Below are 72,089 nucleotides of genomic sequence, written 5' to 3'. Positions count from 1 at the left end.
AGGTCGGGGAGCCGCTCGGTGGAGACGGGGTGGAGGAGGATTCCAAGATGAAGATGGCGACGGGGCGGCAGGGCGGCTATGATTGGCCACTGCATGGCATGAGGCCACCGGGTTGGTTGATGCAGGAGTCCCGGTTAGAGCAGGGCGGTGAAGGCCAGCGTAAATCGACGGGCGGGCCGGCGCGCGAACGGCGGTGGTGAAGGGCCACCGCATGACGTGAAGCCGCCGGGTCAGGGTGACCGGCGGGCAGACGCACGGACGACGCACGAGGCTGCCGGGTCGGTGAAGAAGCCGGCCGATCACGCCGGGGTTGGAGTAGAGGCGAACAGGGTTGACGGCGGCGGTGGGCGACGAAAACCGATCAAGATTAGATCAGAAAACCAAAAAGAAAGCGAGGATCAAGATGACTGGCGGGAGAGAGAAAACCCCGAAGCAAGGGCTCGGGGAAAAGACTCTCTAGGGCAGCCGGCCAACACGGTCGGCGGACGAACCCTAGGTATGGGCGGCGCAGCCCCCGGCGGCGGTCATGGAGGCCGACCGCCCTAGGGGCAGCGCGCGGGTGCGAAAGCGGCGGCGGCTAGGGTTTAGAACCCGGAAACTGGTACCATGTTAAAAGGTAGAGAGAGATTTGATGGAATAGTTGTTGTATTGCTTGAGCCTCATGGACATATATATATATATAGGAGTACATGATCTACTTGGAGTACAAGGCAAGCCAGAATATTTCCTAGTCTAACCTATGTTTCCTAATACAATCACGTTACTCAACAATAAAGATGAGTAAGACTCAAAGCCCGACAACGGTAGAAAATAGAAAGAGAATGAAAGTCATTCCCTATGCCACAGTCATAGGTTCGATAAAGTATGTTGTGTTGTGTACCAGACCTATTGTGTACCTTGCCATGAGTTTTTGCAAGGGGCTACAATAGTGATCTAAGAGTAGATCACTGGACAGCGGTCAAAATTATCCTTAATGAGGACTAAGGAAATATTTCTCGATTATGGAGGTGATAAAAGAGCATGTCGTAAAGAGTTACGTCGATGCAAGCTTTTACACCAATCCAGATGACTCTAAGTCTCAATCTGGATACATATTGAAAGTGGCAGCAATTAGCTAGAGTAGCTCCTAGCAGAGCATTGTAGACATAGAATATTTGCAAAATACATATGGCTCTGAATGTGACAAACCCGTTGACTAAACTTCTCTCACGAGCAAAATATGATCACACCTTAGTACTCTTTGGGTGTTAATCACATAGAGATGTGAACTAGATTATTGACTCTAGTAAACCCTTTGGGTGTTGGTCACGTGACGATGTGAACTATGGGTGTTAATCACATACAGATGTGAATATTGGTGTTAAACCACATTATGTGAATTAGATTATTGACTCTAGTGCAAGTGTGAGACTGAAGGAAATATGCCCTAGAGGCAATAATAAAGTTATTATTTATTTCCTTAATTCATGATAAATGTTTATTATTCATGCTAGAATTGTATTAACCGGAAACTTAGTACATGTGTGAATACATAGACAAAACATATAGTCCCTAGTATGCCTCTACTTGACTACCTTGTTAATCAAAGATGGTTATGTTTCTTAATGGTTGTCATTTGATAAACGGGATCACATTATTAGGAGAATGATGTGATGGACATGACCCATCCGTTAGCTTAGCATCATGATCGTGTCAGTTTCATTGCTACTGCTTTCTTCATGACTTATACATGTTCCTTAGACTATGAGATTATGCAACTCCTGAATGCCGGAGGAACACTTTGTGTGCTACCAAATGTCACAATGTAAAAGGGTGATTATAAAGGTGCTCTACAGGTGTCTCCTAAGGTGTTTGTTGGGTGGGCATAGATCAAGATTAGGATTTGTCACTCTGTGTTTCAGAGAGGTATCTCTAGGCCCTCTCAGTAATGTTCATCACTATAAGCCTAGCAAGCAATGTGACTAGTGATTTAGTTGCGGGGCGAAGTATTACGGAACGAGTAAAGAGACTTGCCGGTAATGAGATTGAACTAGGTATGATGATACCGACGATCGAATCCTGGGCAAGTAACATACCGATGACAAAGGGAACAACGTATGCTGTTATGCGGTTTGACCGATAAAGATCTTCATAGAATATGTAGGAACCAATATGAGCATCCAGGTTCCGCTATTGGTTATTTACCAGAGACGTGTCTCGATCATGTCAACATAGTTCTCGAACCCATAGCGTCCGCACGCTTAATGTTCGATGACGATTGGTACTATTAGTTTATGTGATATGATGTACCGAAGATTGTTCGGAGTCCCGTATGTGATCACGGACATGACGAGGAGTCTCGAAATGGTCGAGACATAAAGATTGATATATTGGAAGGTTATATTCAGACACCGGAAAGGTTCCGGGGGTCACCAGATAAATACCGGAGTACCGGGGAGTTACCGGAACCCCCCGGGGGGGTCAATGGGCCTTCATGGGCCATAGTGAAAATAGAGGGCAGCAAGGGAGCTGTGGGGCGCGCCCCCCAGGCCCAAACCAAATTGGTTTAGGGCTTGGGGGAGCCCCCCTCTTTCCTTCTACCCTCCTCCTCTTTCCTTCCCCTCCTAGTTGGAATAGGAAAGGGGGAACCTACTCCTATTAGGAGTAGGATTCCCCCCTTGGGGTGCACCCTATGAGGCCGTCGGCCCCCTCCCCTTGCTCCTTTATATACGGGGGAGGGGGCACCCATAGGACACACAAGTTAACAATTGTTTTAGCCATGTGCGGTGCCCCCCTCCACAGTTACACCCCTCAGTCATATCGTCGTAGTGCGTAGGCGAAGCCCTGCGCCTGTAACTTCATCATCACCATCACCACGCTGTCGTGCTAACGAAACTCTCCTCGGCCTCAACTGGATCAAGATGTCATCGAGCTGAACGTGTGCTGAACGTGGAGGTGCCGTACGTTCGGTACTTGGATCGGTTGGATCGCGAAGAAGTTCGTCTACATCAGCCGTGTTATGGAAACGCTTCCGCTTTCGGTCTACGAGGGTACGGGGACACACTCTCCCCGCTCGTTGCTATGCATCACCTAGATAGCTCTTGCATGATCCTAGGATTCTTTTTTTGGAATTACTGTGTTCCCCAACAAGGCTATGCCCTAGAAGATGGACGACAAGCCTGCATCATCAACAACTCACCACCTCCGAAGAAAGAGACATAAATACATGGGTATGGGCACTCCCTTGGCAACTGCCAAGCTTGGGGGAGGTGCCACGGTATCGTATCACTATCACACCTCTATCTTTATCATTTTTCTTAGTTGATCCTTTTGGTTATATCTTGATCTAGTAGAATAAAGTTTTAGTATGATCTAGCCTTAAGGTTTGCTTTGATCTCTCTCTCTCTCTCTCTCTCTCTCTCTCTCTATATATATATATATATATATATATATATATGTGTGTGTAATCAAGTTCGTGAGTTATATATAATAAAGAGTAGTTTTGAGTGGAGGGCTTTGCTATCTTGCTATGTTCTTGAGGGAATTAAAGGAAGAATAAAAAGAAATAAAAAGATCATATGTTGATCTTATGGAGAGTAATGACTTCACATATAAAAAGAACGATGAATAAAAGTTATTGAGAGTTGACAAACATAGTTTTGTTCATTGCTACAATTAATTGGATCTAATGAAGAAAGAGAGGTTTTACATATAAATATACTATCTTGGACACCTTTTGTGATTGTGAGCACTCATTAAAATATGACATGTAAAAAGGTTGATGTTGGACAAGGAAGACAACATAATGGGTTATGTTTTCTTATATCCGAATATAAGTTATATTGTCGTGGATCTTCCAACATGTTGAGATTGCCTTTGCCTCTCATGCTAGCCAAATTCTTTGCACCAAGTAGAGATACTACTTGTGCTTCCAAACATCCCTAAACCCAGTTTTGCCATGAGAGTCCACCATACCTACCTATGGATTGAGTAAGATCCTTCAAGTAAGTTGTCATTGGTGCAAGCAATAAAAATTGCTCTCTAAATATGTATGATCTATTAGTGTGAAGAAAATAAGCTTTATATGAACTTGTGATATGGAAGAAATAAAAGCGATGGACTGCATAATAAAGGTCCTTATCACAAGCGACACTATAAAGTGACATTCTTTTGCATTAAGATTTTGTGCATCCAACCATAAAAGTGCATGACAACCTGTACTTCCCTCTACGAAGGGCTTATCTTTTACTCTTATCTTCTACCCTTATACCAGAGTCATGGTGATACTCACCTTTCCTTTTTACACTTTGTCCTTTGGCAAGCACAATGTGTTGGAAAGATCCGAACATATATATCCACTCGGATGTAGGTTTTCATAAAGTATTATTGTTGACATTACCCTTGAGGTAAAAGGTTGGGAGGAGAAACTATAAGCCCCTATCCTTCTCTGTGTCCGATTGAAACTTTGTACCCATAAGTATCACGTGAGTGTTAGCAATTGTGAAAGACTAAACGATAGTTGAGTGTGTGGACTTGCTGAAAAGCTCTTATATTGACTCTTTCCGATATTATGATAAATTGAAATTGCTTCAATGACCGAGATCATAGTTTGTTAGTTTTCAATGAAGTTTCTGATTCATACTTGACCTTGTGAATGAATTGTTACTTTAGCACAAGAAATCATATGACAATATATGTTGTTGTTCTAAAGATGATCATGATGCCCTCATGTCTATATTTTATTTTATCGACACCTCAATCTCTAAACATGTGGACATATTTTTCGATATCGGCTTCCGCTTGAGGACAAGCGAGGTCTAAGCTTGGGGGAGTTGATACGTCCATTTTGCATCATGCTTTTATATTGATATTTATTGCACTATGGGCTGTTATTACACATTATATCACAATACTTATGCCTTTTCTCTCTTATTTTATAAGGTTTACATAGAGAGGGAGAATGCCGCCAGCTGGAATTCTGGACTGGAAAAGGAGCAAATATTAGAGACCTATTCTGCACAAGTCCAAAAGTCCTGAAACTTCACGGACATTAGTTTTGGAATAAATAAAAAAATATTGGGCGAAGAAAGCACCAGAGGGGGGCCACCATCCAACCACAAGGGTGGAGGGCGCGCCCTACCCCCTGGGCGCGCCCCTGTCTTGTGGGCCCCCTAGCAGGCCCCCAATGCCCATCTTCTGCTATATGGTGTCTTTTGCCCTGAAAAAAATCAGAGAGAAGCTTTCAGGACGAAGCCCGCCGTCTCGAGGCGGAACCTGGGCAGGACCAATCTAGGGCTCCAGCGGAGCTGTTCTGGTGGGGAAACATCCCTCCGGGAGGGGGAAATCACCGCCATCGTCATCACCATCAATCCTCTCATCGATAGGGGGTCAATCTCCATCAACATCTTCACCAGCACCATCTACTCTGAAACCCTAGTTCATCTCTTGTATCCGATCTTTGTCTCAAAACCTCAGATTGGTACCTGTGGGTTGCTAGTAGTGTTGATTGATCCTTGTAGTTGATGCTAGTTGGTTTATTCGGTGGAAGATCATATGTTCAGATCCTTAATGATAATTAATACTCCTCTGATTATGAACATGAATATGCTTTGTGAGTAGTCACGTTTGTTCCTGAGGACATGGGAGAAGTCTTGTTATAAGTAATCATGTGAATTTGGTATTCGTTCGATATTTTGATGAGATGTATGTTGTCTCTCCTCTAGTGGTGTTATGTGAACGTTGACTACATGACACTTCACCATTGTTTGGGCCTAGGGGAAGGCATTGGGAAGTAATAAGTAGATGATGGGTTGCTAGAGTGACATAAGCTTAAACCCTAGTTTATGCGTTGCTTCGTAAGGGGCTGATTTGGATCCATATGTTTCAGGCTATGGTTAGGTTTACCTTAATTCTTCTTTCGTAGTTACAGATGCTTGCGAGAGGGGTTAATCATAAGTGGGAGGTTTGTCCAAGGAAGTACAGCACCCAAGCACTGGTCCACCCACATATCAAATTATCAAAGTAATGAACGTGAATCATACGAGCACGATGAAAACTAGCTTGACAGTAATTCCCATGTGTCCTCGGGGGCGCTTTGCTTTATATAAGAGTTCATCCAAGCTTGTCCTTCGCTAAAAAAGGATTGGGCCACCTTGCTGCACCTTAGTTACTTTTGTTACTTGTTACCCGTTATGAATTATCTTATCACAAAACTATCTGTTACTGATAATTTCAGTACTTGCAGAGAATACCTTGCTGAAAACCGCTTGTCATTTCCTTATGCTCCTCATTGGGTTCAACACTCTTACTTATCGAAAGGCCTATGATAGATCCCTATACTTGTGTCATCATATATGAAAGTGATAACTCAAGAGACTCTCTATATGAATAACATGGTACTACTCTGAAGCACAAGTGTGGTAAAAGGATAGTAGCATTGTCCCTTCTCTCTTTATCTCTCTTTTTTTTGTTTTTTTGGGCCCTCTCTTTTTTGGCCTCTTTTTTATTTTTATTTTTATTTTTTTCATCCGGAGTCTCATCCTGACTTGTGGGGGAATCATAGTCTCCATCATCCTTTCCTCACTGGGATAATGCTCTAATAATGATGATCATCACACTTTTATTTACTTACAACTCAATATTACAACTTGATATGTAGAATAAAGATATGACTCTATATGAATGCCTCCGGTGGTGTACCGAGATATGTAATGACTCAAGAGTGACATGTATAAAAATTATGAACGGTGGCTTTGCCACAAATACTATGTCAACTACATGATCATGCAAAGCAATATGACAATGATGAAGCGTGTCATAATAAACAGAACAGTGGAAGTTGCATGGCAATATATCTCAGAATGGCTATGGAAATGCCATAATAGGTAGGTATGGTGGCTGTTTTGAGGAAGGTATATGGTGGGTGTATGGTACCGGAGAAAGTTGTGCAGTACAAGAGAGGCTAGCAAAGGTGGAAGGGTGAGAGTGCGTATAATCCATGGACTCAACATTAGTCATAAAGAATTCACACACTTATTGCAAAAGTCAATTAGCTATCGAAACAAAGTACTACACGCATGGATTGGTAGGAAAAGACCAGCGCTCGTCCCCGACCGCCACTCATAAGGAAGATAATCAAAAAATAAATCATGCTCCGACTTCGTTACATAACGGTTCGCCATACGTGCATGCTACGAGAATCACAAACTTTAATACAAGTATTCTTACCAATCAACAATTACTCACTAGCATGACTCTAATATCACCATCTTTATATTGCAAAACTATTGCAAGGAATCAAACATATCATATTCAGTGACCTACAAGTTTTATGTAGGATTTTATGACTAACCATGTGAATGATCAATTCCTGATGACTCTCTAAATAGATATAAGTGAAGCATGAGAGTTTAATTATTTCTACAAAAGATATGGCCACGCTAACAAATATAAGTGATGCAAAAGAGCATTCTACAAATGGCGGTTTTCTATGTGTAGGGAAACAGGCAATCCAAACTTCAAATGATATAAGTGAAGCACATGAAGCGTTCTATAAAGCCATACTCAAAAGATATAAGTGAAGTGCATGAAGAATTCTATAAATAAACAAATGACTATCTCATACTAGCATGGTGCATAAAATAAAAAGGAAAAATAAACATAAAAGACGCTCCAAGATTTACGCATATCATGTGACGAATAAAAATATAGCTCCAAGTAAAATTATCGATGATCGTTAGAAGAAAGAGGGGATGCCTTCCGGGGCATCCCCAAGCTTAGTTTCTTGGGAGTCCTTGAATATTACATTGGTTACCTCGGGCATCCCCAAGCTTAGGCTCTTGCCACTCCTTATTCCTTCATCCATCATGATCTCAACCAAAACTTGAAAACTTCAATCACACAAAACTTAACAAAACCCTCGTGAGATCCGTTAGTATAATAAAACAAATCACCACTTTAAGTACTATTTCAAAACCATTCATATTTTGTTTTTGCATTGTAGCTACTGTATTATAACTTCTCTATGGCTCATATCACCGATAAAATCGATAGTTTCATCAAAACTAGCAAAACAATGCATCAAAAACAGAATTTGTCTTAAATAGGACAGTCTGTAGCAATCTGAACATCTACCATACTTCTGTAACTCCAAAAATTCTGAAAAATTAGAAAAAAAAATAAAAATTGTATAGAAGTACTGTGCAAAAAGTTTCAAAAGCGTTTGACTTTCCAGTAAAAAAATGTAAAATCATGCACTACACCCAGAGTTTCTGTTTTTGCACCGCACAAACCAAACAAGCAATCTAATCATCCTAAAGGCAAGTTTTGGCACATTATTTTTATAACACAAAGGATTTATACAAGGGGATAATTATTTTTGTTGAAAAGTTTCTGTTATTAAGATTCACAAAGTTTCCATGGGAATGAACAAAGTTCAAGGCATGCTCCCACTTTAACAATGCTCGTCTCTCTCACTTTAACTTTTCTTTTTGAAGAAGTTTTCAGTTCCCCTCTTTATTTTTTTGTTTTTAAACTTTATAAAAGCACTCAACAGAAATAGATGACTCTCTAAAACTTCCGGTTTGTCTCCCTGGCAGCGCTTTCTTTACAGCCATTAAGCTACGCATATAGTGCTCAAGTAATGGATCCACCCAGATCCCAAGGTATATCAAAGCCAATTTTAATTAACAATGATTTGTAATTTAGTAGTGAGCGCAAAGTAACATATATCATGTAATGACGAAGTATAACTCTCTTTCTATGCATCAGCATGTCATAAAAGAACAAATCATGCACATAAAGTAAAGGCCAATGCATAGTATAAATAGTTTGTTGCAATTTTATCGTATTGGAAACATACAGAGGCGGAGATGTAGTTCCTCTCTCATAATAATTGCAAGTAGGAGCAGCAAGCACATACATATTATGTTTATCAAAATCATCATGTGTAATAGTAGAACGCAACCCATCAATATAGTCCTTAATAAGCGCGAACTTTTCTGATATAGTGTAGTTGGGAGAATTCAAAAAGATAATAGGACTATCATGCGTGGGTGCAATAGCAACAATTTCATTCTTAACATAAGGAACTATAGCAAGTTCATCTCCATAAGCATAATTCATATTGGCATCATGGGCACAAGCATAGCAAGCATCAAGTTCATCAAAAAGGGATATTTCAAATGAATCAAAGGGATCATAGCAATTATCATAGCAATCATCCTTCGGTAAGCACGAAGGGAAATTAAACAATGTATGAGTTGAAGAGTTACTCTCATTAGAAGGTGGGAACAGGTGATCAATCCGCTCTTCCTCCTTTTTTCGCTCTCCTTGTCATCTTTTTCATCTAATGAGCTCACAGTTTCAACAATTTCTTCTTCCATAGGTTCCTGCAAAATATTAGTCTCTTGTTGGACAGCGGAGACTTTGTCAATAAATGCATCAATATCGGTATTATATTCATAATTCTCATAGAAATATTTAAGTATAGCAAAATTTTCAGGCCTATAAACATCATCATCAAAAGCTTCATACTTTTCAAACAAAGATTCAATTTCATAAGCACCCTTAAAAGCAACGAATTCTTCTATTCGTTCCACATCATAGTAATCATAAATACCAATAGCATAAGAAGACAAGGTTTGATTGTCATTAAATTTACATGAAAAGGGAAGGTGTGGAGCCTTCATCCTAGAGCAACAAGTATAATCATATCCCAAGCATAGTTCTCGAGCATACCAATGCAACATATGAATCTGATCCCATAATAGTTTCCCTTTTGTGTCAAGTGATAATCCCTAAAGTATTCACGTTGATCCAACGTGCATCCCATTATATAGTTGAATGGGGTTTTCTTAGGATTATCAAAGTAGTGCATAATACCTTTAACATAATGAGCATCGAGGGTTTTAGGAGGTTCCCCATCTCCATGAGTAGCAAGCACACCTAATTTTTTGGTATTTCTTGTTCCATATCCATAACTAAAGATAGAGAACAACTTAGAATAGCAAATAAAATCTACTAAGTGATAAAGCAAACAAGCACACACACGAGAATATTCACCCCATGCTATTGCTCTCCTGCAACGGCGCCAGAAAAAGGTCTTGATAACCCACAAGTATAGGGGATCAGTTGTAGCCTATTTAGATAAGTAAGAGTGTCAAACCCACCGAGGAGCTAAAGGTAGAACAAATATTCCCTCAAGTTCTACCGACCACCGATACAACTCTACGCATGCTTAACGTTCGCTTTACCTGGAACAAGTATGAAACTAGAAGTACTTTGTAGGTGTTATAGGATAGGTTTGCAAGATAATAAACATCATGTAAATAAAAAGTAGGGGCTGTTTAGATAAAGAAATACCTAAATTAGTTTTAGTAGAGAGCTTTTTGTCACAAGAAAGTTATTTGTCCCTGTGCAATCGATAACTAGACCGGTAATCATTATTGCAATTTTATATGAGGGAGAGACATAAGCTAACATACTTTATCTTCTTGGATCATATGCACTTATGATTGGAACTCTAGCAAAAATCCGTATCTACTAAAGATCATTAAGGTAAAACCCAACCATAGCATTAAAGTATCAAGTCCTCTTTATTCCCATATGCAAACAACCTACTTACTCGGGTATGTGCTTCTGTCACTCACGCCACCCACCATAAGCAAATCATGAACATATTGCAAACCCTACAGCAGGGATCCCTCACGCATGCGTGACACGGAGAGCACCATAGGACAACACCAAAACTAAAACATGCAACTCAAACCAATCTGGATCATCAATCAACCCATAGGACAAAACGGATCTACTCAAACATCATAGGATAGCCATAGATCATTGGGAAATAATATATAGCATTGAGCACCATGTTTAAGTAGAGATTGCAGCTGGGAGAAGGGGTGTTACACCGCTGCAAAGGGGGAGAGAGTTAGTGATGACGGCGGTGAAGTTGTTGGTGTAGATCATCGTCCTGATGATGGCCCCGATGATGTTCCGGCGCCACCGGGAGAGAGGGGGAGAGAGCCCCCCTCCTTCTTCTTCTTCTTACTTGACCTTGCCCCTAGATGGGAGAAGGGTTTCCCCTCTAGTCCATGGCCTCCATGGCGGCGGAGGTGCGGGAGCCCCTCCGAGATTGGATCTCTCTCTCTCTCTGTTTCCTTCTGTTTCTGCGCTCCCATATTCTGGCCTTTCACCGTTTCTTAAATTCCGGGAGATCCGTAAGTTCGATTAGCCTGAAATTTAAACATGATTTTTATCCGAATATTAGATTTCTTGCGGCAAAAGAAGGGCACCAACCGCCTTACGGGGTGACCACAAAGGCCCAAGGCGTGCCCTACCCCCTGGGGTGCATCCCCTGCCTTGTCGCCGCCTCGGGCATCGTCTCAGGTTGATTCTTTTTCCCAAAAATCATATATATTCCAAAAAAATCTTCATAAGTTTTTATCGTGTTTGGACTCCTTTTGATATGGATTTTCTGCGAAACAAAAAACATGCAGTAAAGAGGAACTGACACTGGGCACTGGATCAATATGTTTGTCCCAAAAATAGTATAAAAAGTTGCCCAAAGTATGTAAAAGTTGTAGAATATTGGCATGGAACAATCAAAAATTATTAGATACGACGGAGACGTATCAATGCCTCTTCCTCTCGGTTTGGCCGCCGAGGTGGAGATACAATAGGGGCTAATGGCCGTGCCACCACCTGAGTTCCCCGCAGTGATTGGGATGTAGCTTATGCTCATGGAGATGGCGCTGTTGCAGGTGTTCATCGCTGGTATACAAGGGCTCGGGCCGAATGCTAGCTTCCCCTACCGAGGAGAGAAAGACAAATCCGCACAAAATCAAAATCTAAGTGCGCACATAGTCAAATAGTTTCTTGTCATTGTTATTGTATTATCCTAAATAAATAGTGTCAGGTCGAATGAAGACCCATCTACATGGGTTCTTGGTTATCATAGTATTTATCATATTGTTAATTAAAATGTTGTAAATGGGGCCCAAACCATTTTTTCTAAGCTGCAAGTCCACTCTCGACACACAACTGTGCCCAACTGCGTTTTGTCCTTGTTGGAAGTCCACACTCGACATGCAACTGCATGCCCATAGCGTGTGTTAAAACTAGTTTTGTAATTAGGGGAAATCTCCCCTTGCCCAACCGTCGTGCGGTTGTTCCCACAACGGATGCCTCCCTTTGATTCCCTGGAACCGACGCCCCCTAGCGATGGATCGTCGTGTCTCTTTGGGACGTATAAAAGGGGCCTATAACCATCGATCAAGACACTTGATCACTTTTGATTCGAACCACGTTATCAACCCGTAGGACTCTACCAGAGAGCAAAAGAACACGGAGAAGAGGAAGAGATTGAGAGTTTGAGACTTGACATTTTCTATGGGAACAATCCGATGGATGAGGAATTATGCCTTGTGGACAGTGGTACCACAAACTCCATATTGAGGGAGATGAAATATTTCCAAACTCTGAAAAAGATTAATGGAGATATTCTAACTGTCGCTGGACGCGATACAGTGATTGTTGGTACTGTACGTGCCATATTCACCCTCCCTAGTGGTACACAAGTGACGATTGAGGATGCTTTATTGCATCCTAACTCATCATGTACCCTGATTAGTTATCGAGATATCTATAAGAATGGTTTTCATATTGAAACCCATGAAGACAACAAAGAGGAGTATCTACTCTTTACTAAAGATGAAGGATATGACAAAAAGGTACATGAGAAATTTCCTTCTCTATCGTATGGTTGGTACTATACGTACATCAAACCCGTGGAACATGTTGCATACGAAGTAGTTTTTCAGAATGTTAACGCATTCCAAACCTGGCATGATATTCTAGGACATCCCGGAATCGGGATGATGAGAAAACTTACTAGCAATTCCATTGGTCATAATTTGCTTGAGTCAAAATTTCCTCAATCTTCAGATTTTGTGTGCACATCTTGTGCCACGGGAAAGCTAATTTTGAGGCCCTTGCACCTCAAAAAACAAGCTGAACCACTTCAGTTCCTTGAACGTATTCAAGGAGACATTTGTGATCCCATTCAGCTATTATCTGGACCTTTCAGGTTCATGGTTTTGATTGACGTATCTACATGATGGTCACATGTGTGCCTTCTGTCCACACGGAACCATGCATTTGCCAAGATAATGAGCCAAGTCACTAAGTTGCAAGCCCATTATCCTGAAAGTCAAATTAAATCAATTCGAATCGACAATGCTGCAGAATTCTCCTCATGTGCCTTCAATGATTATTGCATGGCTTTGGGGATTGAAGTTCAAGACTCTGTTCCATATGTCCATACACAAAATGGTTTGCCTGGAGCATTAATTAAGAGGATTAAACTCATTGCAAGACCTTTGTTGACGAATTGCAACTTGCCAACCTCTTGTTGGGGTCACGCTGTTTTACACACTGCTGACTTGATACAATTGAGGCCAACTGCATATCACAGTTCTTCCCCTCTGGAATTGGTACGTGAAAATCCTCCAAGAATTTCCCATCTAAGTAAGTTCGGATGTGTTGCATACATCCCGATCTCACCACCACAGCGGACATCTACGGACCCACACAAGAAGTTGGGGATCTATGTGGGGTACAAATCACTGTCGATTATTAAGTACCAGGAACACTGTTCACATCCCATCACGTTGATTGCATATTTAATGAGGAACATTTTCCGGCATTAGGGGGGATTTCAAGTACCAGAAAGAATGCCAAAATTTGATTGGAATGCTCATGCCATTTCATCCTGTCATCCACGTACCCAATAGACCAAACTTCAAGTTTGGAAGATCATTAATTTGCAACATCTTGCAAATAATCTGCCAGATTCATTTACTGATTTGAAAGGTGTTACAAAATCCTTAAATCCGACCAGCAACGCGCCAAAAAGAGTGGAGGTTGTCGTGGAATTGTCACGTCAGATGTCCTCGTGAAAGGACTTAGTTGTGGAGCCATCGCAACTAGGAAGCTTGAAGGGGTTAATCGGGAGAAGGGACATGAGAGGTTTTATACTAGTTCGGCCCCTTACGGTGAAGGTAAGGCCTACGTCTAGTTGGGTTGGTATTGATGTTTCGATGACCAGGGAGCGAGATACGCTATGCCCGGCTCTCGATGAGTTGTCTCTTGCCCTAAGCCGCCGGCAGGTCATCCCCTTATATACACGGGTTGACGCCCTGCGGCTTACAGAGTCCCGGCCGGCTTATAAACAATGTCCGGCTCGGCGACTAGTTAAGTCTACCTTATGATACAAGTCATATTATTGTGGCGGTTTACTACAACGGGCCTTAAGTCGCCTATGGGCTTTAAGCCCTCTATGAACCGCCATCTTCATGCTTTGGTCTTGGGCTTCTTTCTGGTGAGTCCTCTTTGCGTAACCCGGCCCCTCCTGGGCGGCTTACACAAATAGTTATATCCCCAACATTAGGCCCTAGATTGATTTGAACTTGTTCATGTCAATCTTAAAATACCTTATGGAACTGTCCTTCAGTCTTTTGTCTTGCGCGAAAATTTTAACCCGCCGTGACGTCATCATCTGGATCCGGGTTAAATCACCATGACATCATCTTCAATAAAACTTAATTTTACTCCGCCATATCTTCCAACGGATCTCTGCCTTTACTGACCATCCCGAGAATCAAGGCGTCAGGGCCGCTGGATAATAATTCTTATCTCCTTGTTTCTCGCGTCGTCTCCTCGTTTCTCGCGTCGTCTTAGTTTTCCTTTCCTTATAAATAGGCACGACCTAGGTCTTCCCATTCTCCTCCTTCTAGTCATCTTCTTCCTCTCGCTGCTTCTCTGTTGCTCGAGCTCTGCCGCCGCCGCCGTCGCAGATCTTGTCTTCACCAACTCCGGCCGCTACATCAACCTGGTTTGACCAGAGTAACGCGACAATCTTCCGTTGCAACCCTGCATCCGTAAGTCCCCTTTTTCCTGCCTCTTAGATCCACATTAAGACCTTCGAGTTCTTTGCGTTCTTCGCTATTTAGCAGTTCCCTTTCATGGATTCCATTACCCCCGCTTTTCTTGATCTTTAGAGATGGTAGAAACCGATATAGTAGGTTTTCCGCACCTACTTTGGACGTAGATAGATCCCTTTCTGTTACACAAAGGTCCCATTCGAGCTCTTGAACTTCATCTGCATCAGTTTTAGGTCTAGAAAATTTTCTTGTCAGTGTCATTTTTTGATCTCAAATATCAATAGCAGATTATGAAACCTGTTTGTATCACCCGGAAAACTACTTCTGTCAAATACTCTTCCACACAACTGTCCATGTAGCCGGCTTAGATAAATGACATAGAACTGTGAACCTTACTTGCTCCTCATGACCTTAAGAAGTTGGAACTGCTTTTGTTATGTGTGGCGGCTTAAATACCGTTGCGTAGTTATCCTTATATCATTAGGCCCCTTATTAAGCCGCCACCTTGAATAATTAAGATATTTATTCCAGGTTAAAATTGAACCGGATCTTCTTATTTTGTCATAAGCCAATTGTTGTCATGGCTCCTAAGGCTGCCAAGGCCCCTGTGACCTGCAATTGGGTCCCATCCATAGTTACCAAGAGTAAACTGGCTGAGTTCGTGAAATCTGGCCACCTGCCAAAAAGGAGGTCATGTCTTATCGTGCCCCTGACCCGTCTGAAGAGAGGCCTCAACCCAAAGAAGGGGAGGTAATAATTTTTACGGATCATATGAGCCGGGGATTTGCTCCTCCCGGCTCAAAATTCTTCAGAGAGGTTTTGAATTTCTTTGACCTTAGACCTCAAGACATCGGACCCAATTCCATGTCAAATATTTGCAATTTTCAAGTCTTCTGCAAGGTGTACCTGGGAGAGGAGCCAAGTCTGCTATTGTTCAGGGAACTTTTCTACTTGAACCGGCAAAATGAACGTGCCAACGGGCCCAGTCTTGAGCTTGGCGGCATCTTGATCCAGCGACGGAGAGACTGCCTTTTTCCTTATGCTGAGCTGCCGAGTCACCCAAAATCTTGGAACCAAACGTGGTTCTACTATCAAGACACTTCTCCGGCTGATGAGAAGCCTCTGCCCGGCTTTCGCGCCCTGCGCCTTGAGTCCAACCATCCGCTAACAGAAAAACTGATGGCCGTTGAACGTCTGCCTCTCAATCCCACCATCAAGAAGATCAAAGCTCTCTTGGGAAACGGTTTAAATGGCATCGATCTGGTCCGAGTCTGGGTCACTTGGTGAGTACTTCCATTAAGCCGCCGTTCCGGCTTAATGTGTACTTACATAGGCGAAAAGGATGACCCGTTATGCCATAGTCCTGACGACTTACCAGATGATGTGGTGGATGCTACGACCCAGTCACTGCTGAAGGTGGGTACTGTGACGAGTAACACCTTCGGCTTACTTCCCTTTTGCAAGAAGAACCCGGCCCCTGTAGTAAGTTATCAATCTTAATAAATACTCTTTGCTATATTATATCTTTTTTTATACTCATAATTCCTTATCCTTTTCCACAGGCCGATGATAACTTCTGGAAGGTAAAATATGACCATGAGGCTGCCAAACAAGCCAGGACGACCAAGGAAACCGAAAGGAAAGCCGCCAAGACGGGAACCTCAAAGAAAAAGAAACCCAGCGCCTCCAACTTACTCAAATTGGATGATAGTTCTTCAGATGATGAAGAGGTAATCTTTAAATTTTCTTAATTCCCTTGTCATTACCTGTCTGACATTCTATCCCTTCAGGAGGATATGGGGAACAGTTAAGCAGCCGATGAAGAGGTAACTATAATCTCCTCCGACTCAGAGCCTTTGCCAAAGCAAAAGATCCGAAGGGTGACCCGGAAAGTAAGATTTTCACATCCTCTTGCTTATCAAGATCCTCAATTTCTTTTGAAGCAACAACAGCTTGAGAACCGGAGGCAGACCCGGAACAACAAGGATGCAGAACTCTCCTCCGGCTTACCTGACATAACCAGGAAGCGTCGGACTGAGGTTATCTCCGACTTACGTTCTGTTTTACCTTTAGCGGGCTTAATTCGTCAACCTCTCAATTCGTCTGACTCCAATTATCAGGATACCTCTCCTTCTTCCGACGAATCCATGCAATCAAACTTGCCGGCTTTCAAAACTGCTCCCGGGTAATGTAACCTTATGTACCTTGAGCTTTACTTTACCCATGCTTTAGTATTCATCCTTCTGCCTTTGTTAACAGCGTGCAAGTGAAACCCAGCAAGAGGGCAAAGAAGAATAAGACGTCCCAAGACCCGATTGTAACTGAACTGGTGATTAATACGTCTGCTCCAGACAGCTCTACCCATCAGCCGCCTGAACCGGCCTCTGACATTCCAGTGCCAACTTCTGACCCGCCTGCCGAAGATACTCTCAACAGCTCCGATAACCCGGAAGCTCCTAGCCCGGTCAAGACGTCTGAACCAGAAGTTGAGTTTGTGAAAAATCAGTTTGTTGAACCTGGGCGGCCTACTGTCCTCGCCAAATGTTCTGCCAAAGAAGAATTTGTCGAACGTCGAAAGGCCAAGCAGGATATTACTGATTATACTCACTTAAGCATTGGTGATATAGTCTCGGGCTATCTGAATCAAGTGCATAATAGCCGTGACCTGGAAATTGACATGGTAAAACAAATACAGCACAAATCTGAGGTATAACTTATACTATTTACCTGAATCTTACATACTGTACCAGCCCCCAAGTCTATTGCTTATGAATAAATATGTTGTAGACTTAGAAATATGCTTTACTTGTTAGTCTATCCGGTTATAACATGATAGTTTTAAATTTGCAATATACATTAGCCCCCAAGGGTCAAGTATCTTTACTTGTAAAGTGCTTGAGACTTAATATGTGTGACCCGGTATGATAGGTTTAAAATTCTTCAGCATACATTAGCCCCCAAGTGACAAGTATCTTTACTTGTAAAGTGCTTAGGACTTGAATGTTACCTTACCGTGATCCTTACCATAACCTGGTGTCAATGCAGGCCACCATAAGTCAATTTGAATCGGAGCTTGCTGTCCTGAAGAGTCATCTAGAAACTCAAGAACTTGAAACTCAGAAGGCCAACTCCAAATTTGAATTCAGTGTCTCTGAAAATGAGAAGTTGAAGAAAAATTTTGAGTCAGAGAAGAAAGCTTGGGCTGATGAGAAGGCTTCACTGGTGACTCGGGCCGAGACAGCAGAAGCATCTCTTATAGCGGCAACAACCGAGCTGTCCGACTTAAAACGGCAGATATCTCAAATGGTCTCAGCCATCTTCGGTAAGTTACTGTACAAAACCTCAAACATTGTAACCTTACAATGACTATTGTAATAATTACTTCCGGCTGACTGTTATGCTTGTGCACACATAGGCCCCAGGAGTACCAACCTTAAGCAAAACATGCTGATCAAGCTTAAAGCAGTTTACACCTTAGTGGAACACCTGTACTCCGGGTCACAACGTGCCTTGGCCGTTGTAGCCTTATCAAACAACCCTCCCCGCCTCTTACAAGACATGTTGAAGCATCTCGCTGTGCTACCTCAGCGAATTCAGGATTTAAGGAGGGCATCCGCAAGAGCCAGAGCCATAGCTGCATTGAGCCGGGCAAAAGCATGGCTTCCAGAGCTAGACCCGGCCGACCTTGCTCTTGGATATCCCAGTCAGAAGGAGGACGGTACTATATTTGATGACCAGGACTTCATCGCCTGTGTCAAAGTTATACGTCCCGTGGCAACCCTTATTGGGAACGACACCGACCTCACAAAGTATTCTCCGGGCTATGATAGTGAAAACCGGAGAATTCCAAACGTTCCATATGATGAAGTCAGCTTGATCCCTCCTACTCGTAAGCATACCTTTGCCCCTGAAGTGGACCCGGCCGATTTAATAGATGATGAAGCTGAATTTGAAGCTTTGAGCGGCATTGACTGGGCCTCGTCAACTTTCCAGGACAAAACAGCCGACGGAGAGGCGGAGAAGGATAACCCGGAGTCTTCAAGCCCACCGAAGGAGTAAAGCGTCATGGAAAAAACAATGCTTCATTTGTTCAGACTCGGGGAGTCTTGTAATAGGGTAGAAAAACTTCTCCATGTTTGTCATGCTTCGCGCATATTCCTAGCGCTTAACATTTTCATAAGCCGCCGTTTCTATATACTTCTGGCTTATGTTGATCGTTTACTCCCTTGGCGTTTTAAATTTGCTTACCTTATCCTGCACATAAAACAAACAAAAATTCCCTTGGCGGTTTATTGCACCGGGGGTCCCATAAAGTATTGACAACCCGGAATACCAACCAAAGATACCATATACGAGCCGGTTTACGACTATAGTTGTTTAAACATAACCATGATAACATACCTGCGATCCCCTTGATAATCTTTCCTGTTGATATGATGCTCACCTGGTATTTAACAACCTGGTGTGACCAATATTAAACCGGAAAAGACAGATAACATCGCATAATGCCTTTCACAAGGTCTCAGGATAGTCAAAATAATGTATGCTTATAATGGATAATAACCAACATTTACAGGCTTCTGATTCGAATACGATCAGTAAACCGTTCCAAAGGGGTTAAGCTAAGATTTGGATACGATCATATAGCCCCCAGTGGCTTGGCGATGCCGATCAAATGGGTATCGACAGCTATGTTCTCTTTGGTTCGAATACGACCTAAGTTTGAACAGGAAGCCCCCAAGTGACCATAAGAGTTGTTTAATGACGCTGATTCGAATACGATCCACGTTAGACCCAAAGGGGTTAAGCTGTGATTCAAATATGATCAAGAAGCCCCCAAGTGGGTTTGGCAGTATGCCGATCAAGCGGGTATCGACAGCTATGTTCTCTTTGGTTCGAATACGACCTATGTTTGAACAGGAAGCCCCCAAGTGATCATGGCTAGATTCAGATATGATTATAAGCCGGACCAAAGGGAAAGCCGGATTCAGATATGATCCGCTCCCTGTTGGTAGTGTCCACCACCTGATAAAGAAGACATAAAAACATTCTTTATGGGAAAAAGGACAGAGGTCCTGCTTTATTGCTTTATATAATATGTACATCGTCAAAAGTATATACATCTTAAGAGCCGGTGGCTCAAGTATAGTAGGGCCAAAGATGGGCTATATTCCACGGCCGGCGGGTCTCCTCCTCCGACTTACATGAGTCCTTGCGCTCTCGAATATCAATGAGGTAGTATGACCCGTTGTTTAGATTCTTGCTGACCACAAAGGGTCCTTCCCAAGGCGGAGATAGCTTGTGCATGTCAAATTGATCTGGATGAGCCGGAGCACCAAATCACCTTCCTGAAAGGTTCTGCTCTTGACCCGGCGGCTGTGATAACAGCGCAGGTCTTGCTGGTAAATCGCCAAGCAGGCTATTGCCAAGTCTCGCTCCTCATCCAACAAGTCCAGTGCCTCCCGACGAGCCTTTTCATTGTCCGCCTCAACATATTCCGCCACACGGGGTGAGTCGTGTCGAATGTCACTTGGTAGAACTGCCTCTGCTCCATAGACCATGAAAAAAGGTGTGTAACCCGTAGATCTGTTAGGCGTAGTGTTGATGCTCCATAGTACAGAGGGTAACTCCTCCACCCAGCAACCCGGAGCCCGTTTTAAGGGGACTAAGAGCCGGGGCTTAATACCCTTCAGTATCTCTTGATTAGCTCTTTCTGCTTGACCATTGGATTGAGGATGAGCAACGGCCGAAACATCAAGCCGGATATGTTCTCGCTGACAGAACTCTTCCATGGCTCCCTTGGAAAGATTAGTACCATTATCAGCTATAATGCTGTGTGGGAAACCAAAATGAAAGATCACCTTTTTCATGAACTGAACCGCTGTGGCCGCATCACACTTACTTACTGGCTCCGCCTTAACCCACTTTGTAAACTTATCCACTGCCACCAGGAGATGTGTCTTTTTATCCTTAGACCTTTTGAAAGGTCCAACCATGTCAAGCCCCCAGACTGCGAATGGCCAGGTAATTGGGATCATCCTCAATTCCTGAGCCGGCACATGAGTACGTCGTGAGAACTTCTGACAACCGTCACATTTACTGACCAGATCCTCCGCATCAGCATGAGCCGTGAGCCAGTAGAAACCATGACGAAAAGCCTTGGCCACAAGAGATTTTGAGCTGGCATGATGACCACAATCTCCTTCATGAATCTCACGAAGTATCTCTTGTCCCTCTCCAGGTGACACATAGCGTTGAAACGCCCCTGTTACACTGCAATGATGCAACTCACCATTAACAATCGTCATGGATTTGGATCGTCTGACAATTTGTCTTGCCAAAGTTTCATCCTCCGGTAACTCTCCCCGTGTCATGTAGGCCAAATATGGCACTGTCCAATCCGGGATAACATGAAGAGCTGCCACCAGTTGGGCCTCCGGGTCTGGCACCGCTAGTTCGTCCTCGGTATGCACCTTGACAGAAGGGTTATGCAAAACATCAAGAAAGGTGTTAGGTGGCACCGGCTTACGTTGAGATCCCAGCCGGCTTAAAACATCAGCCGCCTCATTCTTCCTTCGATCAATGTGCTCCACTTGATAACCTTTGAAATGTCCAGCCACAGCATCTACTTCACGTTGATAAGCCGCCATGAGAGGATCCTTGGAATCCCATGTTGGGGAACGTTGCATAAAATAAAAAAATTCCTACGTTCACCAAGATCAATCTATGAGTTCATCTAGCAACGAGAGAGAGGGCTGCATCTACACACCCATGTAGATTGCGAGCGGAAGCGTTCAAGAGAACGAGGTTGAGGGAGTCGTACTCGTCATGATCCAAATCACTTGAGATCCTAGCGCCAAACGGATGGCACCTCCGCGTTCAACACACGTACGGTCAGCGTGACGTCTCCTCCTTCTTGATCCAGCAAGGGGGGAGGGGAGGTTGATGAAGATCCAGCAGCACGACGGCGTGGTGGTGGATGCAGCAGGGATCCGGCAGGGCTTCGCCAAGCGTCTGCGGGAGGGAGAGGTGTAGCAAGGGGGGAAGGGAGGCGCCAGGTGTCAGGGTGCGGCTGCCCTCCCACCCCCCTCTTTATATAGGGACCCCAGGGGGGCGCCGGCCCTAGGAGATGGGATCTCCTAGGGGGGCAGCGGCCAAGGGGGGAAACTTGCCCCCCAAGGCAAGTGGAGGCGCCCCCTCCCCTAGGGTTCCCAACCCTAGGCGTAGAGGGGGGCCCAGGGGGGCGCACCAGCCCACCAGGGGCTGGTTCCCCTCCCACTTCAGCCCATGGGGCCCTCCGGGATAGGTGGCCCCACCCCGTGGACCCCGGGACCCTTCCGGTGGTCCCGGTACAATACCGGTGAACCCCGAAACTTTCCCGATGGCCGAAACTCGACTTCCCATATATAATTCTTTACCTCAGGACCATTTCGGAACTCCTCGTGACGTCCGGGATCTCATACGGTACTCCGAACAACTTTCGGTTTGCTGCATACTCATATCTCTACAACCCTAGCGTCACCGAACCTTAAGTGTGTAGACATGACCGAGACTGCTCTCCGGTCAATAACCAACAGCAGGATCTGGATACCCATGTTGGCTCCCACATGCTCCTCGATGGTCTCATCGGATGAACCACGATGTCGAGGATTAAAGCAACCCCGTATACAATTCCCTTTGTCAATCGGTACGTTACTTGCCCGAGATTCGATCGTCGGTATCCCAATACCTTGTTCAATCTCGTTACCGGCAAGTCACTTTACTCGTACCGTAATGCATGATCCCGTGACCAGACACTTGGTCACTTTGAGCTAATTATGATGATGCATTACCGAGTGGGCCCAGAGATAACTCTCCGTCATACGGAGTGACAAATCCCAGTCTCGATCCGTGTCAACCCAACAGACACTTTCGGAGATACCCATAGCATACCTTTATAGTCTCCCAGTTACGTTGTGACATTTGGTACACCCAAAGCACCCCTACGGTATCCGGGAGTTACACAATCTCATGGTCTAAGGAAAAGATACTTGACATTGGAAAAGCTCTAGCAAACGAACTACACGATCTTTGTGCAATGCTTAGGATTGGGTCTTGTCCATCACATCATTCTCCTAATGATGTGATCCCGTTATCATTGACATCCAATGTCCATAGTCAAGAAACAATGACTATATGTTGATCAACGAGCTAGTCAACTAGAGGCTCACTAGGGACATGCTATGGTCTATGTATTCACACGTGTATTACGATTTCCGGATAATACAATTATAGCATGAATAAAAGACTATTATCACTTGCACTAGAGTCAATAATCTAGTTACATTATGATGAATCGAACACCCATAGAGTTCTGGTGTTGATCATGTTTTGCTTGCGGAAGAGGTTTAGTCAACGGATCTGCGACATTCAGATCCGTATGTACTTTGCAAATATCTATGTCTCCATCTTGAACATTTTCATGGATGGAGTTGAAGCGACGCTTGATGTGCCTGGTCTTCTTGTGAAACCTGGGCTCCTTGGCAAGGGCAATAGCTCTAGTGTTGTCACAGAAGAGAGTGATCGGCCCCGACGCATTGGGTATGACTCCTAGGTCGGTGATGAACTCCTTCATCCATATTGCTTCATGCGCTGCCTCCGAGGCTGCCATGTACTCTGCTTCACATGTAGATCCCGCCACGATGCTCTGCTTGCAACTGCACCAGCTTACTGCTCCACGATTCAACATATACATGTATCCGGTTTGTGACTTAGAGTCATCCAGATCTGTGTCGAAGCTAGCATCGACGTAACCCTTTACGACGAGCTCTTCGTCACGTCCATAGACGAGAAACATGTCCTTTGTCCTTTTCAGGTACTTCAGGATATTCTTGACCGCTGTCTAGTGTTCCTTGCCGGGATTACTTTGGTACCTTCCTACCAAACTTACGGCAAGGTTTACATCAGGTATGGTACACAGCATGGCATACATAATAGATCCTATGGCTGAGGCATAGGGGATGACACTCATCTCTTCTTTTTCTTCTGCGGTGGTCGGGCATTGAGCCGAGCTCAATCTCACACCTTGCAACATAGGCAAGAACCCTTTCTTGGACTGATCCATATTGAACTTCTTCAATATCTTATCAAGGTATGTGCTTTGTGAAAGACCTATGAGGCGTCTCGATCTATCCCTATAGATCTTGATGCCTAATATGTAAGCAGCTTCTCCAAGGTCCTTCATTGAAAAACACTTATTCAAGTAGGCCTTAATGTTGTCCAAAAGTTCTATATCATTTCCCATCAAAGTATGTCCTCTACATATAATATGAGAAATGCTACAGAGCTCCCACTCACTTTCTTGTAAACGCAGGCTTCTCCATAAGTCTACATAAACCCAAACACTTTGATCATCTCATCAAAGCGAATGTTCCAACTCCGAGATGCTTGCACCAGCCCATAAATGGATCGCTGGAGCTTGCATACCTTGTTAGCATTCTTAGGATCGACAAAACCTTCCGACTGCATCATATACAGTTCTTCCTTAAGATAGCCGTTAAGGAATGCCGTTTCGACGTCCATCTGCCATATCTCATAATCATAGTATACGGCAATTGCTAACATGATTCAGACGGACTTCAGCTTCGCTACGGGAGAGAAAGTCTCATCATAGTCAACCCCTTGAACTTGTCGATAACCCTTAGCGACAAGTCGAGCTTTATAGATGGTAATATTACCATCCGTGTTCGTCTTCTTCTTAAAGATCCATTTGTTTTCTATCGCTCGCCGATCATCGGGCTAGTCTGTCAAAGTCCATACTTTGTTTTCATACATGGATTCTATCTCGGATTGCATGGCTTCAAGCCATTTGTTGGAATCTAGGCCCGCCATCACTTCTTCATAGTTCGAAGGTTCATCGTTGTCTAAGCAAAATGATTTCCAGGATAGGGTTGCCATACCACTCTGGTGTGGAACGTGTCCTTGTGGACCTACGAAGTTCAGTAGCAACTTGATCCGAAGTACCTTGATCATCATCATTAATTTCCTCTCCAGTTGGTGTAGGCACCATAGGAACATTTTCCTGAGCTGCATTACTTTCCGGTTCAAGAGGTAGTACTTCATCGAGTTCTACTTTCCTCCCACTTACTCCTTTCGAGAGAAACTCTTTTTCCAGAAAGGATCCGTTCTTGGCAACAAAGATCTTGCCTTCGGATCTAAGGTAGAAGGTATACCCAATAGTTTCCTTAGGGTATCCTATGAAGACGCATTTTTCCGACTTGGGTTCGAGCTTTTCAGGTTGAAGTTTCTTGACATAAGCATCGCATCCCCAAACTTTTAGAAACGACAACTTAGGTTTCTTCCCAAACCATAATTCATACGGTGTCGTCTCAACGGATTTAGACGGAGCCCTATTTAAAGTGAATGTAGCTGTCTCTAGAGCGTATCCCCAAAATGATAGCGGTAAATCGGTAAGAGACATCATAGATCGCACCATATCCAATAGAGTGCGATTACAACGTTCGAACACACCGTTACACTGAGGTGTTCCAAGCGGCATGAGTTGTGAAACGATTCCATATTTCCTTAAGTGCGTACCAAATTCGTGACTTAAATATACTCCTCCACGATCCGATCGTAAGAACTTTATTTTTCGGTCACGTTGATTCTCTACTTCATTCTGAAATTCCTTGAACTTTTCAAAGGTCTCAGACTTGTGTTTCATCAAGTAGACATACCCATATCTACTTAAGTCATCAGTGAGAGTGAGAACATAATGATATCCTCCGTGAGCCTCAACGTTCATTGGACCACACACATCAGTATGTATGATTTCCAATAAGTTGGTTGCTCGCTCCATTGTTCCGGAGAACGGAGTCTTGGTCATTTTGCCCATTAGGCATGGTTCGCATGTGTCAAATGATTCATAATCGAGAGACTCTAAAAGTCCATCAGCATGGAGCTTCTTCATGCGCTTGACACCAATGTGACCAAGGCGGTAGTGCCAAAAGTATGTGGGACTATCGTTATCAACTTTACATCTTTTGGTATTCACACTATGAATATGTGTAACATTACGTTCGAGATTCATTAAGAATAAACCATTGACCATCGGGGCATGACCATAAAACATATCTCTCATATAAATAGAACAACCATTATTCTCGAATTTAAATGAGTAGCCACCTCGTATTAAACGAGATCCAGATACAATGTTCATGCTCAAACTTGGCACTAAATAACAATTATTGAGGTTTAAAACTAATCCCGTGGGTAAATGTAGAGGCAGCGTGCCGACGGCGATCACATCGACCTTGGAACCATTCCCGACGCGCATCGTCACCTCGTCCTTCGCCAGTCTCCGCTTATTCCGCAGCTCCTGCTGTGAGTTACAAATATGAGCAACGGCACCGGTATCAAATACCCAGGAGTTACTACGAGTACTGGTAAGGTACACATCAATTACATGTATATCACATATACCTTTAGTGTTGCCGGCCTTCTTGTCCGCTAAGTATTTGGAGCAGTTCCGCTTCCAGTGACCCTTCCCTTTGCAATAAAAGCACTCAGTCTCAGGCTTGGGTCCATTCTTTGACTTCTTCCCGGCAACTGGCTTACCAGGCGCAGCAACATCCTTGCCGTCCTTCTTGAAGTTCTTCTTACCCTTGCCCTTCTTGAACTTAGTGGTTTTATTGACCATCAACACTTGATGTTCCTTCTTGATTTCTACCTCTGCTGACTTCAGCATTGAAAATACTTCAGGAATAGTTTTCACCATCCCCTACATGTTGTATTTCATCACAAAGCTCTTGTAGCTCGGTGGGAGCGACTGAAGGATTCTGTCAATGACCGCCTCGTCCGGGAGGTTAATGTTCAGCTGGGATAGGCGGTTGTGCAACCCAGACATTTTGAGTATGTGCTCACTGACAAAACTATTTTCCTCCATCTTACAACTATAGAACTTGTCGGAGACTTCATATCTCTCGACCCGGGCATGAGCTTGGAAAACCATTTTTAGCTCCTCGAACATCTCATATGCTCCGTGTTACTCAAAACGCTTTTGGAGCCCCGGTTCTAAGCTGTAAAGCATGCCGCACTGAACGAGGGAGTAATCATCAGCACGTGACTGCCAAGCATTCATAATGTCTTGGTTCTCTGGGATGGGTGCTTCACCTAGCGGTCCTTCTAGGACATATGCTTTCTTGGCAGCTATGAGGATGATCCTCAGGTTCCGGACCCAATCCGTATAGTTGCTGCCATCATCTTTCAGCTTGGTTTTCTCTAGGAACGCGTTGAAGTTCATATTGACATGAGCATTGGCCATTTGATCTACAAGACATTTTTTGCAAAGATTTTAGACTAAGTTCATGATAATTAAGTTCATATAATGTCACATCCCTAGTTCTAGTAATGCCTAGTGCCAGCATCTAGTGTTGCATCATGTTTACTTTTCACAGAAAGTTGAAATGGGGATGACAGAACCCCCAGCACCCCCCTGAAAACAACTAGGGTTTACCAAAATCTTTTTCAATGAACCTGAAATGCCCTTCTAAAATGTCCATCATTTTTGTCTTGGTCCAAAACCTCTGCCAAAATTGGTTCACATTTTTCTAGGACACATAAGGTCACTGGATTAAATCATTACCTATTTGCATTTGGGCATTTAAATGCTATAAAATAATTCAAATGCCCAAATAATTCTGGATTTAAGTGAGGGCTGCTAGGAATAACCCAACAGAGCCCACAATTATTTTCAGGATTTATGGAAACATTTTAGTATTTTTAATAAAGCCCAACAGTTGCAGAAAATTAGAAAACATCAAGCAATTTAGAAAAGAGAGAGAGATAACGCCGACCTGGGCCACTTACCTGGCCTGGCACTGTGCCGGCCCAGCCCACCTGGCAAGTGCCAGTCATCGGCCACCTCCCGCCAGAGCAGGCAGGCAGCTGCCTATCGGCCGCGCGCGTCGCCGTGGCCACCTCCTGCTTGCCACCGAGGGGCTCTCGGCCCTTCTAGCGATGCCACGAGGATGCCCCGTGGCCCCTCGCTCCTCTCCCTCACTCACTGCTCTCTCCCTCGCCCCCTAGTCCCTTCTCCGAGCTCACCCGAGCGCCTCCGTCGCCGCCGCACACTCCCACCGCGCTCATCGGCCGTCCCTCGAGCAACCGTCATGCTCATCGGCTCCGCCTCGTCTTCTTCATCATCCCAGACGAGCCACGCATCCTCGGGCGCCCTGCAACGTCGTTGCCATCGTCGTCTTCTACCTTCGGCCGCCCAGATCTCCGGCGACCCTGCGCTGCCTCCGGCGCTTCCCCGGCCTAGTCTCCGCCTCGGATGGATCCACTATGAGCCCCTGCTGCTTCTCCTGTGCTCGCCCCCTCCGTTTCCGTCCCCTAGCTCCATTTCCCACCACGGCCGAAAGCTTCTCGCCGCCGGCCATGGCGTAGCCGTGGCCACAACCGCGCAAGCTCACAACGGGGCGCCTCACCGTGCTCAAGAAGCCCCCAGGAGCCTAACGCACTCACCAGCTCCTCCTCCCGTGCACCGTAGCCCCATTTCCGTCAGCGTCCGAACTCCGGCCGCCGCTGTCGAGCTCGCCGGCATCGTTTCCGGCGTCCCCGTATCCAACCACTTGCACCACTGGATGCGGCGCTTTCCCAGCTGCACATAGCACATCTCCGTCGCCGATTTGGTCGTCGGAGGAGCATTTCCGAGCCGCCCTGTCGTTTCTGTCATCACCGGCGACGAGCCGCTGGCGTGTTAGGCACTGTTGACCAGGGGTTTGACCTCCCCTGGGTCATTGACATGTGGGGCCAGCCCCTGCTAATTACCTAGGTTAGGATTAAATTAGCACTAACAGTCTTTGTTAATTAGCCTAGTCACTGACCAGTGGGTCCCAGCGTTAGGTTTGACTTGGGCTTACGTTGTTGACCTGATGACATCATTCTGAAGTCAGGCTGACGCAGTAATGCTTTTCTGGATTTTAAATAAATCTATTTGATTTATTTAATTTCAGAAAATATCCAAAACTTCTAAAAATCATATAAAATCAACCGTAACTCCAAACGAAACAAATTATATATGAAAAATTATCAGTAAAATCCAAAGAATCTATTTATGGCATTTTCATGCATGTTAGAGCAAATTAAACCTACTGTTTAGATGAAACAAGTTAATGCACTAATATGACCTCTTAAAATGGATTTGCATTTGAATCTTTGGTTCAAATGGACTCATCTCAATCTGTTCTAGCTTGCATTAGCCCAAAACACATTCATATTGCCATGTCATAGAATGCATCATATTGTGCATTGCATTGATCGTGTTTCTTCTCTATTTGCCAGTGTTGTTCCCCCTCGGTAGACGTTGTATCGACGTTGTGATCGTTGACACTGATGAAGACTCAATGCTATCTTCAGAAGTGCCAGGCAAGCAAAACCCCCTTGTTCATTCCGATACAATCCTACCCTCTCGCTCCTGCTCTCTTTTACTGCATTAGGACAACACCGATTCATCGGTTACTTGCTGCGGTAGCTGAACCCCTTTATCCTTTGCATGACCTGTCATTACCACAGTAAATAGATGAAACCCACTAGCATGAGTAGGAGTTGTTTGAGCCCTGTTGTGCCTACTCATTCATGCTTGTTTGTCATGCCTGCTACTGCTTAGAGTTGAGTCAGGTCTGATTCATCGGGGATGAATCAGAGGTGTGTGAACATGTCCTACTATGTGTGAGCTAAGTGTATGAACACGATTTGGTAAAGGTAGCGGTGAGAGGCCATGTAGGAGTACATGGTGGGTTGTCTCATTGAAGCCGTCCTTAGGAACTGAGTTCTGTGTTTGTGATCCATGATTAAGCTACTACCATGCATTGGGCCCTGAAATATGACCCCGCTCGACTTCTTAATCACCCTTGTCCTCTGTCCAGGAGTTGCAAGTAGTTTCTGGTGTTTGTAGTATGCTGGAGGCCGTGGGCAGCGCTGACCCGAGGGGTGGGCTGTGATGCGGTAGGCACATGGCCGGGTATACCGGGCGCCCGTTTGGTGTCACGGAACCCTGTACACATTGTTCGGGGCCGTATGTGGAAACCTCGGCCGGACTCCCTGCGGATGGAACCTGAATAGGCGATAAACCTGGACTAGAGACTTGAGTGTTTAGGTAGGTCATGGTCTACACCCACGTCCGCTTTCGCTTGAAGTCTGCCGAGCACATGTCGTGTGCAGACGCTAAGTGGTGGAAACATGTATGAATAAGTACACCCCTGCAGGGTTAACATCATCTATTCGAATAGCCGTGTCCACGGTAAAGGACTTCTGGGTTGCCTATAACAGTTCATAGACAAGTGAAAGTGGATACTCTAAAATACACAAGATAAGCGTGAGTGCTATGGATGGCGTTCTCGTAGGGAGACGGGAGCGGATCCATAGTGGTGTATTGGTTGGTGAATATGTGGACTCGTGTGCGCCACCTCAAAAGAGTTACTTGCAATCGTAGTTTAGGATAGCCACTGAGTCAAAGCTGGCTTGCTGCAGTTAAACTCCACCATCCCCTTTGTTGATAATGATGCATATGTAGTTAGTTCTGATGTAAGTCTTGCTGGGTACATTTGTACTCACGTTTGCCTATTTTATGTTTTTGCAGAGAGACTTCAGTCTCACTAGTAGTTCCACGTGGACTTCGACGTTTAGCTTGTTACCTCAGCTACGATCTTGTGCCCTCGGCAGGATCTGGTAGATAGTCAGGCTTCTCAGCCTTTTTCATTTATAGATGTCTGTACCCAGACATGTTAAGCTTCCGCTTGTGCTTTGACTTGTATGCTCTGAATGTTGGGTCGTGAGACCCATGTTTGTATTATCTCGCTCCTCGGAGCCTATTGAATAAAATACTTGAGTTGTAGAGTCATGTTGTGATGCCATGTTGTATTTGCACATATCGAGCATATTGTGTGTATGTTATTGAAATGCTTGGTATGTGTGGGATCTGACTATCTAGTTGTTTATCCTTGGTAGCCTCTCTTACCGGGAAATGTCTCCTAGTGCTTCCACTGAGCCATGGTAGCTTGCTACTGCTCCGGAACACTTAGGCTGGCCGGCATGTGTCCTTCTTCGTTCCTGTGTCTGTCCCTTCGGGGAAATGTCACGCAATGAGTACCGGAGTCCTGTTAGCCCGCTACAGCCCGGTTTACCGGAGTCCTGCTAGCCCAGTTGCTATAGCCCGGATTCACTCGCTGATGACCGACACGTTCGTTGTTGGGTCATGTATGCCTGTCCCTGTAAGTTAGTGCCACTTTGGGTTCATGACTAGCCATGTCAGCCCGGGCTCCTTGTCATATGGATGCTAGCGACACTATCATATACGTGTGCCAAAAGGCGCAAACGGTCCCGGGCCTGGTAAGGCGACACCCGTGGGAATACCGTGCGTGAGGCCGCAAAGTGATATGAGGTGTTACATGCTAGATCGGTGTGGCATTGAGTCGGGGTCCTGACATCTTTGGTATCAGAGCCTGACTGCGTGTAGGATTACCAAGCCAAACTGGTCGAATTTGAGTCTAGAAATGCTTTAGTTATATGTAGGGGAATTGATTGTAGGATGGAACGTAAGGCTCTTTTTACTCCTTATACCTCATGCCCTTCTGATCTGAGTCATCTTATTTTTCCTATGGGGTTAAGGAACTAGGCTTTCTCTTTTTTCTATCAGGATCACGTGTTACTAATCAGTAGACCCATAAGATTGTTGGATTTAAGCCTCAGTTCAGTTTCTACCTCTGTATGTTAACTATTGATCTCAAAACCTTGATATTGTGCTTCTGAGTGGTTATGCCACCATTTTTGTAGCATGTCTCAAATCTTTTCGAGCATTTACAGCCGTTATGCTGTCCGAGTCTACCCAGGTTTCTAAAATAGTCTGAAGCATTTGCAAAATCCCTTCCTCCCGTTTTGATGCTCCTTTGGGCCAGATTAATCACACTAACTACTGAGTTGAGGTACTCTATGGCCTCGACATATATGTTGGAGTTATTATTATGACCCTAGGTGTCTTAGAGTGTCATCTAGTGATCTATCCATGATCTATGTTCTAGTGTGATGATTCTGGCCTTTATTCCTGAAAGCATCTCGTGATGCCACTTAGTAGTAGGTATTCTACTCCTTGGGTTTTGAACCCGAGATTCACCCCACTTACTTCATGTTTATAGTGTTGCTAGTTCCTTTAGGAAATTAGTAACCTTTGCATTACTCCTCGAGGTCCGTGGTATTTCCTTCTTCCAAATACTATGAACCACTTACGGCAGATGTTTGCTGGATCAAAAGATCACAACAAGAGTGCTCTCAATGGGTTCTCCATTCTATATTGCGACTCTGCTAGTTCTACTTTTCTGCATGGGTTATCCGGAAGAAATATGTTGAATTCGTTCGACATGCTAGTCCATGCATCCACAACTCAGAAAAACATATGTTCCTTTGAGTTGCCCTCTTTAGTTGTCTTCTGACCTTCGTCTATCAATTGATAGTCAAGAGTATGCATGCATTCGTTCATCGATGCCTATTACTCTTGTGGTCCGTCAAGCCATTCTAGTTCAGAATGACTAGGCGAAACAAACTCCAGAACCTCATCCATTTCCAGGATTGGGTCAAAGTAGTTGTGCTCCGCAGATCAACTTGCTAATCCAGTTTTTGTTCTGCTCTACCTTGCAGTATTACCATCTTTATATTAAGATTATCATGGGAATTGCACACCATTCTATGAACTCTTGATACAGTGATACTTCTCGCCATCGTTGTTCATTCCTGGGTTCCGTGTTGTTGTAACCGGAATGCCGATAAGTGAATCGTGATGTGTGAAATCTATACTCCTAGCAACTCTGTTGCTTGGTAATTAAATGGACAATAACCTCATTCTTAACGTGTTGGTTATTGAATCATCACCCTAAGGTTGATCGGGCCCCCTAGTCCTTATTTCCGGTGCACTCTCCGATCAGTGAGTTAGGATAGTGCCAATCCTTGCTTATTTGATCATATCGTCTTGCCCTGAAAAGCAAGATTGTTCCCGATCTTAGTAACATATCGGTGGTTTGTGATTTACCGAATATCTTCTCGGAAGTATCACCAGTTCGTCACCTGACTGTTATGTTGAGGTCGTGATCAAGTTGGTTTCATATAAACCAGCCCTTCTCCAAGAATCTGTGTTGCTTACCCCTAAGCTGTTTGGTCAAGCTAAACAACAACTTGGAGAGTTGGAAGATGGAAGCTTGTCCGATTTAGTTCATCTTAAGGGATATCTTGTATGTGTGTTGAAGAAAGATGATATCTTCATCGATTCATCCTCGTGACTAGTTGTTGGACCTATTGTCTTGCCAAAACTTTGATTTGAGTGTGGGCTATCCTCAAATCAAATCAGAACCAACGATGTTCTTAATGTTGTCTTACTCGTGGTTGATTCCTAGAGCATACACCATTATATCCTTTGGTCTGACCAATACCATCACTTGTTGTCATAATTATGGAATTCCATTTTTATGGAAACCTGGATGAATTGTTGTTGAGCCCATCGACAACATCCTTGTCTTCTCCATAATTTTGTTGGACATTAAGCTAGTGTTGGAAACTTTTGAAAGCATTTGTTCATGCTAGCTCATGAAGCATATGTTCGGATGTAAGAAGTGACTTCCTCTAATTCATGTGCATTTGATGCAAGTCACCGCCGTGAATCCGAGAAAGCAAGTTTTACTTCCTCTGGAACCATCCCAAGTCAGTTATGCATGTGCGAAGTATTCTATGGTCTGATAGACTGATCATCTTCATTCTATACGTATCCCTAGCACACCAAGCCACTGATTGATTTGTTCAAGGAGAAGAAGTTCCTTCTTAAGAGCTAGACTTACGCAAGGACTTCGATATCCTCGTTGATGGTTCCCAACCTGAACTCGGTAGTGTTTTATTATAAGAGTACCACGTGGTCATGCTTGTCTGGGACAGCGTGTTCTCATGTCTGTAGCAGAACCAGCTCATGTTTTGGAGCTTACTACCGTAGTTCATTCCCCGAGATTCTCGCAACACCGTCTCGTCGATTTGTGTTGCAAACTTTCATTTTTATTTCTAGACTTGATGAGTCTAGAATATCTCGTCACCAGCCAGATCTGAATCTCAGGCAGATATGATGGTTGGAATGTTTTCCCAAGAATTATAATATTGGTCTCTTTGTAACCCGGTAAAATGGATGTCGTGGCCAACACATCTAGCCGGAACACCCATTGTTGTAGGCTCTTGATTGAGAAAGTTGGCTACCTCCCCTTAAGGATTTCGTGGGATTTACTCCCTAGTTGACCCTTATGGATTTTTGAGATCCCGAAGTCCAACCTTTACTTGATGTTCTAGATATCAAACCATAGCTATGAATGGATTACGCTAGCACATCAAGGAGAACATTAGAAGCGGAGTTCTAAATGTCTCTCGGTCGATCGTCCAGATTTTGATCCCTTGGCCTCGCTAAGGTGAAATCTGAGGTGTTATCTTTCTTTGCATCTGCTTCCTCCACCAATACTCATCATGGTAGTATGTTGTGTTGCCAGGATCCCTGACACGGATGTTGGTAAAACCTTGATGAATATGGAAATGCTCAAGTTCTTGAGAGCACGCACAAGTGCTAGGTTTTATCGCCGGCATTAATTGCATAGTGCTCTCAGTTTCCTCGGTTATGCTATAACCCTTTCAGACAGTGGATTCACTCTCTTCTGATGCGGTTCTCCCCAGTTACCAGAATCATTCCCATCATTTGCATGTTGTTCCCAGCTTGCACCGCCATCATGCCACCCTACTCTGGATTACCCTTCTCAGTAATTACTGATCGGGATCATCCTCAAAGTGGTCCTACCATGGGTTCCATCCATTTCCAATGATAAGCAAAATCATCCATTGCCTTGTCTTCAACAAGGTAATCCACATCATCCATTCTGGTCCGAGAATGTCATTCTTTTGGACTCCTTCAAATGATCGATTGTGATTTGCCTTAGGCTGGTATAAAGAGTTTCAATGATCTCTGAATCAAAGGTAATTCTTTTTGCCACTTAAGGGGATATATCTATGAGTCACCATCCCTAAGGTGCCTCGTTGTGGTATCATGGAAAACTCAACTCCTCGCTACGTTGACAACCGTTCAACACCTTTTAAAGTGTGGATCTGTTGTCTACATAGTGAGTCCTCGTCATCTGTTTCACTCCATCCCTTCGGATGTATGCCTCGTGTCTCAGCTTGAGAGATGTTTCTACGTCTCATACCGCGAGTAGATCTTGTGATCATTAAGATGATCCATCTATGTAGACATGTCTTGTTTTTTATCCTCGTGTTGGATGAAGATCTCGAAAGCAAAGACGCCAAGATCAATTTGAGTCGACAAATCAACAACCCGAGAAGACAGTTGGATCATGAAGTTTGTGATGCTTAGTGTCCCCTTTGTCTTCTTACCTCACGTCTTGAATCTCGGGACGAGATTCTTGTTTAGTGGGGGTGAGTTGTCACATCCCTAGTTCTAGTAATGCCTAGTGCCAGCATCTAGTGTTGCATCATGTTTACTTTTCACAGAAAGTTGAAATGGGGATGACAGAACCCCCAGCACCCCCCCTGAAAACAACTAGGGTTTACCAAAATCTTTTTCAATGAACCTGAAATGCCCTTCTAAAATGTCCATCATTTTTGTCTTGGTCCAGAACCTCTGCCAAAATTGGTTCACATTTTTCTAGGACACATAAGGTCACTGGATTAAATCATTACCTGTTTGCATTTTGGCATTTAAATGCTATAAAATAATTCAAATGCCCAAATAATTCTGGATTTAAGTGAGGGCTGTTAGGAATAATCCCAACAGAGCCCACAATTATTTTCAGGATTTATGGGAACGTTTTAGTATTTTTTAATAAAGCCCAACAGTTGCAGAAAATTAGAAAACAGCAAGCAATTTAGAGAAGAGAGAGAGAGAGAGATAACGCCGACCTGGGCCACTTACCTGGCCTGGCACTGTGCCGGCCCAGCCCACCTGGCAAGTGCCAGTCATCGGCCACCTCCCGCCAGAGCAGGCGGGCAGCTGCCTGTCGGCCGCGCGCGTCGCCGTGGCCACCTCCTGCTTGCCACCGAGGGGCTCTCGGCCCTTCTAGTGATGCCACGAGGATGCCCCGTGGCCCCTCGCTCCTCTCCCTCACTTACTGCTCTCTCCCTCGCCCCCTAGTCCCTTTTCCGAGCTCACCCGAGCGCCTCCGTCACCGCCGCACACTGCCACCGCGCTCACCAGCCGTCCCTCGAGCAACCCTGCTTGGTTCTGATGCTCTGCCTTTACTCTCTGACATACATCACAAACTGCTACGTACTCCGCAATATCCTTCTTCATTCCGGTCCACCACAAAGTGTCCTTCAAATCCAAATACATCTTGGTATTTCCTGGGTGAATCGAATACGGAGAATCATGGGCCTCTTGTAGAATCAACTTCCTGATCAACGGATCATTAGGCACATAAACGCGGTCCTCAAACCATAAGGTATCGTGCTCATCCTCACAAAATCCTTTAGCTTTTCCTTTGCTCATCTTCTCCTTAATAGAGGCAATCTCCTTGTCAGTCTTCTGAGCTTCTCTAATCTTCTCCATCAAAGTAGACTGAATCTCCAATGCTGCTACATAGCCTTTCGGAACTATCTCCAAATATAGCTCGCAAAGATCCTCGGCTAACTCCTTCGGTAACTCTCCAGCCATGAGTGTGTTGACATGACTCTTGCGGCTCAACGCATCGGCTACTACGTTAGCCTTTCCGGGGTGATAATGCAATCTCATATCATAATCCTTGATGACTTCCAACCATCTCCTTTGCCTAAGATGCAACTCCTTCTGTGTGAAAATGTACTTCAAACTCTTGTGATCCGTGTACACCTCACAATGGTTTCCGATGAGGAAATGTCTCCATGTCTTCAATGCATGCACAACGGCTGCTGACTCCAAATCATGCGTAGAATAATTCAACTCATGGGGCTTAAGTTGTCGCGAGGCATACGAAACAACTCTTCCCTCCTGCATAAGCACTACTCCAAGTCCTCGACGAGAAGCGTCGCAATATACTTCATAATCCTTGCGCTGATCTGGCAGAATCAACACTGGCGATGTAACCAAACGTTTCGTCAACTCCTGGAAACTAGCCTCACATTCCTCAGTCTATTTGAACTTGGTATCCTTCTTCAGCAACTCCGTCATGGGCTTCGCAATCTTTGAGAAATTTTCAATGAACCTCCGGTAGTATCCTGCGAGTCTAAGAAAACTCCGGATCTCTCCAACTATTGTTGGTGCTACCCAATTTGTCACAGTGACAACTTTGGTGGGATCTACTGCTATTCCTTCTCTGGATATAACTTCCTTCAACCAAAACTCATATTTGCTGAACTTGGCATATAATTGATGTTCTCTGAGCTTCTCCAGTACCAAACGCAAATGCTCCTTATGCTCTTCTTCGTTCTTCGAGTAGACCAAAATATCATCAATGAAAACCACGATGAACTTATCCAGAAACTCCATAAACACCTTGTTCATCATGTTCATGAAATATGCAGGTGCGTTAGTCAGACCAAATGACATAACGGTATACTCGTACAGCCCGTACCTGGTGGTAAAAGGCGTCTTAGGTATATCCTGCTCTCAAATCTTCAACTGGTGGTATCCTGATCGCAGGTCGTTCTTGGAAAATACCTTAGCTCCTTGCAATTAGTCAAACAAATCATTGATCACCGGCAATGGGTATTTGTTCTTGATCATCACTTCATTCAATCCTCGATAGTCAACAACCATCCTTAATGATCCATCCTTCTTCTCCACTAGAAGCACTGGCGATCCCCAAGGTGAAGAACTTGGGCAAATATAACCTTTATCCAGTAACTCCTTAATCTGCTTCTTAATTTCCTCCAAATCTTGTGCGGGCATCCTGTACGGTCTCTTGGATATTGGCCCTGTGCCGAAAACTCAAAGTCCCTATCCGGTGGCATGCCTGGAAACTCCTCTGGAAATACATCAGGGAATTCCTTCACCACTGGTACTTCCTCCTGTACAACTCCTGATAAGGAATTTACTTGGGTCCTCTTCGGCTTGTGCCGGGATACATACTTGATCCTTCTTCCTTCTGGGGTGGTAAGCAAAATCGATTTGCTGGCGCATTCAATGTTCCCTCCATACTTTGATAACCAATCCATGCCCAATATCACATTCAATCCTTGCGATTCCAATACTATTAGGTCCGAGGGAAACACGTAGTTACCAATCCTTAATGGCAACCGATCACACCATAAACTGGCCATATACTCTACTCCAGGCGAGGTTACTAGCATGGGTGACCTAAGGGCTTGGGTTGGCAGTTTATACTTATCCACAAATCCCCTTGATATGTATGAATGTGATGCACCAGTATCAAAAAGAATGAGTGCAGCAAATGACTTAACCAAAAACTTACTTATTACTGCATCTGGCTGGGCTTCAACCTCCTCCACGTTAACGTGGTTCACCTGTCCCCTGTTGAAAGGGTACGGCTTCTTCCCAGAGCTTCCATTGCTATTACCATTCTGGGCTTCAGGACATTCATTGGCCTAATGTCCAGTCTTCTGACACTTAAAGCAAGTGACTTGGCTCAGGTCTCTCTTGGCTGGGGTTGATGGGTTGGTACGGTTCTGGCCGTTGTTTCCTCCATTCCCACTCCCATTCCCATTATTGGGGCCATTATGATTATGCGAGCTCCCTCCTCCATGGGTATGCTGAAAATGTCCTCCCGATTTCGTGGTAAAATGAGGCTTCTGCTGAGCTCTAGAATTGTACTTCCCTTGTCCATACTTCCTCTTGCGGTTGTCAATCTGTTGCTGCTTCCCTTCAATCATGAGAGCTCTATCTACCAACTCCTGGTAGTTGTTGAAGGTTGCTACCATCAACTGCATGCTCAGCTCATCATTCAGTCCTTCCAGAAACTTCTCCTGCTTAGCTGCATCTGTAGCAACGTCATCTGGGGCATAACGTGCTAGCTTACTAAAGTCATCCACATACTGGCCAACAGTACGTCCTCCTTGGCGCAAATTGCGAAACTCGCGCTTCTTCATGGCCATAGCTCCTGTTGAAACATGGGCAGTACGGAAAGCCTGCTGAAACTGATCCCACGTGACAGTGTTGATAGGATAAGTGGCTGTGAAATTCTCCCACGATCATGTTAAGGGTCCATCAAGCTGATGTGCAGTAAAATGCACCTTTCCCGCATCTGTGCATCCTGCAGCGGTCAATTCCCTTTCTGTCTTGCGGAGCCAATCATCTGCAACTATCGGCTTGGTGCTACTGGAGAACACCGGTGGATTCAGTCTAAGGAAACGGGTTAAGTGATCAATAGGTGGTGGTGGTGGTGGGTTGTTGTTGTTGTTGTTGTTGTTCCCCTGATTCTGATTCTGGACTAGTAACTGCATCAATGCATTCTGCTTCTGGATCAACTGAGTGAGCTCCGGTGGGAAAGCAAATCCATTGTCACGTATCGGAGGCATCTGAGGGTTTAGAAAAGATGAGAATACAGAATAGAATGAGGTCTAGAGAGAAAGCACTACCCATATGCACATGAGACAAATGCAAACAAAATCACTTCATTCAATCAAACAAGGGCATACAACGGTCTAACTATCGTTACAAAAATGCTCGGACTATACTAGATAAATGGGGGGAAATACTACTACTGTTATGGTGGTCGACTAGAAAAACTGCTCCGTTGAAGACTCCATGATATCTGCTCCAGCTTCATCAACATAGTCATCATAGCTATCGTCTGGGTCCGAGTCGGTGTCGTCGATGATGATGTAGTTCTCTGGACAAGTGCATTCATCGTCTTCTCCTCCAGTCGCGGGAAATCCCATAAACACCTTTAGCTTCTTCTTCTTCAGATCTTCATTCTTCTCCATGAGTGTTGCTATTTCCTCCTCATATCCATCGCGTGTATACTTGAGTTCTTCTTCCAGTTTCATGATCTTGGTCATAGCCTTCTTCAGATCTATCATGCCTGCGCACATCTGGTTCTCCTGGCATCGAATGTGCTGGTTTAACTCCTGGATGAAAGCTGCAATTGATCTATCCTTCCTGGTACTGATCATCTCCCATTGCTCATCTCAGCGCCCACAAATCTAGTAGATAGCCATGCTCTTTCCTAAACTCCAGGTTGGTGCATCAAAGGAAAACTCTATGGGCTCAATGACGGGCATGAACGTCCTTCCTGGAACTTGAACTTGAATCATCCAACGCTCCTCTTCTGGTAGAGTGGCGATGTAGGTCCCGGTGAAGCTTGGTACTTCGATGTTCAGGTACCTAGTGACTTCCTTCAAGTGGCGTTCAAAGGGTGTATCTTCATCCGGTTGCGTGAACTTGTTCCTTGCATCCGCCGTCCTAAAAACGTAGAAAAGATGAGGAGTCAGAAATGAGAAGAGTGAGTAGTGATCTAGGACTTTAGCTTAGTGGTCATGTCCTACAGTCAGCGTGTGCTCTGATACCGTCTTGTAGCGACCAGACCTCAAACAGTCTGATCTCTGTGCATCAGTGTCATCCCTGGATCAGTAATGCTGACACGCACAGTACTCGAGGATTTATAACCGAGTAGCAATCACACACTTATTACATCGAATGTCTCAAAAGAGAACTTATTATAATAAATATGGCTTAAGGCCATCTAATGATGATAACAGCAGAAGGCTTGGAAGATAAGTGAGTCCATCAACTCCAACGGCATCACTGAGTATAGAACCACGACCTAAAAGTCACCTTACTCGTCGTCTGAAAAGTCTGCAACATGAACGTTGCAGCCCGAAAACAGGTCAGCACATGGAATATGCTGGCAATGTAACACATAGAGAATATGCTGGCATTCGCTCGTTCATTCGTTTTGATCGGTTTATTTTATTTTCTCCTGGTTTATTTAATTAGCGAGCATTCGCTTGTTCGTTCATTTTAACGGACGAGTTTGCCGTTTAGTTTCAGTTAACAAACATCTGTTGGTAAAGCTGTTCGTCAGTTTTTTTCTCGGATTTTCCGCGATTATTCCAGATCGCGATTTCTGATCCGATTTTCGTTTTAGTTTAACTTTTCGCTCGTTTATCGAAATCGGACGATTCAAGCGCCTAGAGTTTCATCTTGAAACCCTCTTTCCGTTTAACCCACTCAAACAAGTTTTTGCTACTATAAAATTTGACTTAGGTCCATATTAGTAAATGAAGCTCTTTTCTTTCACCGTTTGCTTTTCGTTGCTTCGTTTGTTTTGATTCTTTTTGCAAACCGGAGTTCTTAAGTTGAACTTTCTGGTTAGATCTCTTATTTGAGTTTTACCTGTGCATTAGATGAGTACTTATTGTATGCTTGTTTGCTTGTTTGTTTGCGATAGAGTGCCCGGAGTGCGCCGCTTGCTACTTCGAATCTCTAGGTTTCACGGATCATCAGCAAGGCAAGTAACACTTTGATCATACCTCTTTACTACCCAGTTTTATTGCATCAGATCAATCCTCAAACAATTACATAATTAGGATCTAATTAAATTGTGGGTTTTGGGAAGTAGATGAGGTAGTACCTATTACCTGTTTTATTATCAAACCCTTGGGAGATACTTCTACGTTTGCTTATTGCCATGCTATGCTAGTAGACATGGATTGGGTGAGTGAATCCATGATAGATGTGAGATTGTTATTTAATGGTTTATTTAAGATGGCAACATTAATACACATCTGGGCGGATTGAGGCACCTGGGTATTCCAGCATTTGCCTGTTTTTCTTTATGGACCGCCACCTAGGCTCAAAGGGATCATAAGATTATTTCATGCTAGAAACTTTCGTGTGCAGCCACAAGCTACTATGGGCTCTAGCATAGTTGATTAAGTTGCGTGAGCTCTTGAAGAGCTAGACTAGCAGATGTAGTGGGTTGTAGGTTGGTACTGTCTACCTAGAGTAGAGAGTTAATGCTTGTGAAAGACTGTGTCTCGGTCATCCATTTCTCAAACATCATGAAGTGCGAGAAATTCAACAGAGATCGAGTCTTGTGGGGGAAAGTGCGCAAACCTTGGACGTTTTGAATATCTAGTACTTGGATTATCATGTGAATCTCATCATGTTACTTTAATTTAATTTGTTGGGTTTAATGATGATGCTTAATTGGGATTGAGAGGGTATCTACACTCTCAATGTTTAACAACCACCATGATAGTTAAATAAAATTTATTCCTTTGCAGTAGAGAAAAATTGGCTTTATGCAAAACTGTAACCATAGAGCTTTCCACCAGCCATATAAACATGTAGTAGCATACTTCTGTTCATTATTCTCTATGTGTTACATTGCCAGCATATTCCATGTGTTGACTCATTTTCGGGCTGCAACGTTCATGTTGCAGACTTTTCAGACGACGAGTAAGGTGCCTTTTAGGTCGTGGTTCTATACTCAGTGATGCCGTTGGAGTTGATGGACTCACTTATCTTTCAAGCCTTCTGCTGTTATCGTCATTAGATGACCTTAAAGCCATATTTATTGTAATAAGTTCTCTTTTGAGACATTCGATGTAATAAGTGTGTGATTGCTACTCTGTTATAAATCCTCGAGTACTGTGCGTGTCAGCATTACTGATCCAAGGATGACACTAATGCACAGAAATCAGACTGTTTGAGGTCTGGTCGCTACAGGGAAAATCTCCCCTTGCCCAACCGTCGTGCGGTTGTTCCTGCAACGGACGGCTCCCTTTGATTCCCTGCAACCGACGCCCCCTAGCGATGGATCATCGTGTCTCTTCGGGACGTATAAAAGGGGGCTGTAACCATCGATCAAGACACTCGATCACTTCTGATTCGAAACAACAAGATTGCAACTACTGGTGGGAGAAGTGTTGTCGGCAAGTTTCATCTATACATTTATAAAATATTCATCGTATTTTTTCATTTTTATTTTTTATAAAGAGTCATGATCATTTTCCAAATTTATGAAATTTTAGAATAATCATGTTTTAAAATTCATCTTTCAATTTAGAAAAATAATCATGATCTTTTTCCAAATTTGTGGACATTTTTCAATTTCACGAATATATTTTCAAATTTTTCTGTGTGTCAGTTCAGTTTGTTTCTTTTATCTTTCTTTCTATTTTTCCCTTCTTTCTTTCCTTTTATCATTAACTTATTTAATTTTTGGATTTCTGAATTTTATCTCTTAGTTTTTTTCCGTTCAATTGTCCCTTTTTTCATCAATTACTCAAAAATGTTCATAGTGTATTTTGTAAAAAACTTCACCATGTTTTAAAATGTACATCACATTTTTTTTTAAATGTTCAAAGCATTTCAAAAGATGTTCACCGTGTTTTAAAATGTAGTCACTATCTTATATGAACTGTTTGTGCATTTTGAGAACATTTCACGATGTTCTACTAGTTTTTCATCATGTGTTTCAAAAATGGTCACCACATGAAAAAAAAATATTGTACAATTATAAAATGCTCATATTTTAGTTTATAAAAATGTTCATCATGAATTTTCAAAAACTATCACATTCAAATATAAAAAACAGAATTCATGGCAACTTCAGTTAAGGCGATGTTGACAAACATGACAATTTTTTGACAAAACATCAAACGGGAACAAAGTTCTAAAGTTGTCATCTCTTAGCAACTAAAGTTGCCATTCCGAACGTTCAGGACTGATTGAGGTCCATTAAAAACAATTCACCTCGTTCTACAATTTATTCACCAATATGTTTTTAAAGAAAAATGCTTATTTTGTCAATCAAGTGGCAGAATATTGGCTCGCTGGGCAGACTCGGTTCTGTTCCATTTAAGAACCAAATGCACGAAGGACCTGGGGCAGGTCCGACTCATGCTGTTCCAGCTCTGGAACTAAACAAACCCTGATCAATGTTCTATGGTAGGTCGCAAATTGGGGAACCATTGACAGGGTTTCTTACGCCATGACAGGGTTTCTTTCCATTATGAATCACGATTGAACCATTGTGGGTGGAATGCTAGATGCCCGGGACCACGTTACTATTGTTTCTTTCTCCTCCTTCATATTGACCTTTTCTATCTTTGCCAATAAATGATGAGCTACAAAAGGATTCGTTTTTTTCCGTGTCATGATTACTCCTTTTTTTCCTTTTTAAAGAATGGCATTCTATGTCCAATATCTCGATCGAAGTATGGAGGTCAGAATAAATAGAATAATGATCAATGGAAAAAGGATAACAGTATTATGGATAAATGGAGAAAAAACATCACAACCCGTTGAGGGACACATAACAAACCCCGCACACAACGGTCTCGGCGAGCACACTGGCATCAAAGTTATCACTCCGACCCTAGATGTGTGCAGCACCAACTTTTTGTTTTGTCAACAAGAAAATCCTTATCTCCACAGAACGTTGCCTCAGAGCAAAGAGTTCTAATTTGATTAAAACAAAAAAGTATAAAGCAGTCTGTCGGTGCAAACTCAGTGGCCTGGATGCAAATGCGTCATATTGTAGGTTGACTGCCATCACAAGCAGCTACTAAACCCAAGCTCATCGGCAGCTAATTAAACATGACCAAAGTCGATTTGGCTTCCCATTATAGACTTGGTCTATCATACCCATTACATGGTTCTGATGTCTCTGTCTTATTGTGATCACCTGATTCCATTTGATTCCAGACCTAGATCCGAATTTACAACAAGAAAGAACATTGAAACAAAGAATAGTGTTTATAATGGCGTAACTGAAAAGTGCAGTTTGGAGGATGTTGTGTAAACATCAGTGTTTACCATAAAATAGTTCAGATCATTGGCCAACCTACTTACGATCAATAAGGTAGAACCTAAAATTCAGCTTATATCCAAAGCTAGTATACCACAGTATGTAATTGGACATAATGATAGCCCATCATAAGATAATTCTTATACCATATTAAGATTCCAAAGGCAAGCCCAAACATTTGTCAACCAGTTTAAGAACCCTATGTTCCACTGAGAGAATGAAAAATGTCAAAGGCAAGAAAGATCAGATGCAACAGAAACAAGAAAACAAACTAGGGAAATCATCACGGCTCAGACATCCCAAGGAAGGAATTAGCAGCATTAGCTCTCAAGCGCAAGGCGAAAGCTCTTAGGCGGCATCTGCAAATGTTTTGAGAAACAAGCCTTAGTTCGAACATCATCGCCATTGATTTCCCCAAGAAACTACAAAAAATACCAAGTGAAGCAAGAAGTGTAATCACCAAAAACGGCTCTGTGTACCGACTGAATCACAGCCACAGGTTCCTATCAAATGTGAAAATCTTTGTTGGCACAATGTCGCATCTCTGGTCAAGGCTTGCGGCTACCTGAGACGTGGCATCGGGCCCAGGAAAACAAAACAAAAAAGTTGCAAGAGAACAGACACCATTGCGAAGTCCCTCAGAGACCCGTTTCAAATCACACACACAGCTGAATCAAGCCGGTGCAAATGGTATTCCATCTGCGAGCAAACCACAGAGGTTATGCTACAGGGATGGACACTTGCAGCAGCAGAGAAGCGGCTGCTGTTTACAGTGTCATACGGCACTTCCTGGTCAAGTGCTCTTCACAGGGACAAGATGTAGTACAAAAAGGAAAGAATGGCACAACTTCAAGCAATGCTCAGTGGAAAGAGAAGTCGTTTTTGGTTTGGAGGCTCACGGTGACAGATGCCACCACTGCCAAAACCTATATGAATCATCATTGCATCACAAGAACAGAGGAAACAGCAATAACATCGACAGAAGATGGTGGAAACGTAGAGGCTTCAGTGTGTGTAACAACATAATCGATCAACGGCGGACGAATCCGCCTCACCGAAATCCGCTAAGATCCTTTCGGACCTGAATCATCACCAGCCAACCAAATCTCACACGAACGAAATAACTATAACTACTTAGTCGAGAGGGAAATGTCTCCAAAACACCTCCACGAGATCACAAGAGTACCTCCATCGCGAACAAGATGTTTAGGTTAGATCCATCTCGCAAACGAAGAAATTGCCTCAAAACACGGAAAAGCTTTGGGACAGAGTGAGTTTGCTTTTCTTCCACTCATAATAGAGAGATCTCAAAGAAATTTACGTGATGTGCCGACGTAAAGGGCCCGGAAAATCATCGAGTAATCAGATCCAGGTGAGTTGAAAGCCGGCTTGGTGTTCGATCTAGCAAGATGGCAGGACGATTTGCCGATTGGCTGGGATCGTGGGTAACGAGATCCAGACAAGAAGCTGATCTTGCGAAACCGTACAACGGAAAAAACATCAAATCGAGAAAAACTACGCAGCGAGGAAGAAATCGAAACAAGATCGACGAACGCCAAAGAGGGGATTGAGGAAAGCTGCGGCCGCGGAGAGGAGGCGGCGCGCCGCGCCCACGACGGGATTGTACCGTGCGAGGGTCTGCTTATATATAGCCACCGCCACCGCAGGGTTTCTAGTTTTAAGAAATAGGGGAGCTTTCTATAGGGCGCTTTAAGTGCCGGTTTAGCTTCTTGGCGCCCACACGCCTCAGCTTGTGGGCCGGCCCAATAACTAATTACCGACTGGTTCGCTCGGTTGCGTTACTGCTCTCAATCGTGTTGACCGTCACGGTTGAGTGGTCAACAGTTGACTTTCGATTTTTTGAAAATTAGAAAAAAAAAATGTGAATTCAAAAATGTACATGATTTTTTAAAAAAGTTCACAAAATAGAAACAAGTTCATCAAATTTTAAAAAGAGTACATAGAAGTTGAAAAAATGTTCACCAATTTTCATCAATTTTGAAAATATTTCATTAAATTTGAAAAAATATTCTTCAAAATTGAAAAAGTTCATCAAATTTGAAAAAATATCATCAAATTTGAATAAAACCATCACCAATTTTAAAGAAAGTTCACTGAATTTTAAAAAAATCCATGCATTTAACAAAACAAAAAAAAGAAAATAAACAAGAAATAAAAGGTGTGGAAACTAAACAACAAACTGGGAAAATCGAGGAAGGTAAGAAAAGAAAGAAAAAAGCAAATTCCACAAATCAGGGAAGCTGCCTAGTGGTTACTATTGTTGCCTTCGAACGGATCCTGAGTTCTAACCCTTTCGCAAGCACCCTTTTTGGGATTAAAAAAAAACGTTAGATGGGCCAGCCTAGCGCGGGGCTTTTCAGTCGTCCGTTCGTAAAACACACAATAATGACTAATGAACACGGGGGCGAGAGCTCCTATGTGACGCTCATTGCATCGAAATGTCGGCGTTTCGCACTGGCGTGCCGAAACTGGGCCGGCCCATTTGGCCATTCGCGAGATGAAAAAATGCGAGAAAAGTAATACGCAGGTATGGGATTCGAACCGACGACTTCGTGGACTAGCGCACGCTATGCTAGCCACTGCACCAAACTAGTTTTAGTGCTAAACTTGCAGCGGGAGAATATAAGAAACAACAATGACATCGATTAGACTTAATGTTTGATAGAAAATCCAAAAATTGCGAACGCGAACATTTTTCAAAATTACGAACAAATTTGTAACAGAAAATTTCGAAAAAACGAACAAATTTATAAATTCAGAACATTTTTCAGAAAAAATGAACAGAATCTATAATTGTAAACTTTTTTCAGAACACAAACAAAATTTAAAAGTGAGAACATTTTTTTGAAAATGCGAACAAAAATTTGAAACTCCAAGAAATTTTTCTACATGATTTTCTTTGGAAATTTAGAACAATTTTTAACAATGCGAACAATTTTTGAAAATGTGAACAAAATTATAAATTTCGAACATTTTTCAGAACATGAACAAAACTCCAAGAACATTTTTTGAAGCGATGAACAAATTTCGAAATTACAAACATTTTGCAAATTGAGAATAAATTTTTGAAAATGGAAAGTTTGAACATCTTTTTGAGTTGTAAGAAAAAATGTGAAATCAGGAACATTTTTCGAAATTATGAACAAAAATTTGGCAATGTGAACACTATTTCAAAAACATGAACACATTTTGACAAACAAGTTTTTTATTGAAAATGATTAACAATATTTTAACTTAAAATGAAAAGAAAAATAAAGAAAACGGAAGAACAGAAAAAGACAGCGAAGAAACCCCAAAAAAACCAGTAGAAGGAACAAAAGTTTTTTGGAAATTCCGTGAACTGGTTTTTAGTTTTGTCGCTGATGTGTGTTTATATAAGTTTCGCGTTGGAGTTTGTTTCATTGTACGAAGCAGTTGTGGTGGCTAGCGCCGCCTGTACATCTATATTTGGTGCTGGGTTCGATCCCTAGCGCAAACATTTTTAATCTCGCGTTTTTGCTGTTTTTGATCTCTCGAGAAGGGAAATAACGGAAAATGGGCCGGCCCAGGGTGAGCTGCGCCCTGTGCGAAGGTGCGACAACTTGCCGCAATAAGCGGCGAATAGGAAATTCCCACGGGGGCTCCTATACACACGAACCTTCTCCACCCCACCGTATGCCCTGTTGGGCTGGCCCATGCACGGGGCAGGACGCTTTTTTTTCTACTTTTCCTTTTTTTATTTTTTATTTTTGTTATATTCTACGTTCATATAATTCAGGATTACAAAAAGGTTTTAAAATTTCAAAATATACATTCACAAATTAAAAAAAGAATCGGAATTTAAGAAAAAATGTTCCCAAATTTTAGAAAAATTGTCTCGGATTTGAAAAAAGTGTTCCCAAATTTCATGATGGACATTTTTACAAATACGCAAGGAACAATTTTTTTAAAATGTTCATCTAAAATTTAGAATTCTTCGCGTATACTTAGTAGATATAATTTTTTTTAAATAATGGTGCACATTTTTGATAAAATTTGTCTTTCAGTAATGTTTAATTTTTATTTATTATTTTAGGAAAATGGTTCACCTTCTCTTTAACAAGTATAGATTTAGTTTTATTATGAGCAACAACAAACTAAGGAAAATCGGAAAACCCAAAAGAGAAACAAAATTTTAGCTAAAAAACAATACAAGAGGTGTTGCTCTGTGGGCCGCCCCACGGCGCCATTGCTTGTGCGCTACCTCAATTACGAAGCTCACAATCTCGCAAAGCATGCTCCTTCTTTGGGGTGGGTCACCATTTTTCATTAGGCCTCCCCTATGATCCAGTTTTAGTTCTTGTAAACATTATATTTGAATTAATAGAGCTTTGCATGTTTGACTAAAAACAATCTGCCACAGTGAGCAATTGATAGGAGGCCTCTATGTAGCCGCCAAAGGAAAACTTTGTTTCTTTGCAATTATTGTTCTTTTCGGTTCCTCCCATCTTCAACGCCGTCTTCTGCAACTTTGAGGGTTTGGTTAGCTGCTAGAGGAAAAGATATAACATGTGGCATTATTGTCCTATGGGTCATCGGCTTTAGATTCAACGGGTTGGCTTTCAGTGCTTCAGCGTGTCACGATGGTGTTGGATAAGTTTGGTTGGTTCCTAGTTATCTTGTCTTTGTTTGCAACCTATCTTGGAAGCGATGTGTCCCCAACCATAATGTGTTCAATGATCTTAGGTTCTAACCTATGAGGGTTTAGGAGTAATGCAGCTTTTCAAAACCTATGAGGTCGGTTGTCTTTATGTAGGCCTATTCTTCCATCTTTTTCACCTAAGGTCTCAAGAAAATTCTAGATATAAAGATGGAGATAGAGGCGACAACTTTGGATGACTTTAATAGCACGACAACTGTGCGATCCAATGCCATATCACACAGAGGCGGAGGATGAAAAAAAATTAAGGTGTGGCGAACTGGTAAAGATGTGCGGCCACACTGCGCCCTGCTGGCCGTGGTGTGAAGGATGCGAAGCAGCCGCCGCTCGCTGCACCTAGGTCTCGACGCTCCGTACGCCACTGCGCCTTGCGCGGGAGCGCCCTGCGCCCCACTTGCTCGACGCCCACCACATGCCACAGCCGCTGTCGTCCGCCACTCCGCCTCGTCCTGGCCAGCCGCTGCCGCGTGCTAGGGTTGTTGCGTGCCGCCTACATGTGCGTCTCTATCTGAGTTGGGGAGCTGGTTCTCGATCGGTTCGTTGAGAGTGAGAGTTGAGCTAGAGCTTTTTTTAGAAGATTGAGAGCAAGAGCTTTTTTTTTGAGACAAATGAGAGCGAGAGCTAGCCACCGTGAAATGTAAATGGACCAACTGCTTCCGGATGCCGTGTCTATATGTGGTCCAATTTTCAACTATGTCTGATTGGCCCATCCAGCGTACGACGTCTTCCTTTAGCGATTTTTCCAGCGACGAGATTTAGCGTGGCCAACCGAGAGAAGTGTGTGTAGGTATAAAAATATTTTTGCACCAAAACAAGGTATGGCGGCGCGGCTACCAGACCTTGCCCACTGGGGTCCTCCACTAGTGATATCACACATGGGAGTGATGTTACCTGGAAATATGATTATTATTTTGACAACAGAAAATATATTAGTATCAAGATGATATCAATTACACCTAGTCTATGCAAGGACATAACATCAAAAGCTAGTGGAGAATTCAAGGATGCAGACAACCAAAAAGGATAAAAGGAAGAAGGAAAAAAGAAACAAAGTCCACATGGCCAACAACTAGCAACAACGCCATCCACAATCCTTGACAAAGTCCAATGGCCAACAACTTGCAACATACTAGCAACAACGTCATCCACAATCCTCTACAACACATGAGCTATGTGAAAGGTTCTCTGAAACAATGTCTCCAAGAAGATAACAACGTGCAAGTGCCTTTATTGCGGGATCCAAACACTTCAGGTCAAATCTTGGGTTTTCACCCTAGAGAGTACGTCTGAGCAGGCTTCAAAGCAATGCATTCAATAAGAACACACTGCATAAAACAACACAATTGTCAGATGCACCATCAAAGATCAGACCTACACTACGAAGCTAGAGACCCAATGCTCAATGAGCACCACTAAGTCGAAGAAACCGCGTGTTGCCACCACCCCTTGCCGAAGAAGACGAAGCTACATGAAAGGGCACCCACACATCATGATCACGGGAAACTGAAATCTACTCCTTCCCATGGCATTCATATCCGAAGGTAGCTACTCTCCGGTGCATATCCGCAGTGTGGATATCACCACACGACCAAATCTATGTGTGTGAGCGCAAAACTATTACAAAACGCCGAGGAGTCGAACGTCGTCAGAAGCCATCTTAGGCGCATGTGCTCCACAAACCTTGTGGCGGATACCGATAACGACATGTCACTAAGACAGGGCGTCAACACCATGGCCGTCTCAAGCCGTACACGCACCACCGCCGACCAACCATCACACCTCTTGGTGTCTCCCGGTCATCGCTGCCGCTTCGCGGCTAGCACCTAAGTCGTCGATGCCAGATTTGGGCGCCGGAGACCCACAAACGCACGCGGCCACCCACACTGGCCGCCGTCACCCATGCATCACAACGGTTGCCATAGGAGTGTGACAGATACACATATATCAGAGCGGTTGTTCCCATGATCAAGTTCATACAACATGGTACTCCCTCTTCAATAATGCCACCCACCAACACCATTAACAAGTTTCATCGGTCAAAGTTGTTTATGAGTACATTCGCAAAAAAAAAATTGCTGTTTATAAGTACCACATGAAACTATCAGCAGATTTCCGAATATATAGCCAACGAACGAAATAAGCAAGTGTAAAATTTAACGTCCAGAGCGGAATGAAGGACTTCTAAATGAGTCACGAATCTGTGCATCATACCATGTTTCCATTTACGCTTTTAAAGCTATTAAAAAAAACAGGAAGGAGAAGAAACGAAAACAAGGCCAAAACCCTGGAGAATATCTGTCCTTTACACCTTGGGAAGGAGTGGAACTTCTGTTGTTGCTACGTTGAGAGCGTGGTCATTTGGATACACTAAAAATGAAAAACCAACTGAAATCTGCAAAAGACTATTCAATGCTCGTCATCCTACGAAGCAAGAGCACAGCGTTGCTGGTGTATCCGCTTCAGGAACTGCTAGACTGCAAGGCAACTAGGGACGCGTAGGCACCACCGGGCAGGCGAAGGAGCTGCTCATGCCGCCCTTCCTCGGCGACCACCCCGTTCTTGACCACTGCAATCTTGTCGGCGGCGGTGATAGTCGACAGCCGGTGAGCCACGACCACGGTTGTTCTCCCGACCGTCACCCTGTCCAGGGCCTCCTGCACGATGCGCTCCGACTCCGCGTCCAGCGCGCTGGTCGCCTCGTCCAGGAGCAGCAGCTTGGGGTTCTTGAGGATCGCCCTGGCGATGGCTATCCGCTGCTTCTGACCACCCGACATCTGCACCCCGCGCTCGCCGACGCTCGTGTCGTACCCGTTTGGGAGGGTGGAGATGAACCTGTCGGCGTTGGCGGCCTTGGCAACGGCAATGATCTCATCCTCGGATACCTGCTCCATCTTGCCGTAGGCGATGTTTGCTCTGATGGTGTCATTGAAGAGGACCGGCTCTTGGCCTACCAGACCAATCTGCTGCCTGAGCCAGGTGAGCTTGAGGCTCTTCAGATCCACCCCATCTAGAAAGATGCAGCCAGAGTCAGGATCGTAGAACCTCTCGATCAAGGCTATCACCGTAGATTTCCCACTTCCGCTTTCCCCGACAAGTGCAATAGTCTGCAACAAACAACCAGGATGACAATGCATGAGATCAGTGGCGGAGCTAGCTTGTTTTTACCCCAGTCAAGTTATTTTCATCCTGTTCAAGTTCTTCTATACAGCAGAGTACTTCAACAGTACTGTAAAAAATGGGAGAAAACCGAAAACCAAATGTACCTTGCCAGATGGTATCCTCAAGCACAAATCTCTGAAGATTTGCACGTCTGTCCGAGCAGGGTACTTGAAGCTCACGTGCTGCAACTCTATATTGCCTTCCACTGCCTCTAGTGTCGTTCCTACCTCATGGCTTGCATCAATCTTGGATTTCCTATCAATAATCTTGAGAATGGAGGCAGCTGCATTTTGCACTTTGGCAAAATCCCGAGCAAGGGAACTCGACTGAGAAACTCCAACAGCCATCATGGTTAAAGCGAAGAAGACCTGCATTTTCAAGAAAAAGCAGCGGCAATGAGAAGAAGACCCAGATCAATTCTTCGAGTCTATGAGTTGTTTGGTTCTCACCCTGAAGACTTGCCCAACTTCTGCAGTCCCATTGTGTACAAAGCGAGCTCCAACGTAAAAGGATATGGCATAAAAACAGAAGAGCAACGCGAATGACAATCCATAACCCACGCCACTTATAGCCCCCTGACGAACTCCTTGTTTCACAGGACCTTCACATTTCTTTCGGTAGCTTTCAATTATCTTCTCTTCTGCACAAAATGAAGCAACAGTTCTGATGTTACCGATGGCATCAGTAGCAATTGTGCTCGCTTGTTCATACATTTCCTGCAGGCAAACATTACAAAGAATTTCAGCTAATAACTACACAATGATATGATCACCATGAAAAAGGAATAATAGACCATATACCTTGGCATCAGCACCAAAACCCCTCATTAACCTCGTTTGAGCATAGCTCTGTGCAATCACGCAAGGAAGGAAGCACAATACAATGCATGCTAGTTTCCAGTTTGCAATCATGGCTATTACGATACCGACAACAGCAGTGCTTATGCTTTGCACTATCAATGACAAGACATCCCCAGCAATGCTTTTAACAGACGCCGCATCCCCTGATAGTCTGGAGCCTATTGCGCCGCTAGAGAATTGGAACAATGATTGAGAATCAGGAAACAAAAAAATAATGGCATTCTACAATATTGATGTATCAGATGAATAAGTGAACACAGAAGTACCTGCTGTTCAGAGGGTCATCGAACCATCCTATTTCCTGGTAAACAACCCGACTAAATGAAACCGCACGTATGCGCTCGATAAGTTTACCACCTGCCATGTTGAACAAAGCGTATTGCAATGGGATGACAAAGATGGAGATGACACCCAACATCACATACATCTCTGCCCAGAATACAGAGTCTTTTCGCAATTGTTGTGGCGGTTCATAGAATGTGTTAATGGCACTTGAAAGCAGCATGCCAAACACCGGAAGTATAGCACCATTGGCTGCAGCAGCAGTGCATCCTAACAGAAGGATTGGAACCTCAGGCTTATGGAGGTAGAGCAGGCGTCTGATCACTTTCTTCCCTGACTTGGCATCATCAACCCCTTCGGTTTCATGTTCATGCAATGAGAATGTTTGCGAGTTTATTCTGCTTCCACCCTGTGGTGAATATCTACTCATAGATCTCCCAAAGGATGGCTTTATACTGCTATGTTGACTTGCAGAATTTGCAGCATCAGATGCTGATTGTAACCTGATGGAGTCATCTCCATGAGATCCCTCCCTTTTCGTATTAACCTCTTGCAGCCTTAAAAGTTGGGAGTAGGCTCCATCGGGATCCTTTATCAACTCAACATGTGGCCCTGTTGTGCAAACATGCATTTAGAGCTTGTTTCTAACATCAAAATCTGAAACTTCACCGTTGCTGAATAAATGCAGTATGACTAGCTAAAAGTGAGGCAGAAATTCAGCTTACCTTGCTCCACAAGCTGTCCCCGATGTAGCACTGATATTGTATCAGCATTTTTTATAGTGCTCAGGCGATGTGCTACAACTATTGTGGTTCTGTTAACCATGATATTATTTAGTGCATCTTGAACTACATGCTCAGACTCGGCATCAAGTGCGCTTGTAGCTTCATCAAGAAGTAGTATGCTGGGGTTCTTCAAAATTGCTCTTGCGATTGCAATTCTTTGTTTCTGTCCACCAGATAGTTGTGTTCCATGCTCACCAACCATTGTATCCAGTCCCTGGTAATAGTTGTCAACTTATAATTAGGGGTGAAAATAATACTGCAAAAATACAAGATTGCAGAATGCATGAGAAGGGATTAAATGGGCATACATTTGGTAACTTGTCGATGAACTTCGCAGCATTAGCAAGCACAGTTGACCTCCTAATTTCTTCCTCTGTCGCACCCTTCTTTCCATATTCTATGTTTTCTCGTATAGTAGTTGTGAAAAGAATAGGTTCTTGGCTAACAAGCCCTATTTTCTGTCTTACCCAGCTAAGGTTTAGCTGTTTCAGATTAACACCATCCAAAAGAACTTCACCTGATTGTGGATCATAGAATCTCTCTACCAAGCCAATTACAGTAGATTTCCCGCTTCCACTCTCCCCAACCAGTGCCACCGTCATGCCAGTTGGAATGCTTATAGAGAAGCCATTGAAGATAAGTTGCTCAGGTCGTGCAGGGTAACTGAAATGGACATCTTTCAACTCAACATTTCCAACAAAGTTCTCCAATATAAGGCCACTCTTATCACTTGCGTCAATCTCAGGTTTTCTATAAATGGTTGCAAACATTTTGTGAGCCGCAATCTGTCCTGATGCAAAAGCAGTTAAGCATGGAGAAGACTGTCCAAGAGCCCTACAAACAATTAGATGAAACAAACGTCATGCAAATGATGGCAATTTAATTTGAATTTGGAGCTTTGTATCTTGAAAATAGATACTGCCATGCAAATGAAAATACTAACATTGCACCAGTCATGATGGCCATCAACACATTAATGATATAGCCACCAGTATATCCCTTTTCAATAATCAGCTTTGCACCATACCATACAGCTAATCCATAGCTGCAGAAAACAATAAGCAGAAGTGAACCAACTCCAAGGCCCCCGGCAATACCCTGGTGGACTGCTGACTTGTATGATATTTTCAAATGCTCTTTGTATTCACTAATTGCTCTGCTCTCTCCAGTGAAAGATATCACCTGTTTTCATGAAGGAAATGAGAAGTTAGCTAGGCACAAGAATTATAAGGGTTAAGTTTATAGAAGGTAGATATACCGTTCTGATTGATCCTATTGTTTGTTCAACCACTTTCCCTGCTTCAGCATAGGCCATCTGGGAACGGTTTGATAACTTTGATAGAACAAGTGACATGACTGCAGCAGCTGCTACAACAGGAGGAATACTTGACAACATAACAAGGGACAGAAGCCAGCCTCTTGTAAATGCGATGATAAATCCACCCAGAAATGTTGATACCAGTTGGAGAAACTTGCCCACCTTCATAAATAGTCAAATTAAAGTGTGTTGAGCACTTAAACACAAGTTTTTAGAGATGGTATTCTATGCATTACACACACTCTTGCTACTGTAATTAGTAAAAAGAATCTTAAACATGCACCCAAGTGCAAGTAGTTTTGTATTCGAGGAAAGCATCAAGATGACACGGGCGTTACAATGGCGAGCAGGCGACTAAAACACTGATAAGAAAAGGGACAAAATAACTACAGAAACAACCTTAGCTAGCCAAAAACGAACGGCAAAAGGAAACACTAGCCCACCGACAAAGCCACATCGGGAGGGGCCTAGCATGCTGTAATCAGTAAATATGTATACTGGAAGTAGCCTCAAATTTGTTGCATAGTTGAAACTGCAAAGCTTTTTATAAAAAACTAGCATACATCAAAATCATGATTCACTTAAAATAACGCTTATGATCTTTATAAATCCATGCAAAGGAGACATATATTTGAACTTGACCTGGTTGTGTGATAATTTGTAATAGAAACAGTAAAGTGAAGGTATGCATTAAAGTACCTGAGAAATAGGAAAATTCATAAATTTAAAATTTAAGAGGGAGTCACATGGTTAAGATATGGCTCACCTTTTCTCCAATTGCATCTTGAATTAACACTGTGTCACTAGACATCCTTTCAATAACTTCTCCAGTTGACGTCTCCACATCGAAAAATGATATATCTTGTCTAAGTATGGTCTCGAGGTACAGCCCACGGATGCGTGCAGCCTGTCTTTCTCCAGTCACCATCCAGCATGACACCTCTGCATGCAGAAGCAGAGTTCAAAGAGATAGTACGATAATCATATGCATCCCATTGCAGTTTCTGACATCTTTATGAAAAATAATACCAAAACCAGTGTTATTTTTTCACTATTAATATGCTTAAAAATAAATCCCCAAACAAATTAATAAATCCACATATTGAACAAGCAATGTTGTACCAAAAGAATACATCAAAGCTTACAATTAAATTATTGCTAATATAATTAGAGTTCATCAGCTGGTTGGATTATGTCTTTTCTTTTACTCTAAAAATGGAAATTTTAGTGATTTTATGTTTTCTTCGGTTGGTGTGAAAAACTGGTAATATAAATAGTTAGCTTCTGGTGCGCAATACTCTTCCAGCACTCCAGTGCAATGATATGCAAAAACCATTAAGCTGGTCGTGACAAATTCCATAAAGTTCTTAGAACTTTTACATCAGTAAAAAATGCATGCCAAATAAATAACCTCAAAATATGAATGGGTAGGATGCATCACATATACTAAGCCAGAGACAAATTTATTTCCTTAAGGGGCATAAATGAGTACAGTAGAATTAACTGGTGGGTCTGGCATAGCATATTATGAGTGTAGTTAATAGATCTCATCAACAAATGGGTAGTGATACGTGCATATAATTTACTTCCTTTCCAGCATTGCGGCAAACAATTTCTGGTCTTCATTTCATCCAAATTAGGATTGCCAATTTTCGAACCAATAGAAATCATTCATACTTTTCAAGAAGAACAACATATTCAGCATATGCATCTTGAATCGGGAGTTTCTACATATGCAGAGTCCTGAACAGGTGGAGTACACATTTTGTATAAGGAACTATGTAAGCGAAGCAAATATGGATAACATGTGAGAAATTTACACCAGAAGACAATATGGGATTATGCACTTCCAAACTGCTTCTATAATAGAAATGATACTTACGAAGAAACCCTGCTACTCCAGAAGCTGATGCTAGATACACAAATCTGACAGCAACCTGGAAAGACAAAAACGCATACAACATAAAATGGTGAAAAGTAGTCCCAACGTAAAACCAGCAACTCAGATTATAAATGCCAGCTGATGAAATTTCATTTTCAGTAAGAAGTACTACTGTACTACATGTTCAACTTGACAGTAAAGAGCATCAGGCATGAAACATAGAAACAGAACTAATATACATGTACACGTCAAATAGCAATTAGTACTGCATAACATTCCTGGGGGAGAAGAGAATACAGCCATCTAACATTGAGATACAAGCCCTCACAAAAAACACTTTGAGATACAAGCGGACCTATATATATATATTCTACTGAAACATTTCCCATAGTGGTTTGGACATTTGTGCATGGAACCGTTTTGACCATGAAAAGGACCGGCCCTAACAATTCTGCTGGCTTTGGTGAGGAATTCGTTCTCTCTTAGGTATGAAGTTGTGATCACACATTCATCCTTACAAAATTCGTTAGCAGAGCAAATTAAGATCCATATATCAAATAGTAGAACTTTGGTGCTTGCCACCTTTCGAAATCCATAACAAATCGTGAAAATTATGGTCCTCTGGAACTCTAAATTACTACGTACAGCACGGGAACCTCAAATAAATTGATCACAAATCAAGTAAGCTCCATACCAAAAATAGTGACGCAGATTAACTCCATACCAAAAATATCAAAAGAAACTAATTAATTATGCTCCACGCTGGGAAACAATCGAAACAAATTAATGATAAATATGTGTTCGACACTCTTCTCAGATAATAACTAAATCAATCGCCGAAAGACTAAACGTTCGATCTGAAGGGTTCGATTTACTCGAGTCCGACGCTGCCTATGCCAAAACCCTCGAAAACTCTCGCAGCAGAAACCGGAAGTGCGAAGAACTAGCGAGCGAGCGACGCGGGAGCAAGGCGAAACAGGCGGGCGAGGAAGTAGACGACGCGGCATTGAATCATCGACCGTCCAGGAGCGCGTGGGAGAGAGGAGAGGGAACCCTCGACGGGGGCGGGGGCGGCGCGAACCTTGGAGACGGCGTGGACGAGGTCGGCGCGGTGGGCGGGGCCGAAGGCGTCGACGAGGTCGCCGACGAGGAAGGCGAGGAAGGGCATCGCGACGCCGTTGGCCATGGCCGCCGCGGCGCCGACCGCCATCAGCGCCGCGTCCCGCCGGTCCGCGAACGCGAACAGCCGGTACATCGGCACCCTCTTCGGGGCGGCGGCGGCGGCGTTGCCGCCGCCTCCCGCTCCTCGCGCCGGCGCCATCTGGTGCCCAGAGATCGGTCCGAGGCCGCCGCCACCTTCCCGCCTAGCGCCCTACTCTTTCGCGCCTCGCGCTGCCGTGGGAGGAGGGAGAGCGGCGATGCGAATGCGACTGCGACTGCGGCTGCGATGGTGTGTGCATGGGTGTGTGTGGCGCCCCTCCTGGTGTTTAATGTGGCGGCGGGCGGAGTCGATCGCGTAGCCGCCAGCTGTCTTCTTGTTGGTGGAATCTTCTCCGTCTTGTTGGTTTATCATTTTATCTCCCCCTCCCCCCTCTCCCTTTCCCCGGTATAATTCTTGGACTCGTCGGCTCGTCAAAAAAAAAAAAAAAACTCAAATGTAGCAGTACCATTTTGGATAGCCAAAGTGCCAGACCCATTTCTGCCGCTGCCTTGTAACAAAATCCTAGTCACAGACCTATTTTGTGTCGTACGTCAGGAGCACATGTACGTGTCATGCCAGGAACAAACAAGCCAGGGACATTATTTTTTTAACACAATACAGACGCAAGCACTCATATACACGCGCATACACTCATCCCTATGAACGCACACACGCACACCCTACCCCTATGAGTACATCCGAGAGACTGAGCCGGCATATCATTTTGAAAATTACGAAGTCACCGTAGGCACCTCGTCGTCGACGGGAACGTCTCCTCCCACTGAATGCGCATCGCCGGAAATCCTAAAATAAATTCAGAAATAAATGCGAGCACCAGGATTTGAACCCTGGTGAGCTGGGGATACCACAGTCCCTCTAACCATCCAACCACAGGTTGGTTCGCAAAAATTGAAGGAACATTAATACCAGCGCGTTAGGTAATTTTTAAAAGAGTTTTTATCATTTATGTCATTAGTTGCGTTCCATTACTCAATTTTTTTCATTAGAAGTTACAACTGCTCAAAAATGTCATCGTTTGGTGAGATGGCTTGCTAAAAAATGCCAATGGAAATCTCAAAAAATACCATTGTTCCATTAGATGTTTGCTCAAAAATGTCATTAGACATTGTTATTGTCAAGACAACATCGTTAACCGTGTTATATGATGAAAATACGCCTATAACCACATGTCAGCTCTCTCTATCTCACAATGATAAGTGTGGACCTTACTTGTTAGGAGTAAGCAAGCGAATGATTTTAGAGGAAAATAATAACGCTATTGGGATCAAGTGGCACCCACACTTTATTGTAGTGAGATAGAGGGAGAGCTGACATGTTGGTTTATAGGTATTTTTGTCATTATAACATGGCAAACGAGATTTGAGTTGACAATAATGTTGTCCAGTGGCATTTCTAAGCATGCGTCTAACGAAGTGATGGCATTTTTTAGCAGTTGAAATTCCTAGTGGCAAAATTGAGTAGCGAGACATGATACATCCATTTTGCATCATGTTCTCTTACTGTTATTTTTAGCGTTTTTATCCAATATAACACTTTGGGGAGTAATTCTAATGCTCTTTCTCTTATAATTTGCAAGGTTTATACAAAGAGGGAGAATACCGTCAGCTGGAATTCTGGACCTGAAAAAGCTACATCAGAGATACCTATTCTGCACATCTCCAAATAGGCTGAAATTTTACGGAGAATTATTTTGGAATATATAAAAAATACTGGAGAAAAGAGTTACGTGAGGAGGCCACCTAGGTGCCCACAAGACACCAGGGCGTGCCCACCCCCCAGGCGCGCCCTGGTGGGTAGTGGGCCCCTGGCCCACTTCTGGCGACCATTGTCGGTGTCAAAACCGGCGGATCTCGGGTAGGGGGTCCCGAACTATGCGTCTAAGGCTAATGGTAACAGGAGGCGGGGGACACAATGTTTACCCAGGTTCGGGCCCTCTCGATGGAGGTAATACCCTACTTCCTGCTTGATTGATCTTGATGATATGAGTATTACAAGAGTTGATCTACCACGAGATCGTAGAGGCTAAACCCTAGAAGCTAGCCTATGATTATGATTGTTGTTGTCCTACGGACTAAACCCTCCGGTTTATATAGACATCGGAGGGGGCTAGGGTTACACAGAGTCGGTTACAGAGAAGGAGATCTACGTATCTGAATTGCCAAGCTTGCCTTCCACGCCAAGGAGAGTCCCATCCGGACACGGGACGAAGTCTTCAATCTTGTATCTTCATAGTCCAACAGTCCGGCTAAAGTATATAGTCCGGCTGTCCGAGGACCCCCTAATCCAGGACTCCCTCAGTAGCCCCTGAACCAGACTTCAATGACGATGAGTCCGGCGCGCAGATTGTCTTCAACATTGCAAGGCGGGTTCCTTCTCCGAATACTCCATAGAAGATCTTGAATATGAGGATTGTGTCCGGTTCTGCATACCACCGTAGAGGGTACAATATTTCACAAATCTAATCTGCTGACAACTTTTCACAGCGTGACATCACGCCACGACCCAGTCATTATGCGAACCATTTTTCTCAACCTGCCACCGCACATATCGCGAGGCGGTTTTATTGGCACGTCTTGTCGAAGCAGAGATTGTGTCCCCTTATCACGGGATTCTCATCAATACGGGTGTGGGTAATCCAACTGCGCCATCAACACGGTGCGTGGGGAATAGCGAGTTTACCGGGCAAGTGGGGAGGCACAGGATCCCTGCTGCCTTTATAAGGGGATAAGGACTCCCCTTTTCACCCACGCCTTCTTCTTCCTCTGCAAATCCATTCCCCCTCGCTCGAGCCCTAGCACCCAAGCGTTCGTCTTCTCTGCCCAAAAAGGTCTTCCGAAAATGTACGGATCCGGGGCAGGAGGCAAGTGGATGGCCTCTAGCATCCGGGAGAAGGATATCAAAAAGCTTCGGGAGGCCGGGTATATGGCCAAGAAAATCAGCCACCGTCTTCCAACGGCGGGACAGATCGTCCCTACTCCGAAACCCCATGAGAGGGTTGTATTCCTCCCTCATTTTGTCCGCGGGCTAGGGTTTCCCCTCCACCCATTCGTTCGTGGCATCATGTATTATTACGGGATATGGAAGACAAGAATATCAAACTTGTCAATGTAGTCCAGGTGATGTTAGTTCGCCGGATTCTTCCTTGTCAACATCGGGCTTGCAATTTATGGGAATTCGACCCGGCCAAGCACCAGACCCTACGGGAGCTCTTTGGCTCCTCGCATAAGGACATCTGGAAGGTGCTTTTCAAGTCCGGCAAATCGTGGCCGGACTCCGCCGAGGACCGCGGGTACCAACTGTCCCGCCCTGCAAGTTCGGTAAGTCACTGTTATGTTGGCAATTCGCATGTTTTATTCGCATATCCTGAGGAAAATGCTTTATGTGTTTTCCACAACTCTCATAGGGCTGGACGAAGAAGGTCGGGCGGATCTACTGTCCGGCCCCACTGCCAGAAGAACCGGCCGGCCCACTTCTGACGAAGATGCTAGTCCCGACGCCTTACAAGGCGCCGAAGAAGAAGGCCGAGAAGGAGGCCAAGAAGATCAGGGGCGGCCTCCGTCGTCGCGGCGCCTCAGACACAAAATCCGAAGACTCCAACGCCCGTTCTTCCTCCGAAGAGGACGACGAGGAGGAGGAAGATGAATCCCCGGCGGGGGGAAGAAAGGAAAGGACAGCCTCCACATCCTTGGAGGCTGAGTCGCCTAAGAGGGAAAAAAACTCCTCTTCCAGAGGAGTCCACCGCCGCCGATAGCAGCCCGAAGTGGGATCCCAGGGCCCAGCCCGTGGTGAACTCGTGAGTATATAAAGTCCAAACACGCTTATGCGTCCAGGCTCGTCATGGCATAATATTTTAATCTTAGCCATACTTTTTTGCAGTCCGGCGAGGTCCCGCACCGAACAATCCTCGTCGGAGGATTTGCTGGGTTCAGATGCTATGGAGAGCGGGACACCCCCGAAGGCCCCTTCCCCCAAACATGTAAATGACACCAAGGTTTCGTCCCAGGAGGACCCAGACCAAGGAGGGGGGGAAAGGTCGTAAAGGCGGCACCAGGAGGTCGAACTTCAGGGGCCGGACACATGGGAGAGAAGGCTCCCATGGATGTCGTCGGCGGGGGCGATCTTGAATTCGGCCCCCAGCCGGACGCAATTCCGGAGACCAATACGACTCCAGAATTAGGTAGGCGGCCTCCCTCGGCTTGAGGGGGTGTTCCTGTTCCACTGGCATCCTCTGTCCAACCATAGGTGCCGGATACTTTATCGGCGGCGTTGAAAAGCGCCTCCATCATCGATGAACACCGCGCCCTTATGGGTGCGGTGATTGAGAAGATTCAGTCTGCTAAGAGTGGACTGAATGAAGCCTGTATCAGCCTTATAAGAGGCTTTGAGGTATGTTTTATGAGGTTTCGAAGAGTGTCACGGTATAGATAGTAGCCCCTGATACACTGTTCGGTGAAAGAAAGAACCGGACAGACGATCAAATTTATGTTTGCAGGAGACTCACTTGATGACATCTATCTCTTTTTTTATAAGCAGGCGTCTGTAGCGACTGCCGCCTCTCATACTGCGGAGGTCTCCAAACTGAATCAAAGTCTGGAGCGGGCCAAAGAAGAACTTGGCCAGTTAAAAAGGCAATTGGAGGATAAACAAGGTATGCACAAACCTTGCTCGCGTTTAGCGTGGATGAATTTTTAGTATGATAAAAATATGTTTCATGATTTGCTCTAGGGGCGATGACCGAAGTCGAGGCTCTTAAGAAGGTTGTGGCCGAGGCCGAGAAAAGGGCAGCCGCAGAGCAGGCCCTTCGTGAGAAACACGAGGCCAGTGTTATTGAAGCTGAGCAAGAGCTTCAAGGGGCCATGAAGAAATGCGAGGCCTTGGAGCAGAGTTTAACGGAGAAAGAATTCGAACTCACCAAGGCTCATCAGGCCGCACGCGATGCCCGGGGGGAAACCCAAGGCGCCCTGCAGGAGATCCAGGAGGCGAGGAAGATCGCGGCGGGTAAGGTTTTTTCCATGTAAAGTAAGTATTTGAGGAGAAAATCATGTTTCTACTTTGAGTTCGGATTTCTCCAGGGGTATTTCGAAAATCATGTTTCTACCAATGTCAGTGTCAAAACCGGCGGATCTCGGGTAGGGGGTCCCAAACTGTCCGTCTAAGGCTAATGGTAACAGGAGGCGGGGGACACAATGTTTACCCAGGTTCGGGCCCTCTCGATGGAGGTAATACCCTACTTCCTGCTTGATTGATCCTTATGATATGAGTATTACAAGAGTTGATCTACCACGAGATCGTAGAGGCTAAACCCTAGAAGCTAGCCTATGATTATGATTGTTGTTGTCCTATGGACTAAACCCTCCAATTTATATAGACACCGGAGGGGGCTAGGGTTACACAGAGTCGGTTACAGAGAAGGAGATCTACATATCCGAATTGCCAAGCTTGCCTTCCACGCCAAGGAGAGTCCCACCCGGACACGAGACGAAGTCTTCAATTTTGTATCTTCATAGTCCAACAGTCCGGCTATCCGAGGACCCCCTAATCCAGGACTCCCTCAACCATCTTCTCATATATATTGACATTTGTCCTAGAAAAAGGACTTTCGGGACGGAGCACCATCGTCGCGAGGCGGAACTTGGGCGGAGCACTTTTGCTCTCCGACGGAGAGATTCCGCCTAAGATACTTCCCTCCGGGAGGGGGAAATCGAAGCCATCGTCATCACCAACAACCCTCTCATCATGGGAGGATCAATCTCCATCAACATCTTCACCAGCACCATCTCATCTCAACCCCTAGTTCATCTCTTCTATTCAACCTTTGCATCAAAACCTCATATTGGTACATGTGGGTTGCTAGTAGTGTTGATTACATCTTCTAGTTTATGCTAGTTGGTTTATTTGGTGGAAGATTATATGTTCAGATCCATTATGCTATTCAATACCCCTCTGATTTTGAACATGAATATGTTTTGTGAGTAGTTACTTTTGTTCTTGAGGACATGGGAGAAATCTTGTCAAAAGTAATCATGTGAATTTTATATTTGTTTGATATTTTGATTGTATGCATCAATAAAAGTGAAGACTCTAAACAGCAAAAGATAAGCAATATAAGAGTTCTTGCAATGTTTTTTTTGCTTTAGATTCCTTTTGAGATGCCGAGAAGATTAAAAGGATGCCTACTCAAGAACTACATCTAGTAACACATACCAGTCCATTGTGCATTTGGAGAACTAAACTCAAATCAATAAAACTTTAGAATAAATATTGCGCTACAAAAAAATACACATCCGTGACATTTTGGGCCGAACGAATTTTTTTCCTGTCATACTTATGGCACTTCTATCACGATAATTGTGACAAACCCCGGTATCATCATAGATGTGGTGGGCTCCTACTTCTATGACAAAAAAATCATGACAGAAAATGGGCTTTTCGTCCTGGGCGGGTCGGAGATGCAGCTGCATGACATTCTTTGGGCCGTGCATGACGGAAAAAACTATGGTAGAAGCGAGGGCGAGGAAAATATCGGGGAGTTCCCGGTTACGGTGGGTGGTCGGGGGCCGAGCGATGCGCGTTTCTCTCGTACACGTACGTGCGTGGGTACAAGGCATTGGGCTCTAACTGAACCCAAGCGAGGCGTTCGCCTACTGAATCCGAGCAATTGCATTGCAGGCTACGCGTTACTGAGCCCGAGCAATCGATCAATGGCTGTTAACTGGACCCAATCAAGCGATTCCTTTGCTACTGCTGCTAACTGAAGCCGATCAATGCTGCCTCTAGATGAACAGTGAGCGTTGTTGGGGGGGGGGTGGATGAACAGTTCCCGGTGGGGGATTGGATGAACAGGACCCCGTGGTGTTGCCGATGGACGAACAGGACCCCGATCAATCGAGCCGGTTGGGCGTGGATGAACAGGACCCCGTGGAGGGTTGGATGAACAGGAACCCGTGGAGGGAAGGTTGAACAGTAGCTGGTGGAGGGCTGGTTGAACAGTAGCCGGTGGAGGGCTGGATGAACAGTAGCCCGTGGAGTGGTGGTTGAACAAGACCCCGTGGAGAGGGCTGGTTGAACAGTAGCCAGTGGTGGCTGGATGAACAAGAGCCCGTGGATGAACAATCGCAGGTGGAGGCTGGAGGAGGTCAATGGTGGATGAACAGTAGCCCGTGGAGGCTGGAGGAGGTCAACGGTGGAGATGAACACTATCCCATGGAGTCCTGTTTTGCGGCATGCCACACCCCTCCCGATGAACATGACCCCCGTTTCGACCGTAGCGCTCCAACATAAGTTCGTTTCCTCTGTTTTGCGGTATGCCACACCCCTCCCAAAATACGGGAACCCGTTTCGACCGTAGGAGGTCCAACAGAAGTCCATTTCCTCTGTTTTGTGGTACGCCAGACCCCTCCCGATGAACAGGATCCCGTTTCGACCATGGTCGGTCGAACACAAGGCCGTTTCCTCCGTTCTGCAGTACGCCAGGCCTCGTTTCCATCGGTTGTTTCGTCCAAGCCGGTTGGCTCCCGATGAATAGCACGCGTTCCATTGTCTCCCGATGAACACGACGCATTCCGTTGCCTCCCCATGAACATAACGACAACGTAGTTTCTCCGTTCCGACCCAGCCATGTACACGAGCCCTGGCCGTACGTATGCACGAGTAGGTATTCGAGCCCCCGCCCGTATGTACTCGTATTTACTTTCTTGCACCTTGGCCGCTGTACGTACATGTACATGCTACGTGCGTGCCTCTACTACAACACGTGCGCACCTCTACATCGACCAGTATGTACGCACACGCACGTTCGCGACCAGAATGACAACGCTACGTACGCTTCGACCAGGTGGGTCCCGACTGTTAGGCACTTCCTTGCGTGTGAAGATGTATCCGGTGGGTCCCAGTAGTCAGGGGGCGAATCATTTTTTGCCCGTAATATGGACGCACTTCCTTGTGTGCGAAGATGTAGTTGGTGGGTCCCATCAGTCAGGGGGAGAAAACATTATTTTTTAGGGTAAAAAGGATGCAGTTGCATGCATGCGTCCATGGGCGTGGTGCATCCCCACTGTGAGCCACTCATGTACAGTCATCTTCCGATGACTCTCATTTGTTGACCACGTTGACCACACCGTGCCGAGCTGGTGGACGACGGTGGGGCCCCAGACTGGAATGACCCGAAGATGGGGAAGATGCGGCAGTGGAGTCGTAGATGGAGAGGAGTGGGAAACTTGACTGGTTCGGGTGCGCGGCAGCACTGCCGCCCACATGAGGCAGGAGCAAGAACAGAGGTTGAAGAAGGAGCATGGCTGTTGGATTAACATCCAACGGTCCAGCTGCTAGAATCATTTGTTGATTAAGTTGACAAAGCCCTGCGTACGCATCTGCTTAGTAGGCCCACAAGTCAGCCACCAAATCTGCCGGGTCCCAGCTGTCATCGGGAGGAATAGTTTTTTTCGCATAACAAGGAGGCACTTCCTTCTATGCGAAGATACAGCCGGTGGGTCCCAGCTGTCAAGGGGAGGAAACACCTTAATAAGGAGGAACTTTTCTTGCGGTGCGACCATGGACCTCGTGGGTCCCAGCCGTCAGGCTCTCACGTACAGTCCTCTTTCAATGACTCTTGTTTGTTGACCACGCCACGCCGAGCGCAGCGAGGTGGTGGACGACGGCGAGGCCCTAGACTGGAACGACCTGAAAATGGGGAAGACATGACAGTGGAGTCGCAGACGGAGAGGAGTGGGAAACTTGACTGGTTCGGGTGCGGGGTGGGCTGATAACCCACAATTATAGGGGATCACAACAGTTTTCGAGGGTAGAGTATTCAACCCAAATTTATTGATTCGACACAAGGGGAGCCAAAGAATATTCTCAAGTATTAGCAGCTGAGTTGTCAATTCAACCACACCTGGAAACTTAGTATTTGTAGCAAAGTGTTTAGTATAAAAGTAATATGATAGTGGTGGTAACGGTAACAAAAGTAAAGACAGCAAAAGTAATGTTTTTGGTATTTTGTAGTGATTGTAACAGTAGCAACGAAAAAGTAAATAAGCGAGAACCAGTATATGGAAAACTTGTAGGCACCGGATTAGTGATGGATAATTATGCCAGATGTCGTTTGTCATGTAACAGTCATAACATAGGGTGACACAGAACTAGCTCCAATTCATTAATGTAATGTAGGCATGTATTCCGTATATAGTCATACGTGCTTATGGAAAAGAACTTGCATGACATCTTTTGTCCTACCCTCCCGTGGCAGCGGGGTCCTATTGGAAACTAAGGGATATTAAGGCCTCCTTTTAATAGAGAACCAGAACAAAGCATTAGCACATAGTGAATAAATGAACTCCTCAAACTATGGTCATCACCGGGAGTGGTCCTGATTATTGTCACTTCGGGGTTGCCGGATCATAACACATAGTAGGTGACTATAGACTTGCAAGATAGGATCAATAACACACATATATTCATGAAAACATAATAGGTTCAGATCTAAAATCATGGCACTCGGGCCCTGGTGACAAGCATTAAGCATAGCAAAGTCATAGCAACATCAATCTCAGAACATAATGGATACTAGGGATCAAACCCTAACAAAACTAACTCGATTACATGATAAATCTCATCCAACCCATCACCGTCCAACAAGCCTACGATGCAATTACTCACGCACGGCGGTGAGCATCATGAAATTGGTGATGGAGGATGGTTGATGATGACGATGGTGACGAATTCCCCTCTCCGGAGGCCCGAACGGACTCCAGATCAGCCCTTCCGAGAGAGATCAGGGCTTGGCGGTGGCTCCATATCGTAAAACGCGATGATTTCTTCTCTCCTATTTTTTTCTCCCCGAAAGCCAATATATGGAGTTGGAGTTGGCGTCGGAGGGCCACCAGGGGACCCACGAGGTAGGGGGCGCGCCCAGGGGGGGTGCCCCCCATCCTCGTGAGCAGGGTGTGGGCCCCCTGGTCTTCATCTTTGGCGAGGATTTTTTATTGTTTTTTCTAAGGTGTTCCGTGGAGTTTCAGGTCATTCCGAGAATTTTTATTTTCTGCACATAAAACAACATCATGGCAATTCTGCTGAAAACAACGTCAGTCCAGGTTAGTTCCATTCAAATCATACAAGTTAGAGTCCAAAACAAGGGCAAAAGTGTTTGGAAAAGTAGATACGCCGGAGACGTATCAACTCCCCCAAGCTTAAACCCTTGCTTGTCCTCAAGCAATTCAGTTGACAAACTAAAAGAGAAAAAGAAAAACTTTTACAAACTCTGTTTGCTCTTGTTGTTGTAAACATGAAAAGCCAACATTTAGGTTTCAGCAGATATTATGAACTAACCATACTCACAATAAAACGTATATCTCACAATTACTCATATCAATAGCATAATCAGCTAGCGAGCCATAATAATAAAACTCGGATGACAACTCTTTCTCAAAATAATCATAACATGATATAACAAAATGGTATCTCGCTAGCCCTTTCTGAGACCGCAAAACATAAATGCAGAGCACCTTTAAAGATCAAGGACTGAATAAACATTGTAATTCATGGTAAAAGAGATCCAGTCAAGTCATACCCAATATAAACCAATTATAATGAATGCAAACGACAGTGTGCTCTCCAATGGGTGCTTTTAGTAAGAAGGGTGATGACTCAACATAAAAGTAAATAGATAGGCCCTTTGCAGAGGGAAGCAGGGATTTGTAGAGGTGCCAGAGCTCGGTCTTGAAATAGAGATAATTTATATTTTGAGCGGCATACTTTCATTGTCAACATAACAACTAAAAGACGACGATATCTTCCATGCTAAACAGATTATAGGCGGTTCCCAAACAGAATGGTAAAGTTTATACTCCCCCTCCTCCACAAGCATCAATCCATGGCTTGCTCGAAACAATGAGTGCCTCCAACATTCAACGGGTCCCAGGGGGAGTTTTGTTTTCAGTTATTTTGATTTGGTTTGCATAAAGCATGGGACTAGGCATCCCGAAGACCAGCCATTTTCTCGTGAATGAGGAGCGGAGTCCACTCCTCTTGAGAATAACCCGCCTAACACGGAAGATAAGGGAAGCTCTAGTTGACATATGAGCTATTTGAGCATGCAAAACAGAATGTTTATTTGAAGGTTTAGAGTTTGGCACATACAAATTTACTTGGAACGGCAGGTAAATACCGCATATAGGTAGGTATGGTGGACTCATATGGAATAACTTTGGGGTTTAAGGAGTTTGGATGCACAAGCAGTATTCCCGCTTAGTACATGTGAAGGCCAGCAAAAGACTGGGAAGCGACCAACTAAGAGAGCGACAACAGTCATAAACATGCATTAAAATTAATTACACTGAATAGGCTATGTTGATTTGATTCAACTACATGCATGAACATGTGCCAAGTCAAGTCACTCAATTCATTTAAAGGAGGATACCATCCCATCATACCACATCATAATCATTGTAATAGCATGTTGGCACGCAAGGTAAACCATTATAACTCATAGCTAATCAAGCATGGCACAAGCAACTATAATCTCTAAATGTCATTGCAAATATGTTTACTTCATAATAGCTGACTCAGGAACGATGAATCATCATATTTACAAAAACAAGAGAGGTCGAGTTCATACCAGCTTTTCTAATCCCAATAAGTCCATCATATATCATCATTATTGCCTTTCACTTGCACGACCGAATGGTGTGTATAATAATAAGAGTGCACGTGCATTGGACTAAGATGAAATCTGCAAGCATTCAATTCAAGAGAGAAGACAAGTAATATGGGCTCTAAGTTAAATAAACAATCATGCATATAAGAGACACTAATCATTTTCAATATAGTCTTCTCAACCCCCAAAGAAAGGAAAAGAAAAAAAACTATTTACACGGGAAAGCTCCCAACAGGTAAAAGAAGAACGGGAAATATTTTTGGGTTTTCTTTTTAATTACTACGATGAAGAAATAAAGTACTACTATTTTTTTGGTTTTTTCTCAAGGTTTATCAAACACACAAGAAGAAAGCAGGATAAAGAAAATAAACTAGCATGGATATTACAGTGAAAGAGTATGAGCACCGACATCTAGCAATGAGTGTGTGTGAACATGAATGTAATGTCGTTGGGAAATACGTACTCCCCCAAGCTTAGGCTTTTGGCCTAAGTTGGTCTATTGCTAGGGATAGCCTGGCGGATACCCGTAGGTGAAGCTGGGGTCATACTGTGATGCAGCGGCTATCGCCTCCTGAGCTGTAGCGTGGAGTCGAGCAGCCTCCGATCTCCTCTCGTACTCATCTGCCTCCTCTCTGGTAATAATATATCTTCCTTTTGTCTGAAAATCAAAGAAGGCAGGAGCAGGAAGAGCAATATGGACTACATGACGTTTGTTAAAGATTAGTCGATACTGGAGAGGTGGTTTAGTCCTCTCAACAATCTGGTGGGAAACCATAGAATCAAAATCTAAATAAGAAGGGGGTAACTCCATATCACCCTCATGAATGTCTATCTCAAGAAAATTAGCTAAGCGGGTTGCATAGATTCCTCCAAAGAAATCTCCGTTATGTCTATTCTGATGAAACCTGCGAGCTACAATGGCTCCCATATGATAAGATTGGTCTCCTAACACAACACTCCTGAGAATGCTGAGATCAGGGGCACACATGTGACATGCTTCATCCTTAGCATTTATGCATCTACCTATGAAAAGAGCAAAATAATGTATAGCAGGAAAGTGAACGCTCCCTATAGTGGCTTGTGTTATATCTCTAGATTCCCCCACAGTTATTCTAGCAAGAAAGTCTCTATATTCAGATTTAGGGGGATCCCTGACATTACCCCAAGATGGGAGTTTGCAAGCAGAAGTGAAATCCTCTAAGTCCATGGTATAAGATTTGTCATGAAGGTCAAACATGACCGAAGGAGAATTACGCGAAGATGAAAACACAAACCTCCTCACAAATGAACTTGTGAGATCATGATACCGGGGGCATTTGTCAGCTTCAAAGTCCTCAAGACCGGCGTTACTCAAATATGCACTAAATTCTTCTTTGATTCCCACTTGATTCATAAAATTTTCCGATGGCCATTCACAAGGCCTCACAAGAGCGTCTCTTGGTGGTTCCTCGTCAGCATCACGTATTGCAAGTCTGGGACCTTGCTTCCTTGAAGAACCACCTTGGAACATCCTCCTGAACATATTGTTTCCTCTAAAAATTTTCTGAAATTTTTA

The 72,089-nt window shown here is 44.1% G+C and overlaps 1 protein-coding gene, 4 non-coding genes and 1 pseudogene across 5 annotated transcripts; all 6 read right to left on the bottom strand.

Moving 5' to 3' along the window:
* Positions 1–44,960: 44,960 nt before the first annotated feature.
* Positions 44,961–45,079, bottom strand: LOC123072986 (small nucleolar RNA SNORD14). The gene has a single exon (XR_006435517.1). It is a non-coding gene; the product is annotated as a small nucleolar RNA SNORD14 (small nucleolar RNA).
* Positions 45,080–45,122: 43 nt separating this feature from the next.
* On the bottom strand, positions 45,123–45,259 carry LOC123073191 (uncharacterized; annotated as a pseudogene).
* Positions 45,260–45,307: 48 nt separating this feature from the next.
* Positions 45,308–45,488, bottom strand: LOC123073144 (small nucleolar RNA Z112). The gene has a single exon (XR_006435597.1). It is a non-coding gene; the product is annotated as a small nucleolar RNA Z112 (small nucleolar RNA).
* A 41-nt stretch (positions 45,489–45,529) lies between these two features.
* On the bottom strand, positions 45,530–45,622 carry LOC123073150 (small nucleolar RNA Z152/R70/R12). The gene has a single exon (XR_006435604.1). It is a non-coding gene; the product is annotated as a small nucleolar RNA Z152/R70/R12 (small nucleolar RNA).
* Positions 45,623–45,674: 52 nt separating this feature from the next.
* Positions 45,675–45,773, bottom strand: LOC123073148 (small nucleolar RNA R11/Z151). Its single transcript, XR_006435602.1, has one exon. It is a non-coding gene; the product is annotated as a small nucleolar RNA R11/Z151 (small nucleolar RNA).
* Positions 45,774–51,572: 5,799 nt separating this feature from the next.
* LOC123068988 (ABC transporter B family member 11) lies at positions 51,573–59,229 on the bottom strand. The gene is made up of 12 exons (XM_044491698.1): positions 58,741–59,229; positions 57,660–57,714; positions 56,544–56,719; positions 55,718–55,939; positions 55,403–55,641; positions 54,768–55,293; positions 54,400–54,673; positions 53,659–54,286; positions 53,333–53,561; positions 52,982–53,248; positions 52,637–52,900; positions 51,573–52,477 (listed from the first exon to the last, which is right to left on the bottom strand). The coding sequence occupies exons 1-12, from the start codon at positions 58,978–58,980 to the stop codon at positions 51,833–51,835; spliced, it is 3,765 nt and encodes a 1,254-aa protein (XP_044347633.1). The 5' UTR covers positions 58,981–59,229; the 3' UTR covers positions 51,573–51,832.
* Positions 59,230–72,089: the final 12,860 nt, after the last annotated feature.

This window comes from Triticum aestivum, chromosome 3B (assembly GCF_018294505.1).
Source record: "Triticum aestivum cultivar Chinese Spring chromosome 3B, IWGSC CS RefSeq v2.1, whole genome shotgun sequence".
NCBI classification, from domain to species: domain Eukaryota; kingdom Viridiplantae; phylum Streptophyta; class Magnoliopsida; order Poales; family Poaceae; genus Triticum; species Triticum aestivum.
The sequence above is the reverse complement of the archived record's forward strand: the minus strand, read 5'-3'. Positions and strand labels throughout refer to the sequence as shown.

Excerpts from the sequence above, each read along its gene's own strand:
- LOC123068988 (XM_044491698.1), bottom strand. The coding sequence starts at position 58,980 with ATGGCGCCGGCGCGAGGAGCGGGAGGCGGCGGCAACGCCGCCGCCGCC. Across the intron at positions 55,294-55,402 it reads GCCATCATGACTGGTGCAAT|GGCTCTTGGACAGTCTTCTC; the intron begins GTTAGTATTTTC and ends AATTGTTTGTAG. Across the intron at positions 52,478-52,636 it reads TGAGGATACCATCTGGCAAG|ACTATTGCACTTGTCGGGGA; the intron begins GTACATTTGGTT and ends TGTTTGTTGCAG.